Source organism: Achroia grisella, unplaced genomic scaffold (genome assembly GCF_030625045.1).
Source record: "Achroia grisella isolate CSIRO2021 unplaced genomic scaffold, CSIRO_AGI_Agris_v1 utg841, whole genome shotgun sequence".
Taxonomy (NCBI): domain Eukaryota; kingdom Metazoa; phylum Arthropoda; class Insecta; order Lepidoptera; family Pyralidae; genus Achroia; species Achroia grisella.
Genome location: NW_026713039.1, coordinates 3370475 through 3431422, shown reverse-complemented (window position 1 = coordinate 3431422; position 60948 = coordinate 3370475). Strand labels below are relative to the sequence as shown.

Genomic DNA, 60948 nt, shown 5'->3' with positions numbered 1-60948 from the left:
TTAGACAGGACTTTTTATAGATATCTTTTTACAGAGATTAAGAGTGTGGTGAATTAGTGGTTTGATACTTTGAGTTACACATAAAAAGTTGTGAGTTCAAATCTAATTTACATAAATAAATGTGCGTCATTTGTATTTTAGACTGATTCTCTGGAAGAAAACACTGATTCAATTCAAACATTAATGTTAGAGATGGCGGTAGGCTCTTGGATTGGTTGGATTTAAATATCATATCATTCATATCTCATCCGTCATACTCGTGAACGGGTACTGCTTGTGGAGACTAGTTACGGCCACTGATTAGACTATTTACTTTTAACAAAATTGCAATAGCTAGTAGTGACCATATTCTCCCTAACTGAAGTTGAAAAGGAATCTGTCTGTCTATCTGTCTGTTTGTTCTTGCTAATTTTAGAAATGATTGGATGATTTTGACGGAACTTTTACTCGCAGATAGTTAATGTAATAAGGAGTAATTTAGGGTACTTTTATTTTTGAAATTTCATTTATTTTAATTCCAAGCTCAACAAAATTCTTGGTTACAGATAGTAAAGTAAAAAAAAACAAAATTAAAATCTAGGCCAACCAAAAATTGCTATCTATTAGATACTTAACACTACTCTGTGCAGCCTGAGGTCTATGACCTGCGGAGTATCTGCGTGCGCCTGTAATTGATGTTTAGCGGCGCGCCTGTTCGCATAATGCACCTACTATCTGGAACTTGGGCCCTTACAGTGTCCTAGTAAAGAGTTTGTGTCGTGATGATGATGGTTTTTCCTCGTGGAAGAATAAGGTCGATTGTTTTTTTATGGATGATAAAAGTATGCACCCGCCTGCGTTAATGGTTTACGCTGGCGGGGCACCAGTGGAGGATGATAAGATAAGCATGAGATCAGGTCTTTTAGCTCATCGTGGTAAATTCTCCAAGAATTTATCATGATGCTAATGTAGCGGATTTAAAAATTCATTAAGTAATGAAATGGACTTAAACACAAAACTTCAAAAAAATTTTAAGCCAATTTATGAATTTCAAGTTTTTGTAGTGTTACGATTCATAGCGCTGGCAATATTATCTGATTGCTCTAAGATTGAGTGTGTATCAGTTTCTATATTGAATATAGCATGTTTTTTACTTATTATTGTGTAATTAATGTAATTATTTAAAATATTATTTATTCAAAAGATCAACACACAAGTATCATGCTCAGTCTTCTTATCTTGAGTCTGCGTTCGAATGAGTTTATTTATATAAAGATTATTTCTATTTTAGATCAGTTAAGCCATCGCAACTAAGTTGCCAAGAACCACGATTGTGTCCAGAGAGGACTAAAGTTCGATTCCATTACTTATTCTGTAATTTCATTGCCTAATCATACCCTACCATCCTTTATATAGTCATCATCTTTTCTCCAATGAAGAAAGAACACCCGCGCGCTGCTGGGGTACGCAGCTAGTGAATATATAAAAAATACCTTATCCTGAATATTTTCCTTATATACGGATATACTATTATATGAAATGCCAGTCGGAACGGCATATATAAGCCGTATTATGTAAAGTGTTTCACGCACTTGAGCCATTCCACGTGTTAAATGAAAGACTGCAGGAAAATATTGTGAGATATTGCAAAAATATTGTATAATAATGGGCGTTTGCGAGTTTATGTTATGTTACCACAGTATATATGTTTTTCACTGTGTTATATCATGAACTAAAAATAATATACTTGGACAATTCACACAGCGCCATCTAGTCCCAACCTTTTTAAGGCGAGTTTGTGTCATACTAGACGACTGATAGATATTCTTATATATTTTTTATGTAACTACATAATATACACATAAAATACGCAGAGCAATACAAACAATTTACTCATAAATATAAATGTTTGTATCTTGCGAGGAATCGAACCCATGATCTTCGGAAGTAAAGCGGTGGACCACCGAGGCCGTCAATAGTAGGTATACCAATTGACTTTCTGTCACATTTTAAGGAATTTGGCAAAGCGTGACGTGGTTTGACTAAGGGTTGTTGAAATTACCTTCCTGTAAAAAATATGAAATCTATAAGGGGTCTCACTAGGTGTCTTAGAATGTGGTTTGGACATCCTATCCTATTCGGACGTCCAATTCCTTGAATTTCTGGAATTTAATTTATGAATTGGTCCTAATTTCTATAGATACATATGCAAACATTTAGCTCGATATTCAGTTATAGTCTTACAGATGTCTTTCGGATTAATTTTAGTTTTTTATCATTGTGTAATTTACTAAGAAATATAAAATGACATACTAATATTTTTTTAGTCTCAGCCAGATTTGAACTCACAACCTTTAAATATAAAATACAGATCATGTTACTCGCCAATAAAGATTTTATAGCATCGGTTAAAATGGATTCATTCCTCACAAAATCGAAGTTTTTTTTATATTTTAATTCTTTCATCTCTAATATCTAATTAGAGATTATTATTATATAACTCTGAATATCCTTTAAGTCAATGGAATATCATGACAAAACGGATTATTTAGTTTTGCAAGCTAAAAGCTTCCTGGAACGAAACGAAACGAAACCAACGAAAATAAAACATACCACTAAATCCCGAAGCCGACTCAATTTCACCTATTCCTTTTACTTGGAGATATTGCGTCGTATGTTCAGAATTTTTTGGAAGTTGAAAATTTGTAGAAATTAAAATAAAATAATAATCATTCCCGTTTCGAAGCCGGGCTCGTTTTAAACTTGTCAAAAGGATTTTTGACAGTTCACGTTATAAGGGTTTATAAATTTTTGATTGCGAAACTTTTTAAACGTACATAATCTTAAATATGAAATTTAACTTTGAACAAAGCAATTCATGTGTATTTAAATTTATGACGGCAGGAAATTAACGGCATTTGAAATGAGTTGATTAAAAGAATATATAATTTGAAGACAGGTAGGTAAAGTATGTGTGCTTACATGTATTTGTAATATTTATGTCAACACTCAGCACTCTTCCGTTTGTTTACATCCACAAAACATAGATTTAACATCAGTAAAACCTGTTCACAATACCTCCCCGCGTTGAGTGGATGCATTAATGAGAAGCCCATGTAACAACAAATTAAATAAACATAATGATGGGAAAGTTATATTATACTAGCGATCCCTACCAGCTTCGCACGAATACTTTAAAAATTTTTGAAATTTTCGTTTTATTCTATACTATAACACGCATGTGTTATACATTTATTTATTTATTTATTTATTCATGAACAATGTACATTGTATTTGAATGTTGATACGATGGTTAATAAAATTAATAAATTTGTCATTTTACAGAATGTCATTAATAACAAAAAAAAAAAACATCAAAAATCGTCAACTGAGTACAGGCATTTATCTATTAGTAGTGACTTCAATTTTTTTGTAAAGCAACTCAATACTACATAGAAATGTTCCCATTGAATCAATCTATCTATTGCTGACATTGGAATAAAATCCGTTGCGTAATTTAAAAGATATAGGCGAACAGAGAGCGGTGGCGACTTTTTTATACTATGTAAGGATTTCTCCCTTCATACGCTACCAAGATACTTCAGTGAACGAATAAATTAAGTAGCGACACCTCACCACATCATGCATAACGCTATATTTTGTGACCCCGAAGTAACTGTGTAATGTATGTATGTAATGTAATGTACCGATGTAATTTACCTTTAAAAACAATAAAAAATTGTTACGACTGCTAATTTGTCTCGCTTGTGTATGTGTGTAAGATTCCACGTAAAAATAACTGGAAGAATCACTATGAATTATTCACAGAATACATTTTTAAATATTAATCAATATAAGCTAAAGAAAGTCAAGAAAAATACTCCCCAAATGGGAAATAGATCTGTAAAAATATTTCATTCTGCCACCTACTATTTTAATAATAAATTCAGGAATTAAATAATAGATGGCGTAGTATTGACGCGTCATTTATCGTTATTGTTAGATTACTATTATAAATATAGTAAAATATTAATAATAAAATAGTGCTACGTGCTACTTCGTACCTGTTTAGGTATGAATTCGCAGTACACCACTAGTTTACTAGTTTACAATGAAGCTAAAGTCGAGATCGTAAGCTAGTACGTTTCTCCCCCATTTCTAGTCCTTATATACCTAGTGCCTAGATATTTACCTAGGGTTATCTAGGCAAGGGGCCCTCCCTTATGTGTTAGGGTTGCCTCCCTTTGATCTAACTGAATAGAAATATGTCAAGTGTGGTGCGTTGCCATCTTGGATTCGAGGGGGTGCGTTGAAATTGAGTATTATAATGTACGCAGTTAAGGATCTGCAATTAGTGCCTAGACGACTGTAAGGGTAGGTCTGTCTCGTTGATTAATTAGTGAAATATTGCATTTTCAAATAGGACATGTCAAATTTGAACAATGTATTATAACAAAAGGATTGGTTAATACATGACCTTAACTAACTTGCTCAACAACAACAAAGACAAAGTCTATTAATATATAGGTACTAGTGATCGTCTAGTGGTCGATATTCACCATGATTAATTTAAATTATAAGTTTGAAAATTATTAAGGTTCGTACGAAATTTGATACTCTTTCGTCGGCGCTTTTTTTGTAAAAAAAGGGGTACAAAGTTTTTGCTTTACATATTTATATTATATTTCTCTTTAATTTTATGTATAGATACCTATAATTGTTATTAATATCCTAATTTAATTTAAATTAGGATATTAAATATTTTTTTTATTTTACATAGTATTAAAAAGTTTAAGTAATTACCTATTTTTTTTTTGGTTCTGTCTTCCCATTTCAGAGAAAGGCAAAAGAACTCATCCCATACAGCTGTTATCTTCGGTAGGTACTGACCTATGTATAAATCGCTATGACGTATGATAATATAGATGACATTTCGCGTACGGTTTGGCGGGAAACTAATTTCAAAATGGCGGCTTCAATTTTTTATTTTAATGGGAGTTTTCAACGATTGGCAGTTTATATAGAAAGGATGTGCCCACGTCCGCCCGTCATCGTCAGCTGCACAGCGATGCATTTTAAATGTAATGGTTTTTATATTTGCCGCAATACTCGAGGTATTACAATTTTAATTTATGGCCGTCTGCTGTAATACCTTTGCGTTTTCAATTGAATGTTATTGATTAAAATTCTCAGAAGTTGTTTCTTTCAAAGAAAAATGAATAAAGCAGTTAATTTGTTATGATGAACATAGATTTATAAGATTATTTTCAATGGAAATTGTAATTGTAGATCTTTGAAATTTATTATAAGCAACAATTGTAACAGTTCATTACTTGAGGCAAATAAAGTTGATGATTTCATATTATTTGTATTACATAATTTCGTTTATTGATCAATGCACAACCAAAGTAAATTCTTTATATACGCAAGTAATAATATACAGTAATGATATTTATAATTTCAATTTAATTACAATTACATATATCAATAAATAAAATAAAATAAATTAAATAAATACAAAATACACGGTATAACTAATTGTTTAATATTAACTAATATTAATATTAACTCAAAATTAGGTATCTACTGTTTGTAATCTGTAGCTTCGACGCCTAATGTAAAATAAGGTAATAAATCATAATAATAATAACCCAGAACAATTCACACAGCGCCATCTAGTCCCAAACTAAGCTGAGCTTGTTTTATGGGTACCAGACAACTAACAGAAATGCTGAAATACATTTTTTTGTAAATACATACATAACATATATAGAAAACGGTTAGACCAATACAAAGTACATACTTATGAATATAAAGATTTATGTTGTGAGGGAAATAAACCCGCAACTATTGAAATAAGAGGCAGTGTATTAAACCACTGCACCATTGAGGTCGTCGATAATTTACCTAACAATTTAGCTGATATGATCCGAAGAATGTAAGTACATACACAAAGCGTGGTTTGCATGAATTCTTGATACGACGTGATACAGATTATAGTGATATAGGGCACAGATAAAGTAATAGCAACCAGAAATTTCTCATATTATATCATAGAGGAAATGACGAACTAATGTCTCAGAACAATAACTATAATGTCATCATTATTACATAGTATAAAACAAAGTCACTGTCGCTGTTTGTCCGTCCCTATGTATGCTTAAATCTGTAAAACTACGCAAAGGATTTTGAAGCGGTTTTTTAATAGATAGAGCGATTCAAGAGGAAGTTTTATATATATAATACATGTATGTACGAAGCCGGCGAGTAGCTATATAAAAATAATATATAAAATTCTCTGGTCACAGTGATAGTTACCGTACTCTTCCGAAATGGCTTGACCGATATTTACGTAATTTTTTATATATATTCAATAGTTCTGAGAATCGGCTACTATCTATTTTTCATACCCTTCAGTGATAATGGTTGTCCACCCCTAACATTCATTTTTTATTATTTGGACAAAATTTTTATTTGTATTTTTATAATGTAGCATCAATATTACATACAATCCTAAATTTTCGCCCTTCTACCATCAACCCCAATTTTTAATAGCAATTTAAATTTATATGGCAAAACAACGTTTGCAGGGTTAGCTAGTAATAATATATCAAGACAATTCACACAGCGCCATCTAGTCTTAAGAGCCAGGTACTAGCCACCTGATATAATTACGTAGGCACCATATTTAAATACACACAATGTACATAGAAAACATTCAGACCGATACAAATAATCATACTCATGAATACAAATATTTGTACCATGCGAGGAATAGTACCATGACCGTCGGAAGTAAGACGGTGTGCTAAACCGCTAGACCACCGAGGTCGGTAAATATATTCTACAATACCTGCTCGTAAAGTGGATATAATTTCACCGGTTTTTGATATATAAAGCAGTTTATAAAACACGCTTATAAACGCAACTAGTGAAGTTATATTCCATAAGCGCCTATTGTTTTTTTATTATCAAATTTCGAATTGACCTCCGTGCAGCGCCAGCCAGTAGTCAGCGCGCTGATTTAAAAAAGTAAAACGGCGGGAAAGCAACAGCGTGCATTACTGTTTTATGGTTAAGTTTATTTAAAATTGTTATTTTTATAATTACAATGAATTAAAAATATGGACTTCAAGTAATACTTTTATTGAGAACCACAGAGTGGACTAGTAACAAAAAAATAACAATAAATTGGCTAGTGTAATCTAGGCTTCAATGATTAGATAAAGAAATTGTTTAACACACTCGACTTGCCTTCGGCTTCGGTTCGAGTTGTCTCTATTACGCTCTCGTCTTCAGCTCGGGCTGAAATTCCGCCTCGTCTGTTATAACCATCATAACGAACTTATATCGTAATATATCGTCGATTAAATAGAAAAATGACATTTTTAAAATTAGAAGCTAGAATTGTCCCCTTTTATATAAGCCAATTAAATTAACCACGCCGTCTTAATCATTATATAAATACTTTCAAAATGATTTAAATACCAACTTTTCTGCCGACAAAACGACAAAAACCACGTACTATTTTTTTTTTAATAATTCATTATTCATGATTATGGATACAAGTCATTCAGTCGAATACATTTTCTTTTCCTTTCAAAGTTGCAGTGTAACCAACTCATAAATTAAATAACCATTAGTCTGCGATTAAGAATGAACCAACTATTACGTGAAAGAAAGAAAAAATATTTATTCAGAGATTTTTAACAATGTTAATATAAAAAAAGAAAACAAACAAAACATAAAGATTAAATAAATTAAAATGTATACATAATTAAACTTAATTTAACATGTAGATAATAAAAAATTAAAAATAAACATAAAATAATATTTTTTACGTACATATACATACAGGCGCTGAAATTACTCTATAAAAGAAATATGTATAGATTGGAACTCTTTACAAAAACGCACATGTGCCGTGCAAAGCCGGGTGAAACGCCAGTACTATAAAAATAGTAATATTTCTCCTTTACAACTACAAACAAGAACCCTTATAGATCTTTTGAAATGCACCATCTATTGAATTCACTTAATAGTCACGCTGCGTTCACACTTACCGTATCTGTCATACAAACTGACGGCCACTTGAGAACTGTGGGACACTCGTGTGATTTTTTTTATATTTCATTCTTTTAATGAGACCTTTATGATTGAGACTATAGTCTAGACCGGCTCGATTACACTTGGTACGCTGAATATAATCTTATATATAAAATTCTCGTGTCACAGTTTTCGTTCCCATACTCCTCCGAAACGGCTTGACCGATTCTCATGAAATTTTGTGAGCGTATTGAGTAGGTCTGAGAAGGTGCTGTGTGAATTATGTCCTGACATTTTAATAATATTAGTTATAAAAAAATTGCAAATTGAGAACTTGTACATATAATAATTGTTAGCTCAGACGAGTGCACCATTCCGATTGATCCCCCGTACAATTCAAACGGTGATCGAAATTACAACGGCCTGAGTCGAGGTTCGAACTCCTAGAGTTTCCCTCAGTCTAAAGTCGTATCCGTCAGGCAAGGGTTGGTCTTCAGTCACTCCATAAGCCCTTCCGCGGGTTTGGAGTGCCATTTTCACTAGCCCCCTATCATTCGGTGAAGCTGTAAAGGCCAGCTGCGGCAACAGTATTAGAGTAGTCCGAAAAAAAAGATGCACCATTATTTTACCACCTTTAAAAAAATGTCTCTGAGTACCCCATCCAGGATTAAAGGCGTGATATATAATATCAGAAAATATTCTTTTAAAACTATAAATCAAATATCTTGAAATGTTTTTTTTCATGCAGATATTCCCCTATTAAATAATATAACCACAGTCAGAATCAAAAGCAGAGAGGTGTGAAAGAGGGTTCCGTAGCTCTTTGTGTTCATATAATAGGTATTGTGGGTACTGACACGTTCGTGCAACACTTTTATTGAACCCTAAATCCTTTTTAAGTACAAGTGAATCGGGTATCACGAAATACTGGATACCATATTCCATATTATAGGAGTATTATTACTTTCGAGTTTATGCCTAAAGTGACCATATATTCTTGTTAAAGTGGGACACATAAAATCGTAATAACATGATGAACATTATAGTAATGTAATTTGGATCAAAATCGAGATAGACTTTGTAAAAAGTCACTGTGCAGTCCGTCTCACTTATTCCAGTCCCCAAGCAGCTTGCTTTTTTATACTACGATGGTGGTGATCAAGTATACGGCCCATCTGATGGTAAATGGTTATCGTAGCCTATTGCCACGTGTACTTTATATATATAAACCTTAACGTTATACCCTTATAAAACCCCATGCTGTAGTCTCTCGAGAAAACCTCGGCAGGTAGTTCATTCCACAATCTAAGTGTACGCGGGAGGAAGCTCCTCTGAAACCGCACTGTTCGAGACCACTTAGGTTCTAAGATGTCTATTCTACAGTGGTATAATTTTTTTTATTGAGGGATTTAGGCTATAACATGGTGTTTTGGACCTGTAGCATGCGACCTAATATGATGACATATTGTGCTCGCCCTGTTGCTATCACGGGGGTCACATGAAAATGAAGTTTGTAAACAAAAACGGGTTATTTTATGTAAAATCCAAATTTTTTAGGGACTGCGGGACAGACAACCAGGACAGGACTGTCCCATCCAGAGCGGAACGTATGGTCACTATAGTTATGCCGCTTTTAAGAATGCCTTATTGTTTTACAGAAGGGCGACGGATTGGAATGGAATCCTAAGTGAATGGGATGTGTTTGGTAATACTTATGATGTCACAAATAGAATTGTAGTGATTGAATCTATTTATATGCTTTATACGACACCTCGGTGGCCTAGCGGTTTAGCACACCGGTTTACTTCCTATGGTCGCGGGTTCGATTCCTAGCATGGTGAAAGCATTTGTATTCATGTATGTTTGTATCATCTGGGTGTTTCTTATGTACAATTATGAATGTATTTACAAAAAATATATATCTAAGTTTTTATATCACTTGTCTAGTACCCATAATAGCTCTAGAGACTAGATGGCACTGTGTTAATTGTCCAGTGTGATTTATATATGTTATATATTTATTTATGTTTATTTATATTATACCGAAAATATAAAATGCCACAAAATATATTTACTACTTGAAAGAGCTCTTGAGTCATTTCTTTTATTTGTATGCAATATATATTTACCAAATAAATAAAATTTAAGAGTCTGTTTGTTAATTGATTGATTGTTTTAATGTATCTATTATGCATAATTTAAAAATATATTAGCTGTCTGCACTCCTTCTCTATATAAACTATAAGTGTGCAAAATTTCATACTCCAGAGTCCGAGCAATTTTGGTTAAGAGGTAAAAGTTTTTGCTTCACGTATTTTTTTTTAATTATGTTTTACGGCTCTGGATAATATCTATACATATAAATAAAATTGGAGTGTCTGTATGAATATAAATATGGTACATACACCAAAATAACATTTTTATACAATTTTTGTGTCTCTGTCTGTCTGTCTGTTTGTTCCGGCTAATCTCTGAAATAGCTGGACAGATTTTGACGGGGACGGCTTTTTTTGGCAGGTAGCTGATGTAATAAGGAGTAACATAGGCTATGTTACTCCTTATTACATCAGCTTTTATTTTAGAAAAATAAAGTTAAATTCCACGCGGACGAAGTCGCAGGTACAGATAATAAATTAGTAATAAATAAAAAGATAACTGATTATTATTAAGCATATGCTTATGTATGTTCTTAGGCTACAACTTAGCTTCTTAATTTTCAATTAGTTTTCTATATAAAAATCTAATTGCCATTACATCATCAGTTTATTACTCTAAACATGTTATGTTGGGAGTACGGTAGTAGTAAAATATACTGTGGTATTAACAAATTGTGAACCGAAATTGCTCTCCGAAGGTTCCGTACAAATAATCCAAAATATATGTAAATATATAATATAATATATATAATATAATACATATTTACGCGCAATTTAATGCCTTCGGTGATCTAAAAGTTCATCACCGCCTTATTTGGACATTTTTTTTTATTTGCACCAGTTATTACCCATCAGTACCACATATCCCACTGTTTTAGGTTGACTGGAAGAGATCTCTTCTAGGGATAAGTCCACCTTTGCTCACATTGTCTCTAAATTATCTTTATTATCTTTCTTATCTTTGTATTATCTGTGCAATAAAGGAATATATATATTTCCGATGGGAGCGGGTTCACTTTCTGAAAAAACAAACATTTATATTTATGAGTGTGCTTGTTTGTATTGTTCTAACATAAATATAAAAACACCCGTCTTTCTATTTATGTCTATAATATAAAAGTAATATAAAAGTATTTGAGTAATATTATATATCGATTAGTACCAATTGTACAAACCGTACTGAAATAAATGACGCTGTAAAATGCCGCTGAATCTGAGGAAAATTCAGACAGCGCCATCTAGACCCAAGTTAAGCTAGCTAAAACTTGTATTATGGGCACTAGATAACTAATATAAAAACATAGATATATATTTTTTCGTAAATACATACACGTTATATATAGAAAAAACCCAGACCGATACAAACAATCATACTTATAAATACAAATATTTGTGTCGTGCGAGGAATCAAAACCGCGACCATCGGAAGTAAGGCGAACCGCTAGACCACCGACACCGTCACACGTTACAAGTGTTCCGTTTCGTACATTTGTTTTTTGAACCCTAACTAAACCTCTCTTTTACAGTCGGGTAGAAATTAAGCGAGCGTGCTCCCCACTTAAGGCGCAGACTATCTAGCGCTGGATTAAGGTATAATTATGGAAAATTAGAACGTCAGGTAATTCGTTTAAGGTTTAACACCATCTAGGATATTAGAAGGAGCAAGACTCCATATTACGCGCCTCTTAAATTCATCCTAGTTGCTTATACCTGAAGATAAACGGATGATTTTACTAAAAAAAACTTGATTTCAGTTGTTAAAATATTTTTATTATAAATTTATACTAGATAGTAAGTTTTAGAATGAACATAAAAAACATTTTTTGGTTTTGTAATAAATTGGTCGGTGGAGTAAATTTAACACACTTACTTCCGATGGTTGCAGGTTCGATTCCTCGTACAATGCATTTGTATCAATGATTATAAAATATTTTTAAACAAACAATATTTTTTTTATGACAATAGGCATTTAAAATATGATATTAAATAATTGTTTTTTATATTTAATTTTATTCTTTTTCTATTATAATTAATTTCACAAATCACAAATTAATTTCTATTATATTTGTATATATTTAACTTTTGTTATACCATACTTGGCGTGTAAATAAGGGTTTCTTATTTACCATTTTCTAATAACCTGGCAGCAGTCTGTCATCTAGTAATGTTTTTATGCATATGTCAATAAAATAATGAGGAGTTTCTAGTCCTAATGCAAGTGTTAAGAATTATAATAAAAAAAAAAATACTGGTTTTCGGTTCCCTCTTACCTTGAATATTTCATTTTTTTTTTATATCATAATTTGAGCGCGTTTGACCGCAATCTCACCTGATGTTAAGTGATGTTGTGGTCTAAGCTGTTACACGCAAGCTCAAATAATACCTATTCACTCTTGACTTAAAAGACCCAATGTTGTAAGAGGCAGGAAAAATAGACGCTGGTAGAGAGTTCCACTCCTTAGCTTTCATACTGATACGGCCGTATAATTTTCGCAAAAAGGAGGACTAAACAGATTTTGAAGCCTTTTAATAGATAGAGGGATTCAAATCGTATGTTTATATACATAATACATGTACCGTGCGAAGCCGGGGCGAGTAGCTATTATAATATAAATCAATAAAAACTATATGCTCTTATTCTCTCAACTGAATTGTTGTTCTTTTTAATATTGGTATCTAAATGCGAAAATGATAAAGGAAAGTGGACTGTATATTGATTGTGGATTGAAACTGAAATTGAAAATTGAAAGTGGATTGATTGACATTAGATTTAAAGGATATCTTCCCGGCGGCCAATATTATTTATACTACTATTATCTATACATCTATGCATATGTATAAATAAAATACGGAGTGTCTGTTTGTAATATTGAAATAACCGTTTTTTACTACATGCATATGAATATAAATACGGTACATACACAAAAATAACATTTTTTCAATTTTGTCTGTCTGTGTGTCTGTTTGTTCCGGCTAATCTATGAAATGGCTGGACCGATTCTGACGGGACTTTTTTGGCATGTAGTTAATGTAATAAGGAGTAACTTAGTCTACTTATATTTTAGAAAAATAAAGTTAAATTCCACGCGGACGAAGTCGCGTGAACAGCTAATCTGTGATATAAATATTACGATTTTACGATTACGGTGTAAATATTAGACGACGAAAGGTTAACCTTTATCTTTACCTTTAAATGATAAAGAAGAATGCGCTAAAAAGAAGAATACAATTCTGTCAATTTAAAGAATACACTCATGTCAATAATAATTGACTGACAATGTCACAGGACAATCACAAAATGGAAATCTAAAATGTTTTATTATAGAAATTCTGCGTATAAAAATGTAGTAACCCTACAACAAACACAATGAAGACTACATATATCTCTAGTTTCTTCCATCTCAATCACTTTGTTAAGATATGTGACCAAGAATTACAGTAATAGTTTATATTAAGGCAGAAAATGTTTAAGGATGACGATGGTAAGAATGGAAACAATTCTGTATAGGACGTAGCGTGCGATCTTAATTTCAGCTTGAAGAAGCCCCACTCATACATAGAGAAAGTCCAATGACCATTTTCCAAAAGAAATGTTGATTGTATTTTTTTTACTTCTATTAATTAGCCACCCATCCTCCCCTCTTTTCTCAACTTATTTTCCCCCTTTGTCCCTTGATTCGGCTTTGCTGACGGTACGAAAGGTTGCCTCTATTTACTTTTTTAATCCTTTATTAATTAGCCAATAAGTCCCCGCCTGCGTCATCCTCCCCCAATTTTTTCCCCTTCAATAAAGGAGTTTTTTCTGCAGGTGATAATAAATTTGTGATTCCGTATCGCTGACGGTAAACCTAACAAGTTAAGGATGATAGGATGAGTATGAAGCCAGTACAGTTAGTCCATCGTGGCGAATTCAGCAAGAATAAATATATATATATATAAAGTATATATTATATTTATATAACATAAATTATATATGTACATAGATTTTGTTTAGCTAATTATTTATTACAGTATTAATATCACAAATTTCCATTACTGCCCTACAACGCTTTCTAGTTCTACCCAAAGGTTAGCTGGTAGAGAATGCCATATGGCATTAAGCTCGCCTCTTTTACACTCTATTAAAGAGCAATAAAGAATAAAAAAATAAAAAAAAGAATTTAAATGACTTCAGAATGAACAATGATGAGAGGTACGTAATATATATAATGGCCTATGCGTATTTAATAGACGATTTATGGCGTAATGCTCCATGAACAGCTCTTTTCGTGGCTGTATAAACCGATACGAGAACGCCATGGCCTACCACAGGTCCGACAAGGGAATTTATTGGCAGTAGTCTGTACTGAGCCGCCTAGGTGGCGCTTCCGTCTCTTGTCAGCAAGCCTTTGAAGCCAGACATAATCGCAAACCCTTCCTCCATTACGCGTTTGCGCCAATCTGTTCTACTGGTTGCGAGCTTTTCCCAGCCACGGTGGTCTATTTGAAATGTGACCATGCCACGTTTAGCGCAATCCTTAAAGTGAAGCAAAGGTATATATGTATATGAGGTGTTATATTACCTATATACCTCTCAATTCATCAAAATAAATAGTTATTTGAGTAACAAGTCTGTCGGTAATCAAAGCATACATCAACAAGCATTATCCTACATGGAAGATTTATTAAGTTTTACAAACAAAAATTCAAATTAAAAAATCGTTTATTCATGTAGGACATGTTAGCCGCTTATGAACGTCAAATTTTCTAAATGGCAGTTAAGAACAGCATTATTATCTAAGTCTGATACCTTACTTTCAGAACATGGCGAGAATGTAGTGGGTGCAGTCAGGTATCCCTGCATGCCTTCCTTGGTCGCACTTCAGCAGATGCGCAACAGGCTCAACCTGGCATATCTAGGACGGAAACTGATGAAATGGACTGCACTGGCGACTGGCAGAGAACTGAGACGATTGAGCGCTGAAATAAATGAGTTGGTACTTCTGTATATTGTTACACTATTTATTTTTCATACCACGTAGTTATTAAGCTTGATAAAGTCCACAATTAATATATTCGAGGGACATTCAAGTAGTTTTATGCTGGTAAGGCTACGTGATGTGGCGGACCTTCTAACCAGAAAAGCGATGGCCATTGTCGAAGGCAAACAGGACAGAGGACGTCCACTAACCATCTGGTCTCGAACCATCTAGAGGGATTTTAGTACGTGTGGTGGAAGAGCAAAAAATTCGCCCCCGGGTGGGCTTGAACCACCAACCTTTCGGTTAACAGCCGAACGCGCTAACCAATTGCGCCACGGAGGCATTTGTTCAAATATTTTAAAGTGTCAGTCACACAACTAGAGTACTGTACACACACCTGTAATAATACTAATTTACATTAAAGTGTAACATGTACTAGTGATAACCTGTAAAAAGTCAGTAAATTCTCACACTTACATCTCACCTACATATCAACCACCTGGGCTCGAACTATCCAACATTTTTTACCGATTGGTTTAACACCTGAGATGACGCAAAACCAAAAGAGTGGCATAAAGGTATAAGGAGAGTTGACACAAATAGGGATATATTTAGGTGAATAATGATGATAATCATGATCACAGTGTTGGCGTCCTCAGTGTTGGCGGTATCGGGTACTGTAACTTATAGATGCTTGTAAAATCAGGGGCGTGTGCCGATCCTTAATAGAAATTTCGAGTTTTTTTTTATATAATTGGAATGGCAAACAAGCTGGCCGGCCATCTTGACTGTCGTGGTATCATCAAAGCGATGTGACTTCCATATGATAATGTGAATCCGTTTGACTTATGTGGTTCTCTTAAGCTTGACTCTCGATGTCACGCTTCGTATTCTCTATTTTCACGGCCTTATCTCTCCTCTTCCATTGAAATGCAGTTTACAAAGTAAGCTGCTGGCTTTTAAACCGATGTATTTGTGATTTAGTATCTTAGAAGAAAGAGACAAACTGGAAGCTTTTGAAATGTGGTGGTGGTGAAGGATGGAAAGAAAGTCTTGTTGGATTTTGAGAATGAACTGTATTGGTGACGATATATTGCTTCATGTCCATGTGGATATCCTTCATTAGTTAATTATCTCCAACTAATATAAAATTAGTTTGTAAATATATTGGCATTTTCTGTCGTAGACTTTGTACAAAGTCCTCGAATACCTCTGTGTCATCTAATTCAGCCGCCGAGCAGCTTTCTTTATAAGGTCAGTTGGTGAGATAAGGCAGTTAAATTACAGAATCCACTGATTGTTCCTACCGATCCTTCGTTTTATGTAAAGGCAAGAGAGGTATCGCAGTTATCATTAGTTTGGTAATCAGCTTGTTTGTTGTTCTTATTATATAGAAAATACAGAAGTAATGATGATGTATTCTTATTACAGATGCTATGAAAGTTTTGGTGATGACATGCGCAACGCTTTCTTACTTCTCGCAAGGAGTCGATATTTTTACCCAGATTTGAATCAAATGGTATTGGAAAATGTGCAGAATAAGGTAACTATTATTCTTACAATACCATACACCATATACTATACATATCTATTGACAATAGCAGAGATTTCATGGCGAGTACTTTAGCGCGGCTCATCGAAGTTACTTTGACCCGAGAGCTAGTGGCTTTTCGTGAATAGATGTAACTGTTCGTAAAAAAATGGCAATCTGTTCGCGATAATCTTATTAAATACAGTCACAACAATGCCTTAATATTGAGAAACTCAAGCAAAAGCAGCATCCATCTGAATTGAGTGAGATAGAAGTAGTAACAATCCAGATAACACAAACTGGTACCCCTGGGAATATTTTTTCGTTTATTTTTAGTACGTGTGGTGGAAGTACAAAAAATTCGCCCCCGGGTGGGCTTGAACCACCAACCTTTCGGTTAACAGCCGAACGCGCTAACCAATTGCGCCACGGAGGCACCTGTTCTAATATTTTAAATTATCAGTCACATAACTAGAGTATTGTACACACACCTGTAATAATACTAATTTACATTAAAGTGTAATATATACCAGAGGTAATACGGAAAATGTCTGCGTACTTAAATCTCATCCACATACATCAGCAGCTAACTTTGTTGCAACAACCTCTTGTTTACCTATGAACTTGATTTGTATTTTTGTTTTTATTTTTAATTTTTCCGCTTACAATATATAATTTACTGTTTTGTATTTAATTTATGTTTATAATATTACTTTTATACAGTATTTTTTGTACCATTTTCTTTACTATATTACCATCATCTTTGATGAAACAGAACTAAGCAATAAAATTATAGGTTTTTGGTCTTGGATTTTTTCACGAAATAAAAATCTTTAATAAAATTTCAATATATGAACATGTTTTGAATAATCTTCATCCATAAGCATATAAAAATCTAAAAGCCTATTTTTATAGGCGACTTGATTTTGGGACCTTCTTAAGGCCGTTACGTACTCTGGAATTTTTCGTCATACTTCCGTTATATTCCTCTCGGGTTTCCATTGAGGACTTTGAGGAATATGCTATCATGACACTTACCTGTAACTTCACTGCCATTTCTCACGCTTCAATACAAAATACAGTTTATAAAGCAAGCTGCTTTCTCGTAGAAGTTTTCATTGGCTATAACATGATTAAATAGAGAAAATATTTTATCTGAACGGCCTCGGTGGTCCAGCAAATTACACATTTTTATTTCCAATGGTCACCGGTTCGGTTCATGAGTATGATTGTTCGTATCGGTCAGGACGTTTTATATATATACTATGTATGTAATTGCAAAAACAACGTATCTAAATATTTATATTTGTTATCTAGTATCCAGAACTTGTGTCAACAAGCTTTGCTTACCTTATGACTAGATGGGGCTGTATAAATTGTTCAGGGAGATATTATGATTATTATACTGTATATCTTTTATTTACGTGCCTGATCACGTCATACTTGATATTATAATTATATATTGGTATTTCGTTAAATAAACCAAGTGCCTCCGTGGCGCAATTGGTTAGCGCGTTCGGCTGTTAACCGAAAGGTTGGTGGTTCAAGCCCACCCGGGGGCGATTTCTTTTATAATTATAGTTAATTGATAGAGTAATTATGCTACTAGTGGTTGATCATATTTAATTTAACATTCAGTAAGACAATATTAATCTATTCTCGATTTGATAAAATTGATGTCTGTGACTTTAACAACAAACAAAAGAGTATATACGTATCTTTCAAATATATGGTAGTGTGTTTAATGTTTTTTTTATTGATTAATGTATTTTTATGTATAATTAAAAAATATATTAGCTTAACTGCTCTCCTTGTCTCTATAAAGTACTAGCTGACCCTCGCAACAAATTAACTTGACAATTATTATTATATTTCGTCAATTTACATATCTTATTAAGGCACAGTCTATGTGTTATTCTGATGTACAAGCAATATTACTGTAAAGTTTCATCAATATCCGTGCAGTAAGTAGTTTTTACGTGAAAGAGTAACAAACAACCATCCATCCATACTCATAAACTTCCGCGTTTATAATATTAGTAAACTACAAGTGTACCAAGTTCCATACTCCTCCATCCAATTTTCGTAAAAAGGGGTACAAAGTTTTTGCTTCACGTATTTATTACCAGGCCTGTTGTACCGTATCACAGGATTTAATAATCCTCAATTACTTAATTCTGCTCAATGTTAGGGATAATTTGGCGAAATACAAGAAAATTTGTGCTTTATAATCTTAACACGTTAAAGATTGCATGCCCACCGGTGGATCACAACGAAAGTAAATTTACTTGCAATAAATATATGGGTTAAATAATATCTACCTCAAATTATTGTACACTAAAAACATATTTAAAAGTAATATACATAAATGATAATAAAAATAATCCCGGTCTCTATGTGAGAAATAAGATTTTTAAATGAGGAGTTCAACGTGTTAAAAATGAATTTGTAGGTGCGAAATTTATGTATAAATATTTCATAAAACATAACAGCTGCCTCCGTGGCGCAATTGGTTAGCGCGTTCGGCTGTTAACCGAAAGGTTGGTGGTTCAAGCCCACCCGGGGGCGATTTCTTTTGTCAGTACTGGTATATAGTACCGCTAGTAAATTGTGGAAGCTTTCCATAATACTCAATGATTTGATTCTTGCATGTCTGTTTGCCGAAATAGAAGTAGTATGTTTATAAATGTTAAAATTATTTGATAATAAGCTGGAAATGGCTCAGATCAGGCTGAAAGAGAATTAGTGTTTTCAGCGTTGAATGGATCACCATCCAATTCATCCACCGTAAGTCCCCACTTACGGTGCGTCAGTCTTATCCATCCATATTTTTTTTTTTTTTTATTTATTAAAACTTTAATGCACATAATTGAAAGTACATATGGCGGACTTAACACCATGCGGCATTATCTACCAGTCAACCATGGATGGTGCAGAGAATAATTGTTGGCGGTGCAAATATAAAAAATATATTAAACGATACACATAAAAATATATATTAATAAATAACTACATATATATATATATATATACATACATAAACCATACATAAATACATATTTAATAATCTGACAATGAAATATCATGTACTGCCACAATAATGGAAATAAATAAAAAAAACCTATACGTAAAAATAAAAAACAATAAGAAAACAGGACACAGGTTACAAGTTTAGATAATGTTCCCGTAATTTACGTTTTTAATTTGGTTTAATTGATCAGGCAGTAGTTTTTATAAAATATTGATATAAATAAAATCTCAGGTTTTTTGTTAAAAAGCTGGAAATGAGTCTGATTAGACGACGGACAAGAATCAGCGTTTTCAGCGTAGAGTAGACGATGACTTGGGGTGTTCTCAGAGTAAAGTCGTATCCATCAGGCAGCAGTTTCCAAATAATTATGAAATGTATAAAATCTCAGATTCTTTTGTTCTTCTTCTTCTTCTTCAGTCGTTCACTCTTGGCAGAGTGGTCGTGACTTTTATGATGGCATATCTTGTGGTATGGTATCGTTGTGGTCTTTGGCGACAGAGCTCCTTGCAATTTGCCTCCATCTGGTACGGTTTTTGGCTGCATTAGAACATTGTACAATGGACTGCTGTGTACCTGTTTTTATAATGCCATTCTTTATGTCAATTCTTTAATGTAGTCAATTCTTTTGAAGCTGGAATTGGCTCTGATCCGTTATGTTATGTGGGATAATGACCTCATAGCTCAAAGTATCATGTCACGCGGTTCCCCCTGGAACCTTGTGAAAAGTTCCTAATAAATTTGTGGCCTTACTGACCTGATCTCATGCCTATATTATCATCCTCCACTGCCTCGCCAGCGTAAACTGTTAGCGCAGACGGGTGCAGAATTAGCAATGGGATAATCATTATTTTCAACGTTAAATCCGGCGTGCTTGTGATTATGCTTGAGAGAACATGTCTTGTAAAGGCAATATTATGTCACGCTAATGTAGAAAATCCTACCTCTTCCCTTATGAACCCACTCTCAAAAGACCGGCAACTGACCTGCAAATCCCCTGGTATTGGAGATGCTCATGGGCTGTGGTAATAACCTTTTTTTTATTGAGGGTTTTGAGGCTGTTGTCATGCGCTAAGACCCGTAGCACTGCGACCTGCATAAATCTATTATGCTCACCCTTTTTCAAAGTTCGCTACTTAGACCCATCAAGGACAAGAATTGAGGATATTCTTAGGAACAATGGTTTGTATCTCCTCAGGATAGCGTTAATACTTTCCATAGGAGATATTTAGTTTATGCATGAGTGGGCTACAACCACATAGAATGTGAAGTGGCGTTTCCTCTTCAGGTTGACAGATTGTTACTCAAATCTGCAGTTTGTTGTTAAGCTTAGGCTTAATTTTGTCATTTGTATATTCAATTTGCAGTGTACAATGAGATCGCATTTAGGTGTGTCCTAAGCTCCTTTACCCCCTAAGTTATAAAAAAAGTTGTCGCCCCCGGGTGGGCTTGAACCACCAACCTTTCGGTTAACAGCCGAACGCGCTAACCAATTGCGCCACGGAGGCAGATGAGCAATTCAGCGAAATTAGCTATTTCATATTTATAAATGCTAATCATAATGATGTTATTGATAAGTAATTGGCCTTGGTGACCAATTGATTAAATAAGTTAATATTCAATTACAATGTAATGAAATAACAATGTATAATGACAAAATGCCTACTTATTTATTCAATTGTAGCTGATACAAAGTATATGAATCACGATTATTAATAATATTTACTAGTCAATTGAAAATTGTACGCATATTTGATACTGATGCCTTCGACTGACGGAGTCGGCGTATAATGAATCAAAAACAATAAAATATGTATACAACGCCATCTATACACATCCAATATTATCTGAATAATGAATTAATTAATAACATTCTAAGTGACGAAATGAAAAAATTCACTAAATTAATTATTGACCCCCTTGGTGGTTATTTTTCACAAATTTATTTAGCTGTTATCCTTACATATCTGTATATTTACTTATATTTAACATGTATGACGATTGAATTGAATTATGATTAGGGATATTGGTTTTGGTGTTTTCCATGTATATTATGTATGTATTTAAGTATTTTTATCAGTTGTCTAATGCCCATAACGTTGTCGCGGGTTCAATTCCTCGCACGGCACAAACACTTATATTCATGAGTATGATTGTTTGTGTCGGTCTGGGTGTTTTCTATGTATAATATGTATGTATTTAGAAAAAAAAATCTATGTATTTGTATCAGTAATCTAGTACTCATAACACAAACTTTAGCTAGCTTAACTTGGGTCTAAATGGTGCTCTGTGTACTGTCCTGAGATTATTATTATTATTATTGTTAATGTTAATTCTGGTTAGGCACCTAAGTATAATTTTCTTTAGAGAGATGCATATTTTTTTAAATACATATTTTAATTGGTTTTTTATATTCATAGGCGAACGTACGAGTGACTTCCACAACGAAGACTTTATCCGGCGTCAAAGTACTTCATTATGACACAATAGAGGTGATTTTTTATTATAAACTTTGTACAAAGTAGGCGTTTCAATGTACAAGAACATTGCGGCGTAATCTACCAGGCAACCATGAGTGGTGCAGAGAAAGATCGTCTTTTACGCAGTTTTTTTTTTCTGGATAGAAGATACCGTCATTCCATCTTCTTTATCCTTTCTTAATCCATTGATAATTTGTTTTTAGGTATCTACCCGTTGCAAAGGAACATGGTTACAAGATGGTGAATAATCACTATTGTCAGTAAACTAGCTGTTACCTACGACTTCGTCTGTACGAACAATCATCCCTTATTTCATCCCTTCCAGATTATTTGTTGACACAAAAGTTATGACGTCCTCGTCGTAAGCTATATATAGTAGCTATTGTGACAGCCTCGGTAGTCTAGCGGTTTAGCATACTGCCTTACTTCCAATGGTCGCAGGTTCGATTACTCGCACATCACGCCTGGGTGGTTTCTATGTATAATATGTACGTTATTAAGAAAAAAATATATCTATATGTTTGTATCAGTTATCTAGTACCCAAAACACAAGCTTTAGTTAGCTTGCTTACCTTGGGTTTAAATGGCGCTGTATGAACTGTACTAATATATTATTTAAAAATCTTGATTCATCAACAATTTCATTATGATCCGTTCTATTCGTCTCAGCTATTTCAGCCTCCAAGCTGCTTGCTTTGTAAGGTGTGTTTTGATTTGAAAGTTGAGATATGACAGTAAAATTAAACAGTGTGGGTGTATGATACCATAGTCCTCTAGAAAAGGATGATGAAAGGAAAAACATGATGACTTTTTCATGTATAGGTATAGGCGAGGGTTATCTATCTGGTCGTCAGCTGTTTCGGTCAGTCAGTTATTTTTTTATGCCAGTCATAATATTAAAGAAACATATCTTACATTTCGTTTCATATCAAGAAGTGAAAATTCTTATTAAGTGTGTATTTCTGAATTCAGCATAAACTGTGGTCCACATTCAAACTGTTTTGTAATCTTTGTTTTTTTTATTTATGTCGTTATTATTCTGTAATAATATTTTCTATTTTATTATTAATTTTGGTAAACGATCAAAATTTTTGAAAGCTTTGTATGTATTTGAGCAAAAAATGCTAATTTTGGTACCTAAATGACTAAATATTTTGAAAGCTACATGTATTTGAGCATATCTAATACAGATAGCCAAAAAACATTCAAAAGACTAATCTTAGAGAGTAAATCAATAAGGACAAAAATGATGATGTTGAATAAGAGAAAATAATATAGGAGAACGAAAACAGATGATATAGAAATAATAACCATAGGTATAACTTCACCACTATTATGCCAGGTGAGGTAGGCAGAGGTATTACTAACTATCAACTTTATGGTGAGCGCAACACATGTATGTTATCGGTATGTTCATCACTAAAAAAGCTGTAAAACATAAATTACACATTTTTTTCCGGGACAGTTGTGGCTGGATTTGAATTCACGAGCTCTTCGTTTAAGTGGGTATACTAAGCTACGACGGCCTCAAAGATAAGAAAAGACAGGCTGTGGGAGATATATTCCTGATATTTCATGGTTTATATGAGTGTATACTACTAGGCTACGGCGCTATCAAAAATAAGAAAAGATAGGTAGAGAGAGTTATATTAATTCAATTTGTTTTCTAGTCTGCACCTGGTCCTTACACTTATCTGGGTATCTCTAAAGGTGGGGAGAAAATAAAAGAAACAAAAGAGGCATGGCTGGAACTCATCAAAAGAATGATTCTAATGTTAGAACTGCGCTCAAGTTTCGCTCTAGTCGAAGCAGCTCACAAAAATGCTACCAAGTAAGTTACAAATAGGTTATTTATTAACATTAACTATAATAAATTAATAATTTTGTAGACATCTTCAATAGTGTAGCGGTGCGGTTTAGCACATCGCCTTACTTTCGATGGTCCCTGGTTCAAATCCTCGCACTATACAGCATATATTAAATACCAGTACAAACATAATATACATACAACATCCGACAGACACAAACAATTATATTCTTGAATATAAATGTGCCGTGTGAGGAATCGAACCCATCATTATCGGAAGTAAGGCAGTGTGCTAAACTGCTATACCACCAAGACCGTCTGTTACCAATTGATATGATAGTCTTCATTAATTTCGATTGTACATACAATGTATATAGAAACTGTAGAGTGAAAACAACCCCTAATATAAGAGCATGTTTCCAATGAACTCACCCTCTCGTTTAAGGACTGCACGGGAATTAACAAATGACAATTAAAAAAATTTGATATATTTCTAAATTAACAATAAACCATACGACACAAAAACCATACTTTAATAATAATTAGATCTATAAAACAATATTTGAGACAAATAACAATGTTTTAATACAAAAAATACATTGTCCTGTAATTATTAAGTTTAATACTAAACATATATGAAGTAATGCAATATATTATATAACACTTATATAGTAAATTAGTATTATTCTAAATTAATATTTACTCATAAATTCCAATAGCAATATGACTATAAATTCTAAAAAGATTATTGAACTGAAGATTGTAAGAATAATTGTGTTGATGGAACAGAAATTTTGACATTTAAAGTAATTTATTTAAGAAGATTTATAAAGAGAAGAATAGCTTCAAATATTCTCTTTAATGTGGTTTTTTCTCAAAATACCAAGAACAATAATTAATCTAACAAAGAAAAACTAACAGATTTTTAGTTATTAGAAAATGAAGATAATACTTCCACAACAACAAAATGTTATACATAATTGTAAAATATCAATAAATTGTACGAAGCCCGTACAGTCCTTATACGAAAACAGGTGTTAGCAGTTCAGAAGGCTAAAATAATGTTATTTCTAAGATAAATGACATTGTTGGCAGGAAACAAAACGTATTAGGTAAAGTCGTGGTGCCGAGGACACAAGCCAGCATCGTTTACATTAACGACGAACTGGAAGAAATAGCAAGGGAAGAATTTTTTAGATTAAAAAAGATCTTAGAAATTAAAAGACGGGCAGTTCAAATTTGCGACCATGGGGAACCAGATAATTCTTGTGAAATATGTAAAAAAAAGCTATTTATACAAAAAGAAAATTTAATTGGAAAGTGTATTGTTTGTAACGATTTATTACATCTAGAAGAAGCTACATCATCGAAGACAGAAGAAAAAGTCACTGATAAAGAGCTTTTGGAATCATTCAAAAGTCAAATAGAAAATATCGTAAATGTTACAAAAGACATTGAAGACAGAGGTATTATTACGACCAGTGTAGAAGAGTTCCTGAAAACAGCAGTAGAATTAAAGGAAATGTTACAGAAAGAACCCGAAGACGGAAATGCACTTACAGAGCCCATAATTTCAGATATATCTGTAAATAAATTATGTTCGGCATGTTTGAAACGGTTTAATGAAGAACAAACTTTGAAAGAGCAAGTTTCTGTGAAATTAATTACGGAAACTAAAACAAAACCGGATATAGTACAATCGAAGTCAAGTATGAAATCAGCAATTTCAGCAATACTACCAGAATTTGTGTCTCAATCAAGAACAGAAACTGATTTAGAGCTAGGTACATTTGAAACTGAAATAAAAGAGGTCATAAGAATAGTGAGAGTTAAAAATGAAGATGGTAGTGTTATTGAAGACAAGAAGGTTATTAAAATAAAAAAGGAAGTACGGGCACCTTTAAAAGCTAAAAATATTCCCGAAGGCCGAAATAAAGGAGGAACGATAATGTATCAGTCATCAGATGTTTCTTCTACATCTAATGAATTTTCTGGATCGAAAACGGTTGGAATGTTTGTTCTAGATGATACTAAAACCTCGCAATATGAACGTTCTAAGTTTTCTTTAACTAGTACTATACCCCGCTCGGATATGTCGGTTTCTGATATTTTATTTTCTAATAATACTTTTGATAAAAAGTTTGACAAACTTTTAAATTTAGATGAGAATAATTTGTTTGATTTGCGATTGAAAGAACTTTTTATTTCGAGTTCAGATATGGAAAACATTTTAAAGTCGGTTGAGCTACAAAATGATAACACTGCTTCTACATCAAAAGGACATTCCTGTTCTGTTATCAAATCAAAGTTACCAAATACAATGTCATTGAATGGTTCTAAGAATGAACATTTAAATTATAAGTGTTATAAATCTGTATCAGAAACTGATATTAGAAAAAACAAGGAAATTATAAAAAAGAGTATATCGTTTCAAATAGAAAACAAGAAATATAGTGAAAATATGGAACCAAAAGAAGACTAAATATTAGATATTTATAGTAGTTTAATGGCGGATATAAAATTGAATCCTATATTTAAATAAATTATTTAATAATAGACGCATAACTGTAATTATTACTAATTATAGAAGTAGTCATACACAGTATACAAGTCACAGTAAAGTATAATAATAGAACTTGAATAAATAGCAATCAAAGAAGAACATAGAATTAAAATTGAAAAAAAACATCGTGCGATAATAAATAACAAGACAAATGATAATGAACCTAAATACAAATGTCCTGTTTGTTCAGATACTACTAACAATTTTTTTCAAAAAGAAATAAATGGAGACAATTTTCAAAACAGAATATAGAGCTTGGATCAGAATTTAAACTAAACTTTGAAAGGGAAGGGAAAAAGAAATGTGAAGAAAATAATACAAAAACATGTCTCTAGAGAAAACTATAAATATGGAAAATTTCAATTATAACAATATTTTCCAAATTAAATTATAATGGTTATATCCTTATTTAATTAAAAAAAATATTACTAGAGTATTCGCCACACATGACAAAAACTATCAATATTGATGTTGTATTTTTAATTGACTATGCAGAAAACTTCAAAAGGGTGAGTTATACAGAAAATAAGTACAACATAAATATATTCTAACAAGCACTTGATTGATATTCACAGGAAGCAGAATGTATTGCCAAAAACCTAAAATTGAGGAAATTAACGAAAAACCGGGTTGTCGTACAATAAAAACTATCGCCAAATCGCCAAGTTTGGACCTCAACTAAAAGACCCTAAGGACACCGGTATGGCATGTAGAGCCTTGTATTACCGACCTAATTCTACATACATTACAATAGTCCTTCACATAACGGTATTGTATTATAGAATGCAAGTGTGGCAGAATAGTGCATCTCTGCCCTAGACACCACTTTAGCGAGTAAAACACTAGCAAATGGGGTTATTAATCCATATTACTTATAATCCCCTTCCGCCCAATAGGATATATTAGGGGGAAAAGGGAATTGTTAGTAATGTCGACTAATGATCTTATAGCAATGTACCATATCAGGTTGACCTTCACGCGGTTCCCCCTGGAAACCATCGTGATACATTTTTAGTGAACTTGCCACGATGCGCTAACTGACCTGACCTCATGTTCATCTTATCATCCTCCACTGGTGCACCGCCAGCGTAACGGTTAACGCAGGCGGATGCACCATTTCATTATCATCATTAAAATACGATACATTGCTAATAATGTTAGTTATAGCCAATTGTGTCTGGTAGTAACAAATTTATAAGATCGAAAGTTTATTTTTGGTTTAAGACATTTTACGCATGTTACGTCTCAACGTAAGGTCTAGACACTGTCTGTAGCAAAAGAAAACAACACAAATGAAAATTATCGACATTGTTACAATTGTTGGCACTAGTTGGCGGATAATTAGCCGATCGAAAAACGAAGATGCGTTCACCGTTCTTTTGTTTTACACGCGTGCGTCGAGGGCCTTAGCAATGCAGTAGGGTTGTCACTTATTTCAGTAATAACATTTCACAATTCCTAATAATGTTATAAATATGAATGTGTATCTACTTTTAGTTTGTTTTCTTTTCAATAATAATAGTAATAACCCTGGATAATTGACAAAGTGTTATATAGTCCAAAGCTAATCAGAGCTTATCATTTAGGTATTAATTAGACATCTATTAAAGATAATTAAACACATTACATACATGCAAAAAGAAAATTCTCGTGTCTGACATCAATATACAGGATATTGATGTTATACGACATTCTTTACACAGCGCCATCTAGACCCAAGTTAAGCTAGCTAAAGCTTGTGTTATGGGTACTAGATAATTGATACAAGTACATAGATATATATTTTTTCGTAATTACATGCATATTACACAAGAAAGCGCCCAGACTAATCAGACTCATGAATATAAATGTTTGTATCGTGCGAGAAACAGGAGTTAAGATATACTATATCACAACGCAAACTGAACTGGAACTTTTGAACTGGCTATGGAGGAAGCATTGAGACGAGTCGCACGGAGGAATAAAACATTATTTGTATGTGGCGATTTTAATGTTGATTTATTATCGGAATGCTCAATAAGCTTAAGATTGATTAACTTATTTAAATCATTTAATTTGCACAATCTTTTTTTAGAACCCACTAGGGTCGCAGGAAATTCTGCCACTTGTATAGATAATGTTTTTTGTAATTGTGAAGTAAAGGTGAAAATGAATTTCGACTGTCTTGGATCTGATCATTATGGACAAAAAGTTATAATTGAAACTAAGGGATCCAAAGGGACTCAAACAATTACATGCAGACAAATAACACAAAAGAATTTGGCACGTTTTAAAAATAAAATTGAACATAAAATATCTAGTGTCATAGTACCTCAATATGACCCGGACATTGTATGTGAACATATTTTTAATTTAATTGAACATGAAGCTAGCAGTGAATTTAAAACTAAAACATTTTCAACTAGTGTAAAATCAAAGTTTTGTGACTGGGCCACGTTTGGTATTTATAAGTCTAGGGCTAATCTTTACGAACTTTACGAAAAACGAAGCTATATATCCGATCCCTTATTTCATGAACATGTAAAATCTTATTCGAAAATATTTAAAAAGGTTTGTCATACAGCTAAGTCTCTCTATTTAGGCAAAATAATAACTAAATCTAAAGATAAAATAAAAGCCACTTGGAAAGTAATAAATAGCGAAACTGGAAAAGTTAATTTTCAAAATAGCAAAATAGCTTTAAATATTAATAACAAATTGGTAAATTCCGACACAGAGGTCGCGGATACATTCGAATCTTATTTCACTAATATTCCATTAATTACGACACAGGCTCTAAAATCTCCCCCGTCTGCTGCTGAAACTTTACTAACAGACAATGTTAGCAAGTCATCAGCTGTATTTAACTTTAGACATACATCATCAGTAGAAATAATGAAAATATTCAAACAGCTTAATAATAAAAAAATAGAGGATCTATGGGGTATATCTGTTAAAATACTGGATAGTATAATGGAAATTATTGCGCCCTCTCTTGCTTTTATTTTCAATAAATGTATAGATGAAGGTAAATTTCCTAACATAATGAAAATTAGTAAAATCATACCGCTTTTTAAATCTGGAGATAGGAGTGACCCAATAAATTATAGACCTATATCTATACTCCCAGCACTCAGTAAAATTTTTGAAAAAATAATCCTTATGCAGCTTGTCAGTTATTTCAATTTAAATAATTTAATTCACAATAGTCAATTCGGTTTTTCCAAAGGTCGTTCAACTACAGACGCAGGTGCAGAGTTGCTTAGACACGTATTTGCTGCATGGGAAACTAAAATGGATGCGATAGGTGTTTTTTGTGACCTTTCTAAGGCTTTTGATTGCGTTGATCATAATACATTGCTAAAAAAACTTGCTTTTTATGGCGTCAAAGACAATGCTTTAAATTTAATAAAATCTTATCTATCTGATAGAATACAGAAAGTGAAGGTTAGCAACGCTACGTCTGACGGGTCACTTGTGCAAATGGGTGTACCTCAAGGATCTATTCTCGGTCCATTTTTATTCCTAGTTTACATTAATGATCTCCCATATGCCATGCAGGATAGATGCGGCATAGTATTATTTGCAGACGATACTTCATTGATTTTTAAAGTTAATAGAATGACTAATAATTATGACGATGTAAATAGTGCTTTGCGGCGTCTCCTGCACTGGTTTACAACTAACAATCTTATGTTAAACGCTAAAAAAACAAAATGTGTTAATTTCTCTCTGTCTAAAAGTTTTAATACTAATTGCAATATTAAATTAAATGACGAATCTCTCGAATTTATAGAATCTACTGTCTTTCTAGGAATCACACTAGATAATAAAACACAATGGGGTGCACAAATCCAAAGCCTTGCAGCGAAACTAAGTTCAGCAGCTTTTGCCGTGCGTAAGGTTAGACAGTACACTGATACTGATACTGCTAGATTAGTCTATTTTAGTTATTTTCATAGTTTACTCTCTTATGGAATATTACTATGGGGAAAAGCGGCAGATATTAAAAATATATTCATATTACAAAAACGTGCCGATCGAGCGATCTACTGTATGAAGAGTCGTGACTCATTAAGAGAGAAATTCAAAGAGGCAAATATTCTCACCGTTGCTTCTCAATTTATATATTCAAATATCCTATATGTTCATAAAAATCTTGACTTATTTCCAAAAAACAGCAATATTCATAATATTAATACAAGATTTAAAGACAAACTTGCTGTCCCCAAGTATCGTTTAGAAAAAGTTAATAGGTCTTTTATGGGAATAGGTATAAAAATTTACAATAAGATACCAAAGGATATGTTGGAATTACCCTTAAACAAATTCAAAACATCTGTTAAATCATATTTACTGAGCAAAGCCTATTACTCACTAAACGATTACTTGAATGACGAGTGTGCATGGCAATAGTTGTTCATACACTGAATTTTCATTTAATGTTAGACATAGACACCTATATAAATATACATTGTAAATAAACTGGCTCTAAAAAAAAAAGTAATTCAATTGAGTTTCTTGCCAGTTCTTCTCAATTGGATCTATATACCGAACTGGACGGTAGGGAAAAAAAAAAAAATATAATGTAAAAATTTGACGTTCATAAGCGGCTAAAATGTCCTACATGAATAAATGATTTTTGAATTTGAATTTGAATTTGAAAACATTGTTATAATTTATGTTAAAAAAGCAGACAAAATCGCGAGAAATCGCTAATAAATAAATAAAGATAGTACGAATTGTTAATTGCCCGTATTTTAATCCCCAATTATTTAGAAATGAAATCGTCATAATTAATATTATTGCTTCTATTAGCGCCTATAAAAAACGTCATAGCAAAATTCTGTTGCCAATGCGTAAACCTTAAGTGTAAATCTTAGTAATATAAACGCGAAAGTTTTTGAGTATGGATGTTTATTACTCTTTCACGCAAAAACTACTGAAATTATTTTTATGAAAGTTTACAGTGATATAGTTTATATATCAGAATAACACACCGGCTATAATTTAAAAAGATATTATATAAATTGGTCGAAATATAATGATAAGAATAGAATAGAGAATCGTTTATTCAAAAAAACTTAATTTAACCACTTTTGAATAGTTATAACATTTTTTTTAATCTACCGCTTATTCGGAATGCTATCTCATTACAAGAAGAACGAGATAAATGTCAAGTCAGTGTGTTACAGGCGAAGTTGCGCGGATCAACTAGTTTAATATAAAAATGTATATTTAAATCAATCGAGGTAGATTTACATTTAGTTACAAACACTGAGAAACGAGAATTTAGACTAATAAATATCTTAACACAATTTACACAGCGCTATCTAGTTCCAAGCAGATCATAAGAAACGACTACTATTTTTTTTTATAGTGTTGTTTGGGCTATTGTCAGATGTTTGTAACACCTGTAGCACTGCGACCTACATAGATCTATTGTGCTCGCCCTTTTTCAAATTTCGCTACCTAGACCCGTGAGGGACAAGAATTGAAGGATATTCTTAGGAGCGATGGTTTTTATCTCCTCGGGAAAGATTTTTTTTTTACTACTCTAATGCTGTTGGCCGTAGCTGGCCTTTACAGCTTCACCGGACGTTAGGGGGCGAGTGCAGATGGCACTCCAAACCCGCGGAAGGACTTATAGAGTGGCTGAAGGCAAACTCCTGCCTGGCGGATACGAGTTTAGTCTGACGGCACCACTAGGGGTTCGAACCTCGGCTCCGGGTGTCGTAAGTTCGATCCCCGTTTGAATTGGACGGGGGATCGATCGGAGGGGGCCTCGGGAAACAGTGTAAACTTTCCAAAGGAGATATTACGTTTATGCATGAGTGGGTACAACTACATAGGATGAGAAGCGGCGTTTCCTCTTCAGTTTGGCAGAATCTGCAAATTTTTTTGTCCTGCATAGGCCTAGTTTAGCCATATGCTAGTTTAATTTGCAGTGTCCTGTGAGGGCCCTGGTCACGACGACTATTACTACTACTATTATCTCATAAGAAACGATCGAGCAATTTAGGAGAATTTTGTTACAAACACTGACATGAGAATTTCATATATTGGAGAAGAAAAATCAGTCTCAAATTGCAAGTAACGACTAGTGTAATATACATATTTTGTGACAGCCCTACGAGACAATGTGTCTGGCACATTTCCATGTATTGTAGTACGCAGACGTGACGTCAGTGTATCTATCTATATCTATATATAAATGTATCTACATGTAACAAGGTTGTCTTCGCATACCATGCATGTCACACATTGTGACGTACGTGGTATCCCTCATGTATTGTCATACCAGCCCTATTCCATCATTAAATCATTATTAGGTCAACAATTCGCTTTATTGTTTTGGTGGTAAAGCCTCTTAACACATTTATTTTTACTACAGATAGTCCCAAATTAAACTAGCTAAAGCTTCTGTTATGGGTACTAGATAACTGATACAAACATATAGATTTTTTTTTGTAAATGGAAAGAACCTCGAGGAATCTGACCCGCGACCATCGGAAGTAAGGCGGTGTGCTAAACCACTAGACCACTGAGGCCGTCAAATATTTTATGTTATCCAAAGTCACTATTCCATGTGGATCAAGTCGCAGGCACAGCAAGTATACATTTATATATATATACTAGCTTTTGCCCGCGGCTTCGCTCGCGTTAATTTATCCCCTTAGGGGTGGAATTTATCAAAGCCCGATCGGTTTAAAATTAACAAAGTTTCATATAAAATTTCATCCCCTATTTTACCCCCTTTGGGGGTAGAATATATTAAAATCCTTTCTTAGCGGATGCCTACATCATAACTTCTACCTGCATGCCAAATTTCAGCCCGATCCGTCCAGTGGTTTGGACTGTGCGTTGATAGATCACTATGTCAGTCAGTCACCTTTGAGTTACATATATTTAGATATATACGTAAAAAAACAGGTGGACTAAGATTTCGTCACCAATGATATCACAAATTCATATAATATCTTTCATTATTAACTAACATAAATTCTGAGCTAACATTACAAAAGTGCTTTACAATTGCATGTTTTCTATTTGAACCACTAATTTATTTCCATTCGTAACACAAAGTACACAATTAATAGTGAAATCGTTCTAGTTATGTTGTAACTGAGTGACAAACGGACAAACCGACCGTGACTGTACGTGTAACAACGGTCTGTTATTTCACAACGTACGTACGTACAAATAACAATAATGTTAATATTTATATAATTCAACTCCATTTAACATATACTTGTTGTTGGCGACTGACCGTGGAACTCTTTCGATATTTTTATTATTTTCAAATTTATATTTTTGAAGAGTTCTTTTTTATACGTCATGCTATTTGATATACTTCACTTTTGACAATTTCGCAACTGCACAATAATATACTATTATCATATAAACTACGTGTTTTCATCATTTAAGTACTCTTACAGTCCACTGATCCATTACACTTGTAATGTTTTTGCTGACTTCAAAAGGAGTAGGTTCTATATTTGAAAACTGTATTTATACCAACCATAAGTTCCGTTACTAATGAAAATGCATTTTTTTTAATCAAGTAATGTAATATTATTAAAATTTATACATACATATTTGTTACAAGTCGCTGCAAAAAATAAAAAAAATATTCTATTTGAAATGGCCACCTTTGGCTTTTATCCATAGATTCTATGGATTTAAGCACTGTTACTAAGGGAAAATTACAAACATACGATTTGAAGTATCTGGAACATGACCAACGCACGGCTCCATACCCACTCTGTGCAAGGCACTGCAATCCTATTTTCTTTAACACCTGATTCCATATTGTAATTTGATAATGAACACGAAAAAATATATGAAATGGCGCAAAACCAAACGAAGTTTTTAAATAATATACGTGTTCTAAATTTAAAATAATTAAAAAGTTGAAAAATATTTTTATGTAACAATATTTATGGCCAGACTATGGGTATAAAATTTTACATTAAGATACCGAAGGATATACTGCAATTACGTTTAAATAAATTTAAAACATCTGTTAAGTCATATTTATTAAAAGCCTACTCACTAAACGATTGCTTGAATGACAAACGTGCATAGAAATAGTTGTTCTCGCGATTTTCGTTTTCTGTGTATATGTTTACACCTATATAAGCATAAAATATAAATAAACTGATTTAAAAAAAAAAAGGAAATTCAGTTGAGTTTCTTGCCAGTTATTTTTAATTATATCTGTACACTGAACTGAAAGGAGAAAAATATTAACACAAAATACTTGACAGTTATAAGCGGCTAAAATGTCATAGATGAATAAATTATTTTTGATTTGATTTGAAATAAATAGATTTTCTTTAAATACTTACACATACATATAAATATTTCTTATCTTTTATTTTCTTTCAGGACAATTCACATAGCACCATCTATACCCAAGTTAAGCTATCTAAAGCTTGTGTTATAGGTAGGTAGATAACTGATAGAAATACGTAGTTTTTTTCGTAAATACATAGGTACATATTATATATAGAAAACACCCTGACCGATACAAACAATCATACTCATGAATAGAAATGTTTTGTCGTGCGAGGAATCGAACCCGCGTCCATGTATGTGTGGTATATAGGGCGGTGTGCTAAACCGCTAGACTACCGAGGCCTTCAAAATATTTTTTTTTTATGGATGATAATAGAATGGTGCACTCGCCTGCGCTAACGGTTTACGCTGGCGGGGCACCAGTGGAGGATGATAAGATGAGCATAAGGTCAGGTCAGTTAGTCCATTCATTCATTCATAATTTAAGAGCGATGCTCTTGCCACTTTCCACGATCTTCCGTCATGCTCTTTAAACATTGATACGCCATGACTCCAATTCTGTCTTTCATATGCTTGATGTAGCTGTGTTTTGGGCTTCCTAAGTCAGTCAATCAGATCAGTTAGCCCATCGTGACAAATTCACCAAGAAAATATCAGGATGGTTTCCACGGGGGGCCGCATGGAGGTCAACCTGACATGGTACATTGCTAGCAACTAACAATCCCCCCCCCCCCCCACGGTCAATATATTTATATCTATCTACACTAAAAGTGCCAATAGTGGTTACATTTTACAATATAATCAATATGGCGGCCCAAGCATCCTTTGGTCTGAATGCGAATACAAAGGGAACATAACTACATTAGTGGGAGAGCTAATTTTGTTATACGCTCAATTTAAAGCATATTGCAGGTGCACTTTGAAATATAATAAACTGGCTGTGACTCGTAACTCCGTCTGCATTTACGCTGTATGTGATATGTAATACGAATAGGAATGTGACGACAGAGCTTTCAGGCCTATGATCTAACCGTTTATCATCAGATGGACTGGATTTTTTAAACTAGAATAATAATAATAATCTCGGGACAATTCACACAGCGTTTGTATCATTGTTTGTATCGGTCTGGTTGTTTTCTATGTATAATATGTATGTATTTACGAAAAAAAATATCTATGTATTTGTATCAGTTATCTAGTACCCATAACACAAGCTTTAGCTAGTTTAACTTGGGACTAGATGGCGCTGTGTGAATTGTCCTGAGATTATTATTATTATATTAGTTCAATAAACATTATTATTATTATTATTAATTTATCACAATTGTTTCCAGGGGGAACTGTGTGGAGGTCAACAATTGCCAGCAATGGGTTTATCAGTCCACATTACCAGCAATACCCTATTCCCTCATTTTTTAGTGTTAAATTGCCCATTTTTGGTATAGTCTATATAACATCACGCTACGACCAATAGGAGCTGAGCTGCAATTGAAAAATGTTACAAAAAGCTGGTAAAATGTTGTGGTTATCAGCTAGTTTATTTATAGACGATTGTCACATCGAGTTTTCCAATCGAGTTGCTGACCTTTATATCGAATGCGTGTGTATCGAGTTCCAGTGGTAATACGAGAACGGAACTCGATACCTACATCACGCTATTTTGTTTATTTTAGAAAATATGCAATTTTTTGATCTTATTACTTTATTACTGTTGTAGTTTTATTTTATTACATATTTTTTTGACTATAAAGTAAAATACAGGTTACATGACCAAAAAAAACTCGAAACAAAACAGATTGAAGTATATAAAAGAATGTAAATAACATTCTTTTATATACTTCAATCTGTTTTGTCAATAGTTTCCTAATATATTCGTACTCCAAGTATTTTTCTATAGTTTTCCTTTTACCTATACCTATACTCATATTAATATTATTGATACACATAAATAAAATTAGAGTGTCTGTTACTAATATTGAAATAACCGTTTTTACAACATGCATGTGAATATGACTACAGTACATATATAAAAATATATTTTTTTGAAATTTTTGTTTGTCTGTCTGTTTGTTCCGGCTAGTCTCTGAAATGGTTGGACCGATTTTGACTGGACTTTTTTTGGTAGGTAGCTGATGTAATAAGGAGTAACTTAGGCTACTTTTATTTTAGAAAAATAAAGTTAAATTCCACACGAACGAAGTTGCGGGAACAGCTAGTATAAAATAAAACTACAACAAGTTCACAACTAGGATCGTTATATAAAATTATATACATATCTATGTATTATCTCTCGACTAGGTGGTTTAATGGTTTACACTACATTATGTTCAATAATCGCGAGTTTGATTCTTGTTAAATACAAATATTTGTTTTCGTGAGAATGATTTTTTGTATCGCACTGGGTCTTGTATTGGTCTGGTATTTTCTATGTATATTATATATATATATATATATTTACAAAATATATATACTATCTAAGTCCTCTTGATTACAGGTAAAATAACGTCTCGTGTAAAAGCAGCTATTCGTTAGACATCACTACATAGTATAAAACAAAGTTGCTGTCGCTGTTTGTCCGTCCCTATGTAAGCTTAAATCTTTAAAACTACGCAACGGATTTTGAAGCAGTTTTTTTTAATAGACAAAGTGATTCAAGAAGATGAATTATATAGTATATATAATACATGTACACCCGTGCGAAGCTGGGGTGGGTAGCTTGTTACATAGTATAAAACAAAGTCTAAGTCAAAGCTGGTCAATTCTGTCTCAATTGGTATTCAGAGAGAATTATATTACCATGTAGTAGCAATTTGTGTTATGGATACTAGGGTACTGGCACTAGTAGTCGGCCCCGCACCAGTACTCAGCCTTTTTCGGTTTAAAACCAATAGGAATAGCGCTATAACAGAAAATACCTAATCAAATTATTTTAAATTGCTTCTATGACTTCTCATTGGTAGAATTAAATCCAAACATAATAGCTACGTGGCTGCGAAGTACATTAAATATGAATCTATTTCGACGTCATCGGCTGACGAGGCGACATGCGGCGTGCGCGCCATTTTTTTATTAGTGAGAAGCGTTCACAGAAATGGTAATTTATTTCATTTTTTTGTTAGTTTTAGGCCACATTGTATTAAAATTTACATTAATTAATAGTTTTGGCATTGTAATCAATGAAAAGTATCATGTTTTTCTTAAGAATTATTAAATAATGAAGTGGCCGACTACTGGGTTCCATTTTTATATACATTATCTAGTACTCAACCACTACTGGTTTTAACGCTGTTTGTCAAAAACCCAATAGTCGGCCACTAAAATAGTTAGAGTTTGTTGCCTGGCTGAGTACTGGTGAAAGTAGACCCAGTATTCAACCGTCCATATTTAAATTGTTTTTTATATAGTTTTTTATACAAAAAAAAGAAAAAAAGCAGATCTAGATTCTACCAAAAGTAAAGTGAAGGAGACTACAAAGAAGAAAAATTATGAATATGATAAGGAATTGAGTGTAAAATTCACAAAGACAGGCTGTGATTTAGTGGAAATCAAAAGAAAATAAAATTAAAATTCTCAGTAATATACTTCTATCTCCTGAAACTCCTGACACAGAAACCTGTAAGGAAGATAAGCTCCTAAAAAAAATTGTTAATCGGCGACTTTTACAAAGAAGAAGAAGAAGAAGAACTTATAATCTTTTTAAATACTGCTGTTACTAAAGAAGTTTCCGACTGGTTTAAATATAAGTTAGATAGGTATTTGATTGTTGTGATTGTTAGGGCACAGTTAAGTCCTTTTAGGTTCTATGACCGGACTAATTGTTTATTAATGTTCTTAATCTTTAAGCTTAAAACTATTGATCTTAAGAGAGGCTGACCACTGGTGGCAATATGGCTGAGTACTAGTTTTTGGCGGCTGAGCACTGGTGAAAAGTGCCTTATTTTGTTAAAAAGTATTTTTCACTTTATTAAAGGATAAATTTGTAATTTTTGTTAATTTTGTAACAAAGTTTAATAAATGAGTAAGTTAAATTATACAAAAGACTTTCAATTTACTCTTTCTAATATTTTCTTATATAAGTTTGAACCCAGACTTACCACTAAAAGGCTGACTACTGGTGCCGGTACCCTAGACAACTGATACAAATACTTCAATATTTTTTTGTAAATATATACTCAATTACATAGAAGAACGCTGTCGCTGTCTGTCCGTCCCTATATATGCTTAAATCTTTAAAACTACGCAACGGATTTTGAAGCGGGTTTTTTAATCGATAGATTGTATCTAAAGGAAGTTTCATATATATAATACATGTACGCCCGTGCGATGTCGGGGCGAGTAGATAGTTTTAAAGTGGTAGATCACGTAAGTAAGATTTACACTCGGTTAGTTTCTTATATAATAAACAAAATATTCGGTCATCAAATTGTGTAGAGTAATAGGTAGTGACGATCGCGTTCGGGTATTATTTAGTGAGGGAACACGCCATCATGGCTGTTCAACCGTGATATGACGATACGATATTAATATCGCACCTATATATATATATATATATATATATATATATATATATATATATATATATATATATATATATATATATATATATATATATATATATATGTGTTTATTGTTGCATTTTACAGTTGTCTGGTACCCATAACACAAGTTCTGCTTAGTTTGGGACTAGATGGCGCTGTGTGAAATGTTCAGGATTATTTTTATCTTTTCTTTTCTCTTCTCTTATCAGTCAGAAAGAAGGTAATACGGTGAGTATATATATTATCTGTGGTATTACCTATATATATATGTATATATATATAAAATTGAATTGCTGTTCGTTAGTCTCGCTAAAACTCGAGAACTAATTTTAGACTTCAAATATTTGTGGAAGACCAGGGAATGTTTAAACGGTGATAAAATATGAAAAAATTGCATAAAAAATAATAAAAACAAAAATTTTTATTTATTGTTCTTTGTTTGTCTGTGCGCAATAAAGATTTTTTTTTTATCTATATAAACTGTTTGTATCTGTGAAACAGCGTAGTACGTTCAGAATATTTATTGCTTTATTAAACTTCAAAAACCTATGACATAATATTTAATTCTGAGGCGAAACGGAGGTCGCGAAGTCAGGTAGTTAATAATAATAATCTTAGTATAATTCACACAGCGCCATCTAGACCCAAGTTACGCTAGCTAAAGCTTGTGTTATGGGTACTAGACAACTGATACAAATACATTTTTTTCCTAATTCCATTATACATAGAATATATCCAGACCGATACATAATCATGAAGACAATGTTTGTGCCGTCTTCGCACGGCACGGGACGGGAATAGAACCCGCGACCATCGGAAGTAAGACGGTGGGGTAAACCACCGAGACCGTCATAATATTGTTACAGTTATTTATTAATTTATTTATCGTATGAACAGAGTTTCTAATAGTATCTACCTCTAAGATAATATTACATACCAATGGTATGGGACACGCATACGTGGACATCTAAATCCGCTGACATCCGTTGATCCGCGCCTCGCTTATCTCCGCAACTCACACGGTAACCATATGTCAGGTGGCTGCTGTTTTAACCGACTTGCAAAAACAGAATCTAAAGTTAAAGTTTAACTATTTTTAGGTATTTGATATTTATTTATTCAGTAACAATTTATATTGTGTTTGAAATTATACAATTGTTTGGGAAACTACTCTGCTACCAAAATGTTAGGGAAAACGGTAGGTCACGTACCTGTATGGTTCTGCGGATTTCTTGGGCCTCAGGGTCTCGAAGGTATCTTCGCTAGCTTTCCAGTTTCACAGTAGGTTTAACACAGTTCTAATTTATTTTAATTCACAACACAATGCGCGCGCGCGTCAAGGCCGCTGTACGGTCCGTTTGTTACTAGTTAGGGAGGGGAAGGGAACGCGCGGGAACAGAAATCTAACGAACTCTAATATAATATAATATCTGTGCTTACGATGATACAGGGTAGATTTTGAACAACAATTTTTGCTGCTAAGAAATTCATCAACACTGTAAAATGATTGCTCCAACAGAAAATAACGCAACCTCCTCCTAAAAAGCTTCCAATTATGTATTTTCTTTAAACTATTGGGCAAAGAGTTGTAAAGCCTTACTGCTTGGAAACCCTCACCATGCTTCAATATTAAGGGTTGGTTTTATAATGTTAGGGTATCCATTCTGCGAGTACTTTCCCTTATGTCTCGATTCTCCCTGGTCTCACTACCAACAATACTTTTTACAAAATCTGTTAATAGCACCAATATGTATGACATGGTACAGTCAAAATTCTGTATTCTTTAAAATATTGCTTACAGGATTGCACTTGTGGTATACGGACAATAGTCCTAATAGCTCTTTTTTGTAATATAAACGCCTTATTTATATTGGTATAGGTAACTGTTTATTTTAATTTGTGTCAAAGGTGTTTATTTTAATTTATGTATGAAAGGAAAATCAAGGATAACTATAAACATATGGAGTCAATATAAAAAAAGACCCTAACTCACCGACAGGGTTTTACAATTAACGATTGTCAACGAACAATATTTTTATGAGAGAAATTTATTAAAAATATTTTTTTAATAAAAATCCATGTTTTAATTATTAAATAAATAAAATTCAAGAATAAAAAATATATTATCAAACAATAAACTTAAAAAAAATCTAAATTGCATTTAAAAACTATCTCTATCACTTTTGCTTTAAGACAGAAAACTGTATCATAATAGGTCCATTGATTTAGGAGCTACGATGACATAGACAGATACACAAACACGTCAAACTTATAACACCCGTTTAGCGGGGTTTATAATGATTAATGTTATTTAATTTTTTTTTTTATGATAATGGAAAGATGTACACGCCTGCGCTAACGGTTTATGCTGGCGGGGCACCAATTGAGGAAGATAAGATGAGCATGAGGTCAGGTCAGTTAGCTCTTAGTGAATTTGTCATGATGATATCCAAGAGGCACCGCGTGGAGGTCGACCTGATATGATACATTGTTAATGGAATTATTAATACTAATTACTAACAATTCCCTCCTCTCTCTTCCTCCCTTTTAATTTTATTACATGGACGTACTTATAAAGGATAGATTTGATCACATTTTCTCATAAGCACACCCGTGCGAAGTCGGGGCGGAGGACTAGTTTAAAATAATTACCACTGCACAGTGCTGAGCATACAAATACAATCGGACACCGCAGAGCATTACTCACAAACGGGACATGATTAAAATGTAAACGCCCAATATCAAACATACAGGGTGATGTTATACCGAAAAGATCAAGAAAAGTTTCAATATTGATACGATATTGAAACCGTCAAGAAAAGAGCTTATTCCTATTTAAAAGGCCGACTATGCACTTCCCCTGGTGTTGCGAAAGCTCATGGTCGGCGGTAATCACTTACCATCAGGTGAGCCGCATATTCGGTTGTTATATAAAAAAAAACTTGAAATAATTAGTAAAGATTTGCCATTTGCCATGGAGACGTTGGGCCTATGGAGCCTGGAAGCGAAATGGTTTTTGATAAGTATTTCAAAGCGGCTCATCGAGGTTACCTGTGACCCGAGAGCTGGTACTACTTTGCCCAGAGCCCAAGTATGGCCATTCGAAGAGGTAACGCTGCCAGTATCTTGGGTACGCTGCCTCGATGTACCGCATTGGATTACAATGATTGTTTTTTTTAATGTTTATTAACATGATTAATACCTAATTAAAAAATGTATTACTGTTAAAACTTATGCTCTTTTAAAGCTTTTAACTAAAACGAAGAATTATTATAGTGTGACTTTGTCTGTCCGTCTTTTACAGTGTTATATTTAAAATTAGCTACTTATTCTTATTCAGTCTTTTTTTGTGTTTTTTTTTTGTAAACTGTGTTTCGATTGTAGACATTAAAATTTGTAACCATTCAAACAATTTACATTAAAAAATGTAACAAATAATTAAAAATAAAAATGGATTCACTCGTCAAATTATATTCTTTACTTTTTGTTCTTTTTTAATATCTTTTTAAATTAAAACAAAGTTTTATAGATATAATCTGTAATTTATGTATTTTTTTATTTTCAATTACGTATGAAGTGTAGATATGTCAAGTACTAATGTAAGTAAGTACTTGTACGTAAGTAATATTTACAAAAATCTTGTCTTACCACAATTTTTACGGTTTTTCATTGGATGATTTGAGACTCAACCTGTATCTGAGATTCCCGTTCCTTCCAACTCCGCCCCTCGCCATTTTCTTTATTACTATTACCAGGAACACTGAACAGTTAACCTATATTCCGTTTCGTAATGATTTAAACTCTCTTCAATATTTGTTTGAATTGTTAAGGTTATGTTTTAATTTATATACAGGTTGTATATTTTAGTCTACAAAAAGATATAATCTATGGTTTTAATTATTGCAAACAAAGTAACATACAAACAGAATTGTATGAGACACCGAATAAGGATCTAACTTTAAAAGAAATACCGAGGCTGGTCAATCGCCGTAGGCTACTGTTGCTCAGGACAACGCCAGACCACACACTGCACAACAGACAGTTGCCAAATTAGAAGAGCTTCAATTGGTATGTCTAAGACATCCACCGTACTCCCCGGACCTTGCTCCAACAGATTATCAGTTCAAATCCGATGGGGCACTCCAGAGCGCCTTCAAAGATTTTATTGATTCCCGTCCGAATGGTTTTTTTAGTAAAGGGATCAATGAACTACCTATGACATGGCAAAAGTGCATTAAATTGTAATAGATGTACCATTACAATTTATTCACTTTGTTTAAATAAATATATTATATTTTAAAAAATCCAATTTAGGTTACTTACTTATAAAATGCCAATTTCATATGTTAGGACCTAATATTTAAATTAAACCTCATTTAACTATATTAATAATACCACAGATAAGATATTCTTAATAATATTATAAACGCGAAAGTTTGTAACTGTGGATGTTTGGTACTCTTTCACGCAAAAACTACTGAACGGATTTTGATGAAACTTTACGGTCATATAGCTTATGCATCAGAATAAGATATAGGCTATATTTTTTATTGAAATTTATCACGAGTGTAACTGCGGGCATAGCTTTTCCCAATTTTCCCAATTTTGGGCGTTTCCCAATACTTGTCTATTAAGAATTCCATATTACTGCGATTTGGTTTTAATTGCATTGTGATAATAATGATTATATAACTCAATTTAAATTTATAGTGAATATTGGCAACATGTCAATCTATTAATGGCATTTGTCCCAAGTCATGAAATGAGCGGAACTGTGTTTTTTTATAGTGCTGGGGAAAAGAGCTTGCGGCTCGCCTGATGGTAAGTGATTACCTCTGCCCATAAACATCTTCAACAACCAGGGAAATTGTTATAAGTACATTGCCGGCTTTTTATGAAGGAATGAGCTCTTGTCTTGAAGGTTTCAATATTGTAACCCTTTGGAAATACCATTGGTGGAAGGTGATTTCACAATGTGGTTGTGTGTGGTAAAAAGTTTCTAGAAAACCACACTGTGGAGGACCGCTATTCATCCAGATGAACAGGATGGTATTTTAGTTTCTAGCGGATAGTGTGAGTTTCACATAGGCCAAAGAAATTTTAAAATCAGTCGAATTATTTTGAGATTATTTATTACAAAGAAAAATGTCAAACATTTCTTTATAATACTATTTTTTTAATTTATTTACAATAACAGACAGTGTCTTTTGTAAAATGATATTTAATAGATTATATATTTTCAGTGTCAACTTTTTGTCGCTCCGCTTATGACTTGCGGCAATCAACAAACTGTACGGCGAACGTCATGTGTTCGTCAACTCATCTGTAACTTGATAACCCATAAACCGGCGACACGTAAACTACTCCGGTTACTAATAAACACGGTTAAAAAATTACCAAAACTAAAACCGGAGGCAATATCGGTTTAATAAAAGTCGAGTATAGAGTAAAAAAATTAATACGACCAGTATTCTCAATTAGTAGTTAAGATAGAGTATTGATTCTTACGATGCGGTGGGGTGCGATACGGTGCGATGACATGCGTTGCGGTGCGTACTTTATTTACTTTATTCTACATACTATATTAATAGGTATGAACGCAATATAGATTACGGAGGAATTAAATAGAACATAGCATAAAAATTATGGATGGCCAGTATATCCAAATAGTAGCTAATGTAGCGTTTTGATTCTTACGATGCTTTTGAGTGCGATGCGGTGCGGTGAGATGCGGTGCGGTGCGTACTTTATTTACTTTATTTTACATACTGTATTAGTAGGTATGCATGCTATGTGGATTACGGTGTAATTAAAATTAAATTATCTATATAAGTACGGAGGCAATATCGATTTAATTATTACCAAATAGAATAAAAAAATATGTATATGGCCAGTATTTCCGAATAGTAGTTAATGAGCGTTTTAATTCTTACGATGCTTTTGAGTGCGGTGCGGTGCGGTGTGTACTTTATTTACTTTAGTCTATGTAGTGTATTAGTAGGTATGAACGATATATCCATTACGCAGTGATTAAAATTAAATTATCCATTACAAGTAGAGAGGAAATATCGATTTAATTACTGCCGAATAGAATAAAAAAATATGGATATGATATAGTATTTCCAAATGCGTTAAATTGAGGTAGCGTTTTGATTCTTACGATGCGTTTGTGTGCGATAGTATGCGGTGCGGTGCGGTGCGTACTTTATTTACTTTATTCTACGTATAATACGTGTTAGTAGGTATGTACGCGTATCGATTACGGGGTAATTAAAGAGTAATTAAATTATCCATTATAGGTACGGAGGAAATATTGATTTAATTACTGCCGAATGTACAGTAAAAATTTTTAATTTGGCCAGTATTCCTAATTAATAGTTAAGGTAGAATATTGATTCTTATGATGGGATGGAGTGCGGTTTGATGCGGTTAGGTGCGATAGAGGACTAAGATGTTATGCCTCTTATCCTGTAATTTCAGTACCTTATCTCACCCTACAATAGAAATATAGACCAAAAACTATTCAGCGACCGAAATCAGTTAAACTAAAGACGAAGACGTCTTTTTACAAAGTCTACCTGAAGAATTCTAATAAAATACAAACTCTTTAGAACTTATCTCAATTCAGTGAATGCAGTTTAGTAAATCCGTCCAAACATACGACCATAGAGTGCCAGCTCCTATATTTTCAAGATTTTCTTGAAATTCACATATCCTTATCACCCAAACTAAGAGGTTTTTAAAATCCTTTAAGTTTATCGATAGCTTTACTAATATTATAAACGCAGAAGTTTGTGAGTGTGGATGGATGGATGTTTGTTACTCTTTCACGTAAAAACTACTGAATAGATTCTAATGAAATTTTACAATAATATAGATAATACATCTGAATAACACATAGGCCTTAAATTTCACATGGGTACAGTTAGTATTATATATAGTTCATATTGGTTGTATCTATCGTTTCATTACATACAACTAATATCTATAAATAATTAAACATTATTTTATATAATCTATACATATAAATAAAATTGGAGTGTCTGTTTGCAATATTGAAATAATCGTTCCTTACTACATGCATATGAATATAAATACGATACATACACCAAAATAACATTTTTTACAATTTTTGTCTCTGTTTGTTCCGGCTAATCTCTGAAATGGATCGACCGATTTTAACGGGGCTTCTTTTGGCAAGTAGGTGATATAATTAGGAGTACCTCAGGCTTTTGTTTTAGAAAAATTCTCTAATTAACTTTTTTGTTAAATTCCACGCGGACGAAGTCGCGAACATAGCTAGTCTTTAATAATAATACCTGTGAAGAGAAAATATATGTTTTTCTTCTCTCCTCTACCCAATAGTCGATTGGAAGAGTTTGCTTAAGTGATAAATCCGCCATTTCTACCTTCATACTTTGTAAAGTGTCATTATATAATTATAAACAGTAATGAACGAAAATATTACTTTTTCTACGTTACATTATTATTAAAACACCTGATCATTTTGCCACTGATCCGTTTATAATAATGTACTGGAATTTAATAAAGTGACTATGTTTTCTTTCAGTGCGGGACGACATGCTGTAACCGTAAAAGTCGAGAAACTTGAAGACATGGTAAGTTCATTAAATTTTCGTTTATTTATATTAATAAGGGAAGTAACATATTTGTACCACTTTTTTACGAAAGTTGCGCCGATGGAGAAGTATGAAATTTCGCACACTTATAGTTAGAGAAGGAGTGTAGAATGATATCTTTTTTACCTATACATATAAATTAAATTGGAGTGTCTGTTTGCAATATTGAAATAACCGTTTTTTACTACATGCATATAAATACGGTACATACACCAAAATAACATTTTTTACAATTTTTGTCTGTCTGTTTATTCCGGCTAATCTCTGAAATAGCTGGCCCGATTTTGATGGGATTTTTTTTGGCAGCTAACTGATGTAGTAAGGAGTAACTTAGGCTATATTTATTTTAGAAGAAATAAAGTAAAATTCCACGCGGACGAAATCACGGGAACAGCTAGTTATACATTAAAAAGGCATAAAATATATTACATCAATAAAAAAAAATTACACACACTACCATGTAATTGACACACTCGCGCATAGAAGTAAGCTTTGATAATAGAACATTAACAATAGTGTTCAAACTTACAATTTACATTAATTATGGTTGAATTTCGTACAATAGGCGAGCCTAAGTAGATATAGAAATGCATATTTGTATTTTTTATTTTATATGCCATTTAAATCTTTGTTTCGGGCAGATTTATAAAAGACTCTGGTATTTTGTTGTAACCTTACGCAATTGCCATAAAATCATTACTAACTTTAGTTAAACGACATTTAGGTAAAATCAGTTTGTATTAATTTATAATATATAAATTGTGTACCTACTGCTGCCTGAGTGAACGTGCGCTGTTGGTGTTTCTGATAAGGTGTAATAGTCCGAGATCCCGCTGCAGAATCAGTGTACCCATCGAGTGTTTGCTGAAAACCAAATTTTTACACATATTTATCATTAGGAGAATTTATATCTACCAGGTTGCCTATCAAAATGTGGCCGCTAGTATTTTTAATTAAATTATTAATAATTCATAATCCGTAAGAAATTTCATTGACTTGTTTTTTCAGTAAAATGTCGTTCACTTTACGGCAACATCTATAAAGACTGTGAAAAATCATGGTTGCCGTTTTGGAGTATTTATTATTTTGAGGCGCACCTACTATTGTTTGAATCGGAGGTTGAGAACACTAGCATCTGACGCATGCGCAATGGCTTTAAACTGTCCGACGGCTGGCAATCGCTATCCTCGTTTGACTAGTGGTGTTACGCGCTAGCTCTCTTTCACTCTCCTTTTAATATTTACTATATTTAATAGCCAGCAACCCTTATTTGCGGCCAGATTTAATTAGGCAACCGTATATGATAATAAACAGAAAAAAATTAGCTTTAATTTGATATATAAATTATGAATGTACGTTGTGGGTGTATAAATGTAATAAAATCATACCTGTGTACACCTGGCTGCGAAGAGGTGCGGCCAGGTGCGCAACGGTAACCATGATTTTTCACAGTCTTTATAGATGTTGCCGTAAAGTGAACGACATTTTACTGAAAAAACAAGTCAATGAAATTTCTTACGGATTATGAATTATTAATAATTTAATTAAAAATACTAGCGGCCACATTTTGATAGGCAACCTGGTAGATATAAATTCTCCTAATGATAAATATGTGTAAAAATTTGGTTTTCAGCAAACACTCGATGGGTACACTGATTCTGCAGCGGGATCTCGTACTATAAGTGTATTTCTCTTTGTATTAATAAGTAACTCAGACTATATTCCAAACAGTTCTACGGGAAAAAGATTCTTTGTTTGTAATTCTTTATTGTACAAAATAATAATATATACATATGTTTTAAAAAAAAATAGATGCTACAATAGCGGACTTATCCCAAAAGAGGAATTTCTTCAGTCAACCTTTGAGTGACTGAAAGGAATTGTGGAGTGGTGGGTACAAAAAGCAAAAAACAACACGCGTCGAAAAGCAATATATATATAAGAAAGTATGCTTCTCTACCTTTTCTACATTAGTCCTCTCTTTCAGGTTGTCTTAGAAATTACTTTTAGCAATAAAATCGTCTTTTGTTATTAATATTCTACTTACTTTTTTCCTTATTATATTTCTTCTCTGTGGACAGTAAAGTGTACAACATTATTATGCTTAATATATTTCATAAATTGAAATAGGGTCAAGTAAATTACTAGAAAACCAGAAATACTAAGCGTATTTCGAGAAAAAACGAATTTGCAATTACCAATTCACAAAAAACACAAGATTTTCGCCGCGCCTTCATTTTCTTTCGAGAACAAACTATTTTCTTTGTTTTTCGTTTAATTTTCTGCCCTCCTATCCACTCGGTAAATGATACCTACTCTGTAGGAAGCTTTTTATTTAGAATAATAAAGCATTTTTTCTGCATTACTTTGCATTGAGATCTTGTTTCAGGGTGTTTCAAAGCAAATAGAAATATAAAACCGCGTACATATTTGTGAACGTTTTCATTGCGATTTTTTTGTCTTATCAATAAGTAAATTAGAATAGAAGTTAGGAGGGGTAATAATGAGCATATGCTAGCTAGCTATGCTAGCAATGAGGCTACCTCATTGCTAGCATTATACCATGTCAGGTCGACCTCCACGCGGTCCTACCTGGATACCATCGTAGTCAATTTCTAGTAAATTCGCCACTATGCGGAAACTGATCTGACTTCATGCTCATTCTATCATCTCACCACTGGTGCCCCGACAGCGCATACTTTTAGCCCAGACGATTGTATCATTCCATTATAATCCCAAACAAAAAATAAACAAATAGAAGATAATTAGTATTTGAATAGAAATAGAGGTCAAAAGCGGGAAAACTATGCAATGAAACCATGATTGCATAGTTTTTTTCTAATTCTATATAATAAAAGAGAAATGTAAAGGCATGTATATTATTATAAAATTGTTTGATGCAACTTTAATATACTTTGCCGTGTAAACTAATTTGTAGTGTCTGTTTGTAATTTCAAATTAACAGCTTTTCGTTAAATCCAAGTGAAAGTATGTAGGGGTGCTTATAAACTTAGCTGAATACTTTTTTGTCTGTATATCTAAAATCAACTGTTAGAAAACCGATTCCTCAATTCTTCTTCTTTCGTTTCAACGGCAACTAAATATATTTTACCCAGAACGTTGCGACGCCTTCTACGCATTCTGCCGCACCACCGATTCCTCAATCTATTTGCTATTGTATTAATCGGATAATTGTATATAAAATTTATAACTTTCCCATTATAATTAAAAAACACACATTTTATATACAATTATCTCTAAAACTACTCAATTAATTTCAAAATTTGTTGTATTGATAGTGGTCATCCCGTGTAGTACTACAGTAACACAAATACATAGTAGACAATTTTATTTTCATTGTCAAAACAAAAAAATTGACATTTTGTCAAAACTTTTTGTTTTGACAAAATGTCGTATCAAATTTGCAAGATTGTAAGAAGGAAGCATTAATTATCCTTACTAATATTATAAATGCGAAAGTAACTCTGTCTGTCTGTCTGTCTGTCTGTCTCGCTTTCACGCCAAAACTACTGAACTGATTTAAATGAAATTTGGTACCCATATAGTCTAGACGCCGAGGAAGGACATAGGCTACTTTTTAATGCGAAAAAAGGGTTGTAAGGGGTTGAAAATGGTAATGCAAGGTTATCTTTATGCGGTTGAATACACACTTATTATAATAATGGCTTAACTAAAAAATTAGATATTTTGGAAAGTCTACTTTATAATTGTGTTATTAAGTCTATTTTCAAAAATTTTTAATTTCTGAATTACACCAGTATTGTACTAGATATGCGACTTATTAACGCTCATATGTCATAAATAAACATATATGTCATTTGTATAAGTAGATGTTGCGCGCGCAAATGATTATTGTCAATTCGTTGTCTCCTTATGAATTTAAATGAATAAACGTTTGCTCTGCAATTTTATTTTATAAATACATAAATATAATCCTGGTATAGCCTATAACTGATGACCCTGCTCTTGGACAAGAGCGTAAGAACATATTATTAATATTTTTGAAGAATAAAACAACATATAATATTAAAAATGTTGTCAATACATATGAACAACATTTCCTTGGAAGAAACAACATCTACCGTTCCATCCGAGCTATTCAGGTTCGGAATACGCGTTTCTCCATTCTGGCCAGTAGAGTCAGAGATATGGTTCGCGCAAGTAGAGGGATAGTTTGCAATTTAGAATATCACATCTATTATTTTGATTTAACAAAATTTTATTATGTTATTGGCCAACTGGACCACCAATTTTCAAAAGAATTTAAAGAAATGTTTAAACTGTTTATTAAATATAAATAAATATGACATTTAAATTTGTAAATATCATATTGTCACCATTCAAGGGGTAAAATAAAATAGCAGATAAAAGTTTTTATGGAAATTCGTCATATTTGAAGCTAGAACGATGAAGCTTTTTTCTTACGCTTTTTTGGGTCAGTTTATTTAATAAATACCTTACTAATATTATGAAAGTGAAATTGACTCTGTCTGTCTGTATTAAAAGCCAAAACTTCTGAACTGATTTAAATGAAATTTAAAGTCTAGATCTTGAGATAGGACATAGGTTACTTTTTAATGCTAAAAAGGGTTATAAGAGACTGAAAGAGGAATTTTTTAAAAGTTTAAGCTTCAATCTTATTTTTTTGCGTATTGATTAAATATAATTAACGAAAATGGGTTGTAAGGGTCAAAAGGGGAGTTAAAATGCATGTATTGTCATTTTTTAAAGCTAGAAACTTGAAACCCATTTTTTAGGCTGTTGAGAAAATATCAGTACCTACCGCCACAGGACTCAGTTATAAATGGTTACAGTATAGCGACATCTTATCATTGGTACATGATGACACTAATATAAGTAGCATTAAAAAAAACAAGAAAAAGAGTTATAAGGGGTTGAAAGGGGAGATGTAATGTATGTATGGTATGTATGGAAGTATCTTCATTTTAAAGATAGTAGTTTGAAACTTAGTTTTTGGCTGTTGATTGAATTGTATGGAATTATGTATGGAAATTTCATTTTTGAAGCTAGAACGATGAAACTTTTTTATTGGGTTAGATTATTAATATATATTTTTTATTATTTGCTCAAGGTCACTGTTTTACGCGGACGAAGTCGCGGGTACAGCTAGTTAGAAATAAATATAACAATAATTATTTAAGATTATTTTTAACTAATTATTGTTATATTTATTTCTAAATGATTTTAAATGTAAATTTACTATACTTTTTTTTTATTTACATTTAAATTCTAATTATGTAATTAAAAATCGTGATCTTAATTATCATTATTATGAACGTAGCTTTATATTCTGCGGCGTGGAGCGACCCCGCCCAGCGATACCTTCATTCAGGAAATTGAGTTTGCCAAAGTAAGTTAAATTTGGACCAAAGTTGTCGCAACATTCGTTCTGTCTGACTAGTTTGTAAAGATATAATGTATATCTGTTATAAATGGGAACAAGTTTGGGAAGCTGTGACACTGGGCGGGGCACAGGGCTGTAACTTTGGGAATCACTGGCAAATTTTTTCCGACTATGTTTATTATAGAGTTGGATGTGTTTAATATATTTGACATTCCAAGCTAGACTTTGTAAGAAGTCTCCTGCATGTATGTTTTACTTATTTCTGTCTTTGTAAGCTGTGTTACAATTTATAGGATCAGATATGGGAATGATCAGGCAGGACAATTCACACAAAACTTCCCATAAACAGGTGTAGTATTATGGGTACTAAACAACTGATATAAAAAAGTTATATAGTATATCTTGAGGGCATAGGCTATCTTAAATCTCAAATTTTAATCAGGAAAAGCATTAATTAAGGGATAAAAGTTTGTGTACACGTAGTCTCAACCAACAGTTAGTTTCTTATATTTTTTACTAGCTGTCCCGGCATACGTTGTTGTGCCTTAAAATAAAAAAAAAAATATTAGGGGTGGACTACCTCTAACATATAGGGGGATGAAAAATAAATGACGAATTGATGAATTGACCTACTCAATACGCTCACAAAATTTCATGAGAATCGGTCAAGCCGTTTCGGAGGAGTATGGGAACGAAAACTGTGACACGAGAATTTTGTATATAAGATAATGCTCTGTACATATAACTTTCTTTGATCTATATGTATAATCTGTGGTAGATCACAGATTATATAGAACCACAGATTATAAAGTAGATTTTATGGTGCAAGTTTCACAATCATTCTCAGCTTTATATAAAAATGTAATACGCTGAATAAAAAATAGTCACTATGCTTGAACCAATTTCAACCACTTCATTATTACTGAGAAAATTGACCGCGCATTTTGTTACGAATACGACAAAATGGCGGCAAATTGCTGGCTGTCGGCCATCTTGTCATAACCCAGTCGTGTCACTTAAATGTAATGAATATGTAGGACAGTTAGGATTTAGAATATTGTAATAAAACTTTATGATTTAAATGTGAAAATTATTTTAATACGTAATATTATTTACTATAGTTAACAGATAGATTATTTCTCTCTGTCCTATCGTTCTTTGGTGTGATTTGGCTGTATTATACTAATGTAAAGAGGGTTGATTTGATTTTTTGATTGTGGTGGATAAAATCAAAAATATTTCAGCGACTTTACAATTCTTTTTCACTATATAAATCAGTCACTAATATTTGCTTCATTTTATTTTGGAAAAGAAATAGATATCGCTATAATATAATATAAATAAGCTCGTGCATAGCCGGGGCGAGTGGCTAGTACATACTAGTATTATAAACTCAAAACTCCGTCTGTCTGTACCTTTTCACTACTGACTAATCGGCTATTAAACTGCTGAACGGATCTTAATGAAATTTGAGAGGTAGATAGATAGACAATCTTTTATTTTAAAAAAAGGATACAAATTTGCGGGTAACAACTATTATAGTATATAATTCTACGTAATTATATAAATATATATGACGACGACACGACACGACGACGGTTCCCACTTAACATCAGTTACGAGTCGTTAAATTAATGATTCCAGATATTAAAGAAAAAAAGAATTTATTAACGACTCTCTATATTGGCCATAGAATGTCCAATCCAATCGGCATAACCTGGCAACCCTACAGTGCATAAATATAAAATTAGTGACCGACCGACATAGCTCGGTATCATTGAGTTTAATTCTGGGGAACATAAATATTTTATTCAATGCAGTGCTCTCTCAACCTTAGGGAATTAAACTGTACTAATGCTGATCGTATGTGAATGGCCTATATTAGTTAAGAGTTAATAAACGGCCTCAGGTTTAGTCTTAAGTAAATCAAGGGAATATATATTACTATCCATAAAATGGTTATACGGGTCCTGGCCAAAATCGATTTACTCGATAAATCTTAAGTTAATTTTAGTTGTAAACGTAACATAGTAATATAAAGAAAAATTATTACCTCCGCCGACCCAATTCATCGGAGACGAGCTAGACCGAGGAGGGATGTTGTTCCTCTACCTTCGCAAGGGTCAGGGGCGGCGGCCGTGAGGGCTGCTTCCCCGTCGACATCGCAGCCTTGAGAAGGTGCTCGCGTGTACCCGCGCTATTTCTCCTGAAGAAGTGTAGTAACCCGTCTACTGAGATGGGTCCCCGCCGTCGGAGCTGCGGAAGAATGCTCGCGCACACCCGGAGCTCCTGCAATAAGCAGTAGAGGTACACCTTGGGGTTTTAGCCAAAGATTTCCCCAAGAAAATAAAAAGTAATATAAAGATACTAACTAATACGAGCACGGACTATATGTATGACTATAGAGAAAATAAAGCAGCCTAATTTGCACGAATTAATTTTATTGTACAGTTCACTCATCATTCTACCGAAGAGATATTTTTTTAGGGATGGGATATTGGAATGATTTGCCCGCCTACGCTAACGGTTTTTTTTCGCACTACTCTAATGCTGTTGGCCCCAGCTAGCCTTTTCAGCATCACCGGACGATAGGGGGCGAGTACAGATGGCACTCCAAACCCGCGGAAGGACTTATGGAGCGGCTGAAGGCCAACTCCCGCGTGACGGATACGCCTTTAGTCAATATTGATTCCTTTTTTAATTCGACGGGGTATCAATCGGAGTGGGGCATTAACGGTTTACGCTGGCGGAGGGCCAGTGGAGGATGATAAAATGAACATGAAGTCAGGCATTTGACCCATCTTGGCAAATCGCAATTTATCAGGATGGTTTCCAGGGGAACCGCGTTGAGATCAACCCGACATAGTACATTGCTAGCAATGGGGTTAGTATTACTAAAAACCATAACCCTTTCCAAATATAAACGTTATAACATATCAGTAAGAAAAATATGTCGGAAATAAGTGAATTGTTAAGAATAGGATAGGATATTGAAAGAATGAGACGAATAGAGAGGTATAACTAATAAAATAAATAATAACTAAATAAATAACAACTATTGGTCATTTATTTATTACTTACTTAAGTTAAATGGGTATGTTATCACCATACGTATGTATATTATGTACGTACGTATATTATCAATTAAATCAAGATATTGCTATTCGTGTAGGTTTATCACAGACAATAATTATTTATTACTGCGATTAATTTCCCCACGTTTTGCAATATTCTTCATTGCATTCCGCTCCTATTGAACAATTGGCCTCTTCGACACAAAAATATTTTTTCGAATTAGTAGTTCCTGATATTCGCGCGTTCAAACAAACAAAGAAACTCTTCAGCTTTATAATATTACTACCTACTCGCCCCGGCTTCGTGATTATATACATACATATACATTTTCCTCTAGAAACACTCTATCTATTAAAAAAACCGCTTGTTAGCGGTATGATTATAGGGGCTTTATTTATATGCTAGATTTGTTGTATATAAGTGTTTTATTGTAGTAAAAGTAATTTACAGACAGATAAAGTAATGAAGAACAGTATAAAAAAATTAGTGATCAGAAGTACAATAGTTTAGAAGAATGTTTGCAGAAGAAGCCATTTTGTATGTTAGTTTTTCCCGCGCAAATGCAACGCGCCACAGATGCACAATATGCAAGGCGCGCAGCCGCAGTAGGATGACGCGCGCGTCATGGCAGTATGTGCGATGTTTATACTATGAGTATTAACACCGCTTCAAAATCCGTTGCGTAGTTTTAAAGAATTAAGCATACTTAGGAACGGACAGACGGCGACAGAGACTTTGTTTTATACTCTGTAATTATGAAGTACAGATTTATTAACTACATTCATTATAAATTCTTTTGAAACACAGAAACATAAGTTGTTTGTCCTTCACAATAGAGAAGGACAAATTAAAAACGTAAACCTAATTGGTACATTCTGTAACAACAGATCATTTTCAATATAATTTCCTACAATCAAACATCGACTGTACACGGTGGGTATTAATAATAAGGTGACCGAAAGCTCAGGCTGAGGTTACATTGTACGAGCGGAAGCGAGCATGCAATTTAGACGACATAATATTTTGTTAGATCACTCCTAACAACTATCAAGTAACACGAATTCTATTGTAAAGATGAATAATTTAAGTAGTATATAAGGATTGATTATTATAATAACCAAGACAGTATACATTAACGTATACGTTACACGTATAACGTTGTACCTATCATTTGTCTAACAAGCACCACCCTTATACTTTCATATTCATATTTCATATTTCGTGAAAACATTACAGAACCCTAAAAAGTACATCTATACGTTACCCAAAAATTGGGACAGCAGCTAGTTAATATAATAAAAATAATTATATAAAAGTTTAGTAAGTAGTCCCGACAAAAACTGTATTGGAAATGTAAAATTACAATGATTATTTAAAAGTGCAACACGCAAGTTTCTTGCCCGTTCTTCATGTGATAAGACAGCTTTCCGAATGAGCGGTAGATTACAAGAATGATAACTATGACTATTCAAAAGTGCCTAAGTTTATTTAAATAAATGATTTTCTATTCTATTCTATTGTTTCCGCTTCCGCCTATGCAATGTGAATATACATGATAAAGTCAATTGCTGTAAATATTTTATAGGAAAATGTCGTCGAATACCCACCGCGCGGAGGTATTCATTAGATTATGGGATCTATAATAAAACTGTAAGATTTTATGTTATTATAATGTACACTAGAGATACACACAATATTTTTTTTTATATAAAAATTGAGAAAGAAAGTTTGTATATATATTGCATGTATTTTAAGGAGAAATGATATAATTTTATGTACAAAAGTAAAACAGCAGAAAAAGAATGATAATATAGTCTAGCTATTCAAAGAGGGAACGCTGCCATATATTCAGAACGTTGCCTAAAGGGACCACTTTTAATAATATATTTTAGTCATCATATATATTTTTATTTTAGTTCTTAGTTGTACAATTAGGTTATGTAAATAATAGTTATATAATAATATCATATATATTTTACTATATTAAATATATATATAATAGATAAAAAACAGAAACAATACGTAAAGAGGTGCGTCGTGCACAATAGTAGTAATCATTACATAGTATAAAACAGTGGCTGTCTCTGTCTGTCCGTCCCTATGTATGCTTAAATCTTTAAAACTACGCAACGGATTTTGAAGCGGTTTTTTAACAGATAGAGTGATTCAAGAGGAAGGTTTATATTATAATACATGTACACCCGGGTGAAGCCGAGGCGAGTAGCTAGTATAGATAAAAACAGAAATGATACGTAAAGAGGTGCATCGTGTACAATCGTAATAATGTAATGAAACAAATGTTGTTTCGGAGTGTTTTAATTTTATTTATTTATTTCAGGCAACTTAATATTGACCCATTAAGGACTAATTACTAACGGGACATTTTGACAGGTAGCTGATGTAATAAGGAGTAACTTAGACTACTTTTATTTTAGAATAATTCTTTCATTTTAGAAAAGTAAAGTAAAATTCCACGCGGCCGAAGTCGCGGGTACAGCTAGTAGTAAATATAATTTAATCTGATTTTCATCACAGTTACACATAACTGTCTAACCAGTCAACCATGGGTGACGCAAAGAATAATTATTGGCGATACAAATATCATAATCGTAAAATATATATAATTCGATTAGAATCGTTGTCGTCTCATATGAAATAAATCGTGCGATCGATTCCCTTTGACTCAACAATCTGGACATTCGATTATGAATATTATATTGGTAGCTAGAATCGATTTTATGCCAAGTATAAGGAAGTGCACGATTATTGTGGAGTTCTGTTATATTAATTAGATCCTATGCTATTATTATGCTTTCATCGTACAATATTATAATATAATAATAATAATAATAAACGCGAAAGTTTGTGAGTATGTATGGATGTTTGTTACTCTTTCACACAAAAACTACTGAACGGATTTTGATGAAACTTTACAGTAACATTGCTTATGCATCAGAATAACATGACGGCCTCAGTGGTCTTGCGGTTTAGCACGCTGTTTTACTTCCGATGGTCTCGGCTTCGATTCCTCACACGGTACAATAATTTAGTCATGAGTATGATTGTTTGTATCGGTCTGGGTGTTTTCTATGTATGATATGTATGTATTTACAAAAATAAAACTATCCTTAACCCAGCAGCCACAGTACAAACTATACTTATTCTTTATTCCTTAAGTATAAAGGAAGAATATAGAGCACTGACGGCCTCGGTGGTCTAGCGGTTAAGCACAGCACTTTATTTTCGATGGTCACGGGTTCGATACCTCGCACTGTACATTTGTATTTATGAGTATAATTGTTTGTATCGATTTAGTGGTTTTATATGTATATTATGATGTATTTACAGAAAAAATTAACTGTGTATTTGTATCAGTTGTCTAGTACCCATAACACAAGCTCTGCTTAGCTTCGAACTAGTGTTGCGTAAATTGTCTTAGGATATTATTTATATATAAAATACAGTTTTTTGGGTCAGTTAAAACTGTTTGACCGCGTAAGAGATTCAAGACGCATCACTTCCTGTACCCCGCCCGGCTCTGGTTGACCACGCCTCCATGTTATTTACGATATCTCACTTAACGGCAGCCATTTTTAAACGTTCAATTGTCGTGAATTTACATAATGACTGTGAATATTTAAATATTAAAAATGATAATGCCCTACTACACTAAGTCTGTATATATATATATAGGTATAAATGAGGAAAAATATAGAAATATACAATTCTTTATTCAAATAAACTTAAACACTTACAAACAACCACACTTTTTTTAATTCCACCACTCGGGAAGCTGTCTCATTACAAGAAGAACGAGCATAAAACTTGCGTGTTGCTCAATAATTGTTGTAACTGTACAGTTTTAAGTTGAAATGTATAATATAGATTACCTATTAGCACTAATTCATTAGATTTATAATATTGAATACTCAATCAATTAGTTAAGTAACTAATTAATAATAATTCAGTCGTAGTGATATGAGCAGACCAGTCCCTACAAGCAGCATTTGTTCACGAGTATGACGGATGAGCCAGCCATCACTGCGTGCGACCATATTTTAGGGAGCCCAAAGACCCGGCCCACCACTTCGCCACATGTCTAAATATTTTAGTGACTAGTCAAGACACTTGGCACGTCATAGCTACTTAAAATTACCATGTGGTAGTTATATCCAAGTATTATACGTTACATAAGAATACATGCGACGGTTAATACGAAAACCGCAACGCTACCATATTTCAAGGAAGCAGAGAAAGAAGTATGGCAACTTTTACCTCTGGAATAGCATACCATAAGCAGGGTTCTCTTCCCCATTGGGTACGTGCCCAGGGCCCAGCAGGCCCCTCTTCTCCACTGGGCAAACTGGGCACGTACCCAGAGCCCCGCGATGGATTGGGGCCCCCTAGTCTAGTCTAGTCCCTAGTCCATTACCAAACGATAACCGATAGCTCCTGGGAGGAAAGGGGATTGTTAGTAATGTGGAATGATGATCTCATTGCTAGCAATACCATGTCAGGTTGACCTCCACGCGGTTCCCTCTGGAAACCATTGTGATAAATTCTTCGTAAATTTGTCACGATGGGTTAACTGACCTGACATCTCATCTTATCATCTTCCACTGGTGCCCCGCCAGCGTAAACCGTTAGCGCAGGCGGGTGCACCATTCCATAATCACCCATAAAAAAAACCGATAGCTATTCTACTCTCACCTGAAAATCAGTCTTAACAAATGCTTACCGACTATGGCCAATTTGTTCGTTTTTGTTAATATTTCATAAATATCTAGCAGGAACTTGAACCCATGAATGTGATGACATGACGACTTTTTAAAATTATTTTTGCCTGGTTTGTTTTGAAGGTTGGCATCTCTATATACATGTCATAGTGAGTTATGTTCAAAAATGACTTTGTCTATTCTAACAAAATAGTCCTTTATTACTATAATCATAGAGGCCCCATTATCGCAATATGCTCAGAGCCTCTAATAGATGATAGATAGCCCTGAACATAAGGGTGCCACGGGTGCTGTTCATATATATAGATGACTGTTGCCATTTACCATCAGATGTACAGTCAGCTTGTTTCTTATTTCAGTTACATAAAAAACTTCTTATTTTTCTGAGAAATAATTAGTTTTATCAAAATTGAAAGTGAAATTTCATGACAAATACTCTTTTATTGCGTCGCCAGTCATAAATTTCTTTTAATGACTCAATGTTTGGCGGAAGTGATCTCTTTATGACTGAGGCTTCTATTGTCTCTTATCTATTTCTTCAAAAACTGCACTAACACGTTATTGTTTATAAGTATAATAAACTTTACCAATGAAACAAACAAGTTGTGTATTACAATGCGTAATTGCTCAGTGATTTATTACCATGACTTTACTGTGTAGAGATCGATTTTAGCAACATTTTGGTAAAATAAGATATGTAGGTAAGTACCTATAATTAGTAAAAATCACGGGATCTTACCAC

The 60948-nt window shown here is 33.2% G+C and overlaps 1 protein-coding gene and 5 non-coding genes across 6 annotated transcripts; 3 read left to right on the top strand and 3 right to left on the bottom strand.

Annotated features, from left to right (window-relative positions):
• Window positions 1-13460: 13460 nt before the first annotated feature.
• LOC131852268 (uncharacterized) lies at window positions 13461-26717 on the top strand. The gene is made up of 6 exons (XM_059202925.1): window positions 13461-13663; window positions 14982-15153; window positions 16574-16685; window positions 22122-22193; window positions 23852-24012; window positions 25084-26717. Exons 1-6 carry the CDS (start codon window positions 13645-13647, stop codon window positions 26468-26470), a joined length of 1923 nt encoding a protein of 640 aa, XP_059058908.1. The 5' UTR covers window positions 13461-13644; the 3' UTR covers window positions 26471-26717.
• Trnan-guu (transfer RNA asparagine (anticodon GUU)) lies at window positions 15411-15484 on the bottom strand. The gene has a single exon. It is a non-coding gene; the product is annotated as a tRNA-Asn (tRNA).
• On the bottom strand, window positions 17036-17109 carry Trnan-guu (transfer RNA asparagine (anticodon GUU)). Its single transcript has one exon. It is a non-coding gene; the product is annotated as a tRNA-Asn (tRNA).
• Window positions 18162-18235, top strand: Trnan-guu (transfer RNA asparagine (anticodon GUU)). Its single transcript has one exon. It is a non-coding gene; the product is annotated as a tRNA-Asn (tRNA).
• Window positions 19168-19241, top strand: Trnan-guu (transfer RNA asparagine (anticodon GUU)). Its single transcript has one exon. It is a non-coding gene; the product is annotated as a tRNA-Asn (tRNA).
• On the bottom strand, window positions 21136-21209 carry Trnan-guu (transfer RNA asparagine (anticodon GUU)). Its single transcript has one exon. It is a non-coding gene; the product is annotated as a tRNA-Asn (tRNA).
• Window positions 26718-60948: the final 34231 nt, after the last annotated feature.

Excerpts from the sequence above, each read along its gene's own strand:
- LOC131852268 (XM_059202925.1), top strand. Across the intron at positions 15,154-16,573 it reads TTGAGCGCTGAAATAAATGA|ATGCTATGAAAGTTTTGGTG; the intron begins GTTGGTACTTCT and ends TTCTTATTACAG. Across the intron at positions 24,013-25,083 it reads GCTCACAAAAATGCTACCAA|GAAACAAAACGTATTAGGTA; the intron begins GTAAGTTACAAA and ends CATTGTTGGCAG.